Source organism: Thamnophis sirtalis, unplaced genomic scaffold, assembly GCF_051295495.1.
Source record: "Thamnophis sirtalis isolate CommonGarterSnake01/CBP01778 unplaced genomic scaffold, rThaSir2_p1.2 scaffold_11, whole genome shotgun sequence".
In the NCBI taxonomy this organism is placed as follows: domain Eukaryota; kingdom Metazoa; phylum Chordata; class Lepidosauria; order Squamata; family Natricidae; genus Thamnophis; species Thamnophis sirtalis.
In genome coordinates this window covers 340,764-409,042 of record NW_028261391.1, presented here as the reverse complement: position 1 = coordinate 409,042, position 68,279 = coordinate 340,764, and the positions used below count along the sequence as shown (strand labels likewise).

Here is a 68,279-nt window from a genome sequence, read left to right as displayed (position 1 = left end):
TGCATGGGCTGCTCAGCTGGGCTGGCACTTATGCAGGTGCCCCCCCTCCCCCCGGAAGGGAACGTTCTCTGGCTCAGCTGAATTGGTAGGAGCCCCCTGCCCCTCGCTGCCCCCCCCCAGGTTCTCCCAGTTCCTCTCTGCCACGAGGCCCTGGGCAATGGGCAGGAAAGGGGCTGGGAACCCTTGGGGCAGAGGTCCCTGAGCCACTCACAGGGAGGTTCATGGGCCCCACAGAAGCCTGGAGGTCAGCCTATTCTCCAAAATGCCCAGAAGGCAGGAGAAGAAGCGACGGACGGAAAGGAATCAAGGAGAGGAGCAACCTGGAATGGAGGAGAAACTTCCTGACAGGGAGGACAATTAACCAGCGGAACAGCTGGCCACCAGAAATTGTGGGTGCTCCATCACTGGAGGTTTTTAAGAAGAGACTGGACAGCCATTTGTCTGAAACGTTAAAGGGTCTGAAATGGTAAACGGTGCCGCAGTGGTTAGAGTGCAGCCCTGCAGGCTACTTCAGCTGACTGCGAGCTGCATTTCAGCGGTTCGAATCTCACTGGCTCAAGGTTGACTTCTGCCTTCTGTCCTTTCGAGGTGGGTCAAATGAGGACCCAGATTGTTGGGGGCAAGAGGCTGGCTCTGGAAGCAGCATATAAGTCTAAGGACTGTCGCTGGTGCTAATGTACCTCCTTGACCAGCAGCTTCCAGATCGGTGTGACTTCGATGTCGATGGTGTTGGGGCCACAGATTTCTCTCCTGTGGAAATGGAAGGGAGAGAGACGACCCCTCATCAGCAGGGATAAGTACGTGGGAGAAGCTCCCTGTGCTGCTTCTGCAAAACAGCAGAGGCCTACGGAGCTGAGCAGGAGAGAAGGGGACACCCCACCCCACCCCGTGTCTTGCCTGGGCCTGGGAGGGGAAGCTCTCAGCCAGTAAGAAGCCCACCGTGAGGGAATTCCCATAAGGAGCAATGGCAGACCCCCACCCCTTGTGGGGAAGGTGGACTCGTGTGCAAAGAGACGCCCGTGAGCCCCAGGTGAGCCCTGAGCATCCACGGGGCTTTCTGCCTGAGCAGGTGCGCTGACCCTGCCGAGCGAGGGGATTACCTGAGCTCCTGCTGGGAGCTGCTCAGCCCTGCCCCGAACCTGGCGTGGACCTCCAGGGAGCTCCAATGGTCCTCCAGGGCCCTGAAAGAGAAGAGGGCCCAGCCGGGGTTAGAGGGCGGACTCCTTCAGCCAAGCCTCCTTCCCCAGCGGCCGAATCCGGACTCACCCGACTTTCCGGAACTCTCGCGCAGAGAAGTCCCAGGCGTAGCGGATCTTCTGCACCTGGAGGGACCGCACCTGCAGAGCCAAGCAAGGGCAGCAGCCCCAGTGAGGGCACGGGGAGGGGGGTCCCAGCTGCGCCCACGCCTGAAAGCGGGGGGGGAGGCGGGGTGACACACCACAGCCAGCTTCAGGCTTAAGGAAAAGGCGAGGCGGCTGGGGCAGAGAGGGAGGGAGGGGCAGCCCTGGACAGTTTGAGGGAAGGGAAGAAAAACTACTACAGCTACTCCTCACTTAATGACCACTCGAAGTTACAGCAGAACTTGTGGGCACCTGAACTTCAAAAATGAGGTTTTGATGCCCACGGATCATGTGGTGGCCTTTGGGCAGCCCCTCTGCATTTATGGCCGATGGCCACATCCGGTGGTCGCATGGGTGAGAATTTTGAAGGGGAGTTTTGGTCACTTTCCAGCATTTATTTTTAGTTTCTGGCAAAAAACAAAAGCTCCCACTGGAGAAAAAGAGGCTCGTTTAACCCAAAGGAGCTTTTGGCAACTGGGCTTCCTCCTTTCTTTGTGACCTGGGAAGCCAGGCAGGGGCTTTCCAGCCGGCAGTGGGGCCTGTGGACGATGGGGGCTGCTGGGGGCTTGGAGGGGGAGGGGCTGCCTGGTGGATTCCTGCCCTGGGCAGGAGGGACGTCCTGGTTTCGCCTCCCAGCAGCTCACGGGGGGAGCCTGGCAGTGCCCCCCTCGCTCGGCTGAGCCTGGTAAGAGGATTAAAGGCTTGGCTCTGGCCAGCTCCAGCCCTTCTCTGCTGGGCAGGTGAAGGGCAGGAGCACCAGCAGTTCTCCAAGCCTGGCAGGGTGGCTGAGTGGTGAGAGCAGTCCTCCATCTTTCTACCTTCCGTCCCATCCTCCAGCCCTCCTGGGAGGCTTCTGGAGCCGCAGCAGAGGATGGGGGTCCCTGTGTACCTTGAACCCGGGTCTCTCGATGACCCTGTTGAGGAGCGGCTCCTCCTCGTCCGTGGGGAGAGAGCCGGGCTTCAGGTGGGCAGGCAGAGGAATCCAGGTCACGTTTTTCCGGGTGCAAATCTGAAATTCATCCTGAGGAAAGAGAGCAGAAACTGTGGGGGAGCCCCAGGCAGGCTGGAGGAGAAAGGCTGCTGCCCTGCAGCCCCCACGCCAGGCCCTCTCCTGAGGCCGTGTGGGGTGGTCCCACGTGGGTCACAGAGCAGCAGCCGTCCATCCTCCTGCCCGCCTGAGCATCTCCTTCGCAGGACCCCCTTTGGGGCTGGCATGGATGCCCATCTAGATCAGGGCCTCCCAAACGTGGCAATTTTGAGGCTTCTTCTGGGAGTGGAATAAGGAGGGTGGGTGGCTGGGGGATTCTGGGAGTTGAAGTCCACAGTCTTAAAACGGAGAAGGTTGGGGAAACTCTGTTCTAGGATTCCAAGTCAAGATTGCGCTGAAACTTTCCCTGCCCAAAATCTAAAGCCAAGATACGAAGGACCCTGGCCCTCCGTCCTTCGGTTCTTGGAAGGCCTTTTGCTTCTTTCTAGCTTTCTATCCAACTGGTCCCGTTTTTGCTGGAAACCCTCCGTGGCGCCTGCCCAGGCCAGCCCACCAGGGATAAGGGAAGGCACGGCTGGCACATTGGGGTGGGGAGAGGAGACTGAATCGAGAACAAAGGAGGCTCCAGATTAGAAGCGAGATCCGCCCAGCCTTCAAAACCCCAATCATTTTCCAGGAATGCAAAACTGCAATTCCTTCCTCTGTTTTTCTTTCCTTCCCCACCCTCTTTGGCAGTTAAGCATGATGGGCACTGATGGCCTTGCCCACTTTGGGTAATGAAGCGTCTGCAGGGAAACAGCCAAGCTCAGAGAGCACCAAGGACCCCTCGTTGTGCCCCACCCCTCACCCCCAAGCTACAAAGGTTCTCCTTTGGAGAGCAAGCTCCCATGAGGAGGGAGGGAGGGAGGGAGGGAGGGAGGCACCTACCGTGGTCCGGAGCAGCACCACGTCGGCCTCTTCCAGGCTGCAGGGCTGGCAGTTGGCCCAGACGCCCCACTGGGGTTTCCAGTGGAAGAGAAGCAGGAGGCCCCCGCAGGAGAGGACGTAGCCGGCCAGGCACAGGGCCCTCCGGAGGCCCCGGCTCTTGTAGCCAAAGATCTCCTGGGGAGAAAGGCTTTGCGTGAAGGGAGCCCTTCCCACCCACCCACCGTCCAGGCCCCGACCTCCCCAAGAAGGAAAAAGGCGTCTTGGAGCCACTCCCAAGACAGCCCACCTGCAGGAGGAGAGGCGGCAGAACCCGGGGGGGGGGGGAAGAGGGGAAGAGGGCAATCAGCCTAGAATCTCTAAGTGGCCACAGGTGACACATGACAGAGCCAGTGGTGGGATTCGGCCAGTTCGCACCACTTTGGGAGAACCTGAGCAGTTTGGTGAACTGGTTGTTGGAAGAAATCATTGGGGCAGAGAACCGGTTGTTAAATTATTTGAATTCCACCCCTGGGCGGATCCCAGATCCAACGTTGGCATCCTCAACTCAGGTGGAAATGGGGCTGCTGCCCAAGTCCCAGTGGTTCCTGCTGCCCCCTGGGGGAAGAAGGGCTGGCTCTGGAGCTCCAGGGGGGTATTTGTCAAGCATTATCACATCAGGAGGAGGAGGGGGAGGAGAGGGGGGGAGAGGGAGGAGGATTGTGGGGTCCTTGATGCTGAGCTTGGTGGTTTTCTTGCAGATGCTTTGTGACTGAACTAGGTAACATCATCAGTGCTGGAAGGAGGAGGGGGAGGAGGAGGGGGGAGGAGGGGGAGGGGGAGGGGGAGGAGGAGGAGGGGGAGGAGGAGGAGGGGGAGGAGGGGGAGGGGGAAGGGGGAGGAGGGGGAGGAGGGAGGAGGGGGAAGAGGGGGAGGAGGGGGAGGGGGAGGAGGAGGGGGGTGTCCCTGTCAATTCAGGAAGTATTTGCGATGCTTCCTGTCGGAAGAAGACTGCAGCCTGTGCTGGGGGGAGGAGACGGGGGCCCTTCAGTAGAAGCCCATTTGCTGACTTTTGAGCTGCAACCCTTTTGCTGATTCCCATTCTGAGAAGAGAGGGAGGGGATTCCTTCTCTGGAAATCCCTCCAGGCAGCGTCCGACAGAGGAGGGGAGCAAATAGATCTTGGGGTGGACAATGGGAGTTTGGGCTCAGGCTGCTTGTGTGGATGGGTTCCCTCCTTCAGAGACCTCTCAGCCTCTTTCCCCTGACCTGCATCTGGCCAAATTCTTTGGCCAGCCTCCAAGCCACAAGTAGGAGGCCTCCAAAATGAACCAAGCCCGGCTTTTGTTGTGGCCCGCCAGCTGCGAGTGGAGCTGGCGGCAGACTCGGACGCTGCGGCGTTTGGGGAGTGCTGGAGCCTGGGGAAGGCCCCGATGGATGCTCTGCGTCAGGCACAGAGACAGAGCCAGGGCCGTCTGGCATTTCCCAGCCATCGGAGAGGCAGCTGCCTTTGGAGGCCGATGCGAGTGAGGAGGAAGAACAGCCGGGGCCTGTTCCAGATACACGAATGCACAGAGAAGTTAGGAGAGGTGAACAATGGGGGACAAGGAGTCGACTCGGGAAGCAAAGCACACTGGGACGCTGAATGGTCCCTCCCTGGCTGGGGAATAAATGGACGGAAAGGGGAGTGGTTGTCGTAGGAGACAACAGTTCGTATTTCGGAAGATTTTGCTCATGGCGTTTCGTGCCACAAAGGCTACTTGCCCAGAACTTCATGTACATCTTTGCGGATGGGAGCTCAGGGCCCTGCAATTATCACAAGCAACGGATGAGGTCTGTACTGCAGTTAACTCCCTGAAGGACTCTTGCCTGGACTTTTCAGTGGGTGAAGGCCATTAATCCACAAGCGGTGAATGAAGAGGGGCTTTTGGTGACACGGGGTCCCTTTCTTGCTTCTGCTGAGGCTGGGCCGGAAGAGCTTTGGGCCGCCGGGTGCCGGAGGGGCAGAGGGGGGATTAAGGGAAGCTAACCAAGAGCTCCGGAAATCACCAGAATCCCTGCGGTTCCTTTCAGGACTTTTTTGCCTTCAATTCCCAGGAGCTCAGACTCCGTCGAACCAGCCCATTCCATCCGTTTCAGGAGACTTTGGGCAAAGCAGCAGGCGAGAGGCCCCCTGCCTTTACGTGTGGTCCTCAACTTACGACCACAATTCAGCTCCAAACTTATGTTGTTAAGCGAGACAGTTCTTGTGAGTTTTGCCCCATTTTCTGACCTTTCTTGCCACAGTTGTTAAGTGAATCACTGCAGCTGTTAAATTAGTAATCCGGCTGTTAAGTGGATCCGGCTTCCCCGTTGATTTTGCTTGTCAGAAGGTTGCAAAAGGAGATCACGTGACCCCAGGAAACTGTGACTGTCATAAATGTGAGTCAGTTGCTAAGCATCTGAATTTTGATCATGTGACCGTGAGGAAGCCGTAATGGTCGTAAGTGTGAAAACAGTCATAAATCATTTTTGGGATGCTGTTGTAACTTCAAATGGTCACTTAATGAACTGCTGTAAGTCGAGGACTACCTGTGGAGTTAGTCCTCAACTTAAGACCAGAATTGGGACTGGGATTTTGGTCACTAAGTGATGTGGCAGTTAAGCGAGACATCACCGGATCAGTTTTTCACGAATGTTTTGCCATGGTCACTGAGCTTATAGCATGGTCGTTAAGCGAATCCCATTGACTTTGCTTGTCGGAAAGTTGCAAAAGGGGATCACAAGACCCCAGGACACGGCACCTCTCATAAATATGGACCAGTTGTCAAGCGTCTGAGTTTTGATCCCATGCCCAGGAGGCTGCTGCAATGGCCATAATGTGAAAAATGGTCATAAGTCACTTTTTCCAGTGCCGTTGCAATTTCGGTCGCTAAGTGAACTGCTGCAAGTGGAGGACTTCCTGTGCTCTCGCCATCCCAGCTTCGTCCGGGTGGTCTTTCTGCTCTGGGAAAGCTGCAGATCCCCTGCCCTCCTCTCTCTCCCAGGCGGCCTTTGGATCCACTGGCTCTGGACAATGGGAAGGGGAGCCAGAGGTCTGTGCGAGGAGGAACCCGGCAGCTGCCGGCAGCCGGTCCCATCCCGGGAGATGCCGAAGGTCCCTCCCGGCTGACGCAAGGCCGGCAGTGACCGGTTCTTCCGGCTGGGGCTTCCTTTCTGGGTCGCTCCCTGGGTTTTGAACTCTGGGCTGGTTTAATTGCTTTAATCGCTGCTCTAATTGCTGGTCCTGTATTTCTTTTAATTGCCTTCTTTTCCTTCTGCTCTTCTTGGCGGGCGTCTCTGGAGAACACCGGATCCAGACACCCGCACGGCCTCCGACACGCAGGGCTGGTCCCCGTCTCCGGCTGCCAAGTGACTGGGCCGAGGGTGGCAGAAAGTGGGGCATCCCTGTCTGGGCCTGTGCCAGGCAGGATCCGCCACCTCCTGCCACCACCACCAGCTCCTGCACTGTGACCTCCCTTGCCTCAAGCCCTGGCTCCTTCCTGTGGCCACTTCTCCCCCCACCCCCACCGCTCCTCTGAACCCCTGGGCGCTGGCCCAAGAGGAGGAGGGAGCTGTTCCAGGTTTCCCTTGGAGAAACTCTTCTCCCAAGTCCGGGGATGCCCTTCCCTAAAACTGGGGAAGAGCTCCAAGGCTGGGCCTCTGGTGGTGGAGGATGAGGCTAAAGGAAGACGTCCACGGGGAGCAGCTGGATCGAAGGATCCTTGAGTGGGATCTCGTAGGTCCTGGGCCTGCAAGAGATGCTCCAGAGGGTCTTGGGATGGCCACACCCTGCCTTAGTCTCAAGGAAAGAAGCATTTCAGAGCAGCAGAGCCTCGGGAGGGAGGATATTCTGCAGTCAGGCCCTGGAAGGGCCTGAGGAGCCCCCCCCCCCATCCCAATGGCCACCCGGAACCCCTTGCCCAACCCTTCAATGGGCTCCTGGGTGTCTTGGCCACAGGTGGTCTCAATATCCCAGGCTGCTCCTGCCTGCAACTCTCTCCTGCTCGGCCGCCTCTATGGCAGGACGGACATCTGAGGACGAAAGGGAAGGGAAGGGAGGGGAGGGCTGAGACCCAGGAACTGTCAAAAGAGGGAAGGGCCAGGAGAGGGCAGGAGAGGCTGGGCACCCAGTCCAAACTCCAGCAGTCAGACAACGGCTCTCAAGCGTGGGAGTGGCCAGGGAACAGTCAAAGGGGAGGGCTGGAGGGACAGACACGTTGCAAATCCCACTGTTATAGCTCTCTCTTTTGACCATCCCTGTGGAGAGCCCCCGCCCCAAGGCTTCATCCCTGCACCTCTGCCGGATACCCATCTGTACTGAGGCTTTAAGCTGCCCAGAGTCCCTTGACAGCAAGATGGGTGGTACGTAAAATTAATTAAATCACTTTCAATTAACTTTAATAAACCTTATGCTATATTAATTACATTAATTTGACACTTATTATATATGGCATTGCTTTAATATAAAATTAAACGTGATCTTGTGGGTTCTTCTTATGTCCTTGGCGTTGCTAAGTGCTGAAAAGGAAAGTGAAATGTATAACTTGGAAAATGCACCTGTCCTCGGCGGTACGGAGAGTCTGGGCGCCTTCGCCACCTCCGCCCGGCCAGAAAACCTGCCCGAGAGAGTCGCCTTCTGCCTGCGGTGCCCCCCCCCTCACTCCGGCCGGGGGCCTAAAAGAGCCCATGCGCCGCTTCCGAAGGGCTGCGGGGCGGGCTGCCTCCCGGGCGGGCTGCCTGCACGCGGAGAGAAGGCGAGCGAGAGGCTGGCGCCGGGCTGCGGCCGGGGCGCTCCCTGCTCGGCGCGAACAGAGAAGAGAGAGGCCGGGGAAGGAGCGCGGCCAGGTCCGGGGAAGCTCGGCCGAGCGCGGGCTTTCCAGAGGACGCCGACCGACCCTTCTTCCCTGCACCCGTCCCCGCAGAGGGACCGTCCGGCGAAAGAGGCCGGAGAAAGCCCCCCCCCCCCTCCGCACAGGCGTTGGGACCGGGAGAAGCCCTGCCGGTCCCCGGTTGCCTCCCCCACCTGCCCCGCGGAGCTCCAGGTACACAAGAGGAAGGGGGGGGAGACGTTAGCAGGAGACTTGAGAGTGGGGAGGGGAGCAGAGGGGAAGATGCGGACGGGATGGGGAGCAGCTGCCGGGGGGGGGAGAGGCAGAAGGCGCCTCTGAGCACGGACTGAGCGCAGGGGAACCGGCGGGGACTCCCTCAAGGCAAGCGCAGAAGCCTGGCCCAGCTGGCAGCCTCTCCGCCCTAGCACGGACGCCGACGGAGCCTCCCCCCCCCCCCCCCAAGTCTGAGCCGGCGGGCAGAAGCGGCAGAGCAGCCGCAGCCGCTGATGGGCTCCGAGGGTTCATCCCGGATTGGGTGGCAGCTCAGCCAGCGAAGCGGAGAAGATCCCCGGGGACAACGAGACACACACACCCCTACACTACTTATTTGGGGGGGGGCGTTGTGCCTTCAGGTCCCTCTTAGCCCGGGGCGACCTCTTGAGTGCAGGGGGTGATGAAGGTCCCATGGAAGAAGGGGAAGCAGCTATTATCGCCTTTTGTGCAAGAAAGCCAGGGAAGAGCAGCCTGGTTGGGGTCTCTCTGGGGCATTTCCAGCACAGCCCCCTCCCAGTAAGGGTGGCCTGATGGTAGGGGGCAGCCGAGGTCCCCGGGGAGTTTGGCAGTGCAGGGAGCCCTTGCAAGAATGCCCCTTTCTTGGAGAGGGTTTCGCTCCCTTCTGCCAGTCCCCCCCTCTGCCCCCATTGCTGGAGCTTCTGGAGGCTGCTCAGAGGGCCCTTTGGGGGCAGCCCTGCAGGAAGACCCCTCCTTCAGAGCTAGAGGCTGCCTCCCAGGGAACGGGGGGTGGGAGAAAGAGGGGCATGTGGGGGAGACTCACCACTTCAGCCTCCTCTCCCTCGTTGAGCAGGGCCCGGTGGCTCCCGCCATGCTTCTCCCCCATGGAAAGTGGTCCTGATGGGTTTCTGGAAATTCCCCCAAGACTGCTGGCCCAACAGCAGGGATGGGGCCCTTTATATACCAGGCTGACCTCCAGGGCCACACCTTCCTCCTGCCAGGCTCCTGCTGCTGCTGAGGGGCAGCTCCTCCCTGGAGCTCCAGGTGAGAACACCTTTCCTCGCCCAGAGATGCCACTCCGGAGAGCAGCGGGTCCACGTGCCCAGGCAGGTTCCAGGCCCGGCAGAGGGGAGGGCTGCCTGCAGAGATTAGGAGATGTATTGGGGGGGTGGGTTGTCTCCTGACAAAGGCAGGTGTTGTGTGACTGCCACCAGGTGGGCCACTGGTTGTGGGAGAGAGGCCACTTGGATCGGAGGAGGCCTGCAGGTGCCTCCTCGCCCCCTCCCCTTTTCCTGCCCCCAAATCCTTCACTCTCCTGCTTTGCATCCTGGAAGGAGGGAGGAAACTCTGTGGGGAGGAGAGGCTGGCCCTTAAAGAAAGAACTGGGGATCCAGGGCCTGTGATTCACAGCGAAATAAATGTTTCTGCTTCCTGAACTGAAAGTGCTGGACTATTTCTGGCTCTTTGGAACTCACTGGGCCCCTTTTCAGAGAAATTCCAACACAAATTGAGCTGGGCTCCCGGGATACCCCAGGAAGGTCCCTGGAAAGCTGACGTTGCTGCAACCAGAAGCTCCTTTGCCAAGAACCAGGCAGAAGCAGCAGGTGACCCAGATGAGCCCCTCTCGGCTGGCTCCGCTGCAGGTGCTCAGCCGATCACTGGGGGTCTTTCGGGTGGAGTCCCCAACAGGGGCTCCCTGCCTACCAGCCAAGGGACGGCTGCGCTGCCCAATGTGCCTTTTCTCTCAGGTCTCCTCAACGGAGCCACTCCGTTTAAACATCTATTTTAATTGCCTAAAAGTCAGCATAGCAACCCTTCCCTCCGCCTCCTCCTTAGGTAGAGGGAGCCACCCAGGGACGAGGCCTTGTGCGCCTGAACTAATACTGGAGGCTCTCCTGAAAGGAGGGGCACTTCACAGAGGAAGCAAAACAGCTGGGCTTTTCTGGGGTTCAGCTTCACCCTCTGCAGAGCAGGAAAGGAGGAAGGCAGCAGATGCTTTCACAGGTGTGGAATCCCAATCCAGTGGGATTGGGGGAAGGGTTGTTTACTATTTGTGGGCACCACAAATTGCCTCCAGAAGTTGTGGGTTCTTCATCACTGGAGGTTCTCAAGAGGAGAGTGGACTGCCACTTGCCTGAAATGGTAGAGGGTCTCCTGCTTGAGCAGGGGGCTGGACTAGAAGACCTCTAAGTCAAGATGCTCTTAACTGAGGTAGTGAGGGGGGGGAAACCCCACATGACCCACAGAAGGGAAGTAAAAGAAGTATTGGTGTCCTAACCACCATGGAGCAAACTGTCTTCAGGTCCTTTCGAGAGGAGAGGAGAGTTGGGAGAAAGCTCCCTCTGGCATCTCCTGCCTCCAAGACGTCTTCCATTCCTGGAGGGAGGGAGGGTGGGAGGAGAAGCAACTGGATTTCCACGGGGAGAAGCAAGAAACAAGCAAAACGGCTTCCCTCCAGAAGTTGTGGGTGCTCCATCTGTGGAGGATTTGAAGGATATGGGACAACCATTTGTCTGAAATGGTAGAGAGTCTCCTGCTCAGAGAACCTCCAAGGTCCTTTCCAACTCTGCTACTCTATTAAATAATTTAGAGGGCAAATACAAAGCCGGGGCAAAACTGAAGGTGCACAAATGTTCGGACCAACTATTAACAGGTGGATCCACTTTTCAGGCAGGATGGAGGCGGGGAAGGGGGGCATCACAAACTCCAGGGGTTTCAGGGGCTGCCCTCTGGGGCTGGCAGAGAAAGTGCCCTCCTTTGCCTTCCAGAGGGAGGGAGACGGTGGGGGTCTTGGGGGCAAAAGGAGCAGCCCCCTTGCCAGCTTTCCCAGTCTCATGCCTTGAATGCCAGAATTGGGCTCTGTGGCGCCACTGAATGGGTAAAAGCGGCAGAGCGGCTGGGAGGGAGGGGCTGGCAACTGAAGACAACCTGGGCTGGCAGGGGATTCTGGGAACTGGAGTCCACCCATCCCAGAGTTGCTGAGCTTGAGCAAGGCCCATCTGCGGTCTAGGGCTGCCGGGGCTCGGGCATCGCAGGGGCACCGAGGAAGATCCTTTGGGGAGCCCCTCTCTGTGCAGGGTCTTCGGGGCAGCAACCGGGGGCGCCGGGAGTGAGCCAGGGGCGACCAAGGGACCCGAGACCGAATTGGAGCGGCTTAGCGCCGCCCCTCTTAAACTTTCATGAGTCTACGGCGCGGCTCGTCCGCCCAATCGCGTCCCCGCCCGGAACCTGGCGCGCAGGCGCAGTGCTTCGGCGGACGCTCGGCCGACGGGCCGGAAGCGGAAGCGGCTGAAGGGCGAGGAGGCGGGCGGCGGCGGCGGCGAAGGAGCGGCCAGGTCGGGCGGCGCAGGATGTGGAGGGCCCGCTCGGCGGCGGCAGCGGCGGCGGCCTGGTTAGTGCGGGGCGCCTCCAGAGAGCCGGGGCCGTGACTCCCGGTTCCTGGTGCCCGGCGGGGCTGAGAGGCAGGCGGGGGGCACCGGGAGCGGCTCTTCTTCCGGCCGCCCAGTCCCTCCTCTCCCCGCTCAGCCGCGGCGCCTCCGAGGCTGCCAGGCACGGACTTCTCCCCCCGCCCCCCCCCGGTGTTGCCTCGCGGGAGACGCGAGGCCGGGGCTCCTTTTGGGAAGCTGGGAGGCGGCCTCTCGCCCAGGCCCGGCGGCGCCTCCTCCATCGCCCTCCCTGCTGGGAATGGTCAGGGCATGGCGGGTGGGGAGGAGGCTCTGCGGTGCCCGTTGCAGGGAGGATAAGAATGGAATCTGCACTGCTAAGCAAATTAAACACCCACAAAACGTTTATGAAGCACTAAGAAATCCATTTAATAGCGGAAAGGAAAGGAAACGCCCTGGAGAACCGAGGTCCCAAAGCTGCCGTCCCCAAGAAAGAAAGAAGGGGAGAAGCTCCTTGGATGGGAAGAGAAACGTTTTCCAGGGAAACAAAAATCCCCAAGACGGCCCAGATTCCCTTTGGAAGAAGCGCCTTTGGGCCCCCCGGGGGCCTAGGAGGATGGAGACCCTCCCATGGACACAGGGGGAAGAGAAGCCCCCCCCCCGGAAGAAGGGAGGGGGATCTAATGCTTGTCTCAGTCATCCGGGCCCTGCTGGTACCAAAGGCACCTGGGTTTCCCTTGGAAACGCTTCGCTTCCCATCCAGAACTGAAGAAGCTTCTTGGATGAAAAGCAAAATGTTTTCAATGGAGGGAAATCGAAAGTCCAGTTCTGCCTTTTGGAAAAAGCACCTTTGGGGCCCCCAGGGCCTTGGAGGATGGAGAACCTCTGTAGATACAAGGTGAATCTCCCTCCCAGGGACACTGACCCAGTGGGAAACAGAGAGAGAGACCTGGTGATGTTGTGGTTATAAGGCCCCAGGAGACCATGAGTTGAGACCAGCACTCCTAATGTTGGATCCCCTTGGCTTTTTGTAATAATGTAATAATGTGGCGTGCATAATCCCACTTTCACAGGCATTATAATTAGCAAAGTTGTAAATCTACAGTATGTTTATAAACATGAGAATGAGAAGTTATTTCACTGCCTCTCTGCAGCTGACCCTTTGGGAACTGTAGCATGCTGAGTTCCTGACTCTCGTGTGACCATTGCAAGCCAGATTCCTTGGAGGTTTGTTAGGCTACGTCTCTCCCTTGAGAACCTGCTGAGAAATTCCAGGGCTCTCCATCCCGACTGGGCTTTTCAAAAGGCCCCTGGACTTCTTTTGAAAAGCTCCTTTGGGACAATCGGGACCTGGACGACTGAGAATCTCCACAGACACGGAAGGATCCATGTTGTGGAAGGCTAAGATTGAATCACTATGAAATAATGTGTTCTTTTTAATTCGCCATTGATTTGGGAGTGGTACTTTCTGCATGCAAGGAAATGTTATCCTGGGGACAGTAGGGAGGCACAGTCTCTATGTGGGATGGTTTTGTGAGACCTCTAACCACAACTTTGCTCCCCAAAAAGGAAGCAGAGGATGGTTAGATTTAAGATTTAAGATTTAATTTATTTGTATGCCGGACTCAGGGCGGCGAACAATTCCAAAGGGGAAAGGGGATACAAACACAATACATATAATTAAAATACACAAGAGTCATACAGCCACACGATTCGAGAGGGGAGGGGAACTCATCAACCCCAGGCCTGCCGGCACAACCAGGTTTTAACGGCTTTCCGGAAGACCTGGAGAGAGGCGAGGGTCCGGATCTCCGCGGGGAGTTCATTCCAAAGGGCCGGAGCTGCAACAGAGAAGGCCCTTCCCCGGGTGGTAGCCAGATGGCATTGGCTGGTAGACGGAACCCGGAGGAGGCCAACCCTGTGCGATCTAACGGGTCTGTGGGAGGTAATTGGCAGCAGGCGGTCTCTCAAGTAGTTGGTTGCAGCACAGATTTGGTGCTTTTTTTAAAAAAGCCCCAAAAGTCTCTCAGGGACTCTTACGGGCTGCCTGCAGCTACTTTTTTGAGTTCCCCTCAACCTGGATGCCTGAGTCATCCTCTGAAGATTTCCCATGGCCTCCGGGGAAATAGCTGTTGATGGTGGGTGGGGTGGGGGGACTGCAGAAACTCCACAGGAAATGTTCACATTCGGTGACTTTGAACTGCTGGTACTCGAGACTCTGAGGAAGCAAGAATCCTGCTTGAATAATTCCGTGTTTCCTGCCTTCTAGCGCTGCCTGTCAGAACTTGGCCAATGGGAGCCTCAGAGCGAGAGGGAAGCTGCCGCTGCAGAAACTGCATCCTATTTCACGGAAAGCTCATCATTCCTGCCCTCCCATTTCCAAGCTGCCCAGACTTCGGTCGCGGACGTGGGCAGCGCAGTACTCCACCCTCGGTCGCCTTCCCTTGCGCAACTCCAGGCTGCTGCTTGCACAGTTGGGCCGCCAGCCCTCCAGGAACTTTTGGGTCGCTCGGGTGGCCTCCCGGCTGCTGCGGCTGCGCTACCTCGTGCTGGGCTCCGCCGTGGGGGGCGGCTACACAGCCCAAAAGGTACTCGCTCTGCGTCCTCGGGGGCGGCTGGTGGTGGAGAGGCGGGTGGCCTGGGTAGCCTTTCCCATAACGGAACGGGGAGGGCGGGCGAGTGGCTCTCTGCTTCCGGAGGACCTTTTAGATTCGCTTGTAGGCCAAGCGGGGTTACGCAGGTATCCCGGTGGATTGTCTTTTGCAAAGAAAAGGATTCCAAGAATTAAACCTTTCTCTTCAAGAACAGCAACGTCGATTCCGTACAGGTAGTCCTCCACTTACAACAGTCCGTTTAGTGACAGCGGCACTGAAAAATGTGACTTCTGATGGTTTTTGACAGTGGCCACCTTTGCAGCCTCCCCAAGATCACATGATCCAAATTCAGGTGCTTGGCAGCTGCTTCACATTTATGACCTTTGCTGTGTCCTGGGGTCACGTGATCCCATTTTGCGGCTTTCTGATAAGCAAAGTCCATGCGGAAGGCAGAGTCAATTTACAAGCAGGTTACTGATTCATCAGCTGCAGTGATTCATTTAACTACTGTGGCGGGTCTAGGTTGTAAAATGAGGCACAGCTCGTTTAACAAATGTCTCACTTAACAACGGAAATTCTGGGCTCAATTGTGGCTGCAAGTTGAGGGTTACCTGTGTAAATAAATCATTTCCTGACATCAAAAAGAAAATCCTCACCAGTTTAAGTCACATTATGAAAACCAGTCTCTGTTTGGCAGCTATTCATTCTGACTATGTGTCTATAGCTAAAGCCCCACCTTGTCCTGGGTCAGTCCCAGTTTTTTGTCTCCGGATACCTTTAATTCAGAAGTTTGCAATATAAAATAAATTCGTCATCAATCTTGCTCAAGCTGGTTTGGGTTTTTCTTCATGCCCGTAAGATCTGTGGCAACATGAACACTTTTTAAAGCAAGCTCCAGCAAATGTTTGTCTTCCTTGATGGGCACAGGGCATTTTAAAATAATCGTTCATTTTTCATAAAATAACAAGCAATATTAGATTATCCTTTGGCTCCATTCCAATCCCACGATTCCCTGACCTCTGTGTGAATCTTGTCAATATTATCACGTTCCGTCCCCTCCATCTTCTGTTCTCAGCGCTAAACACATCCAGGTCCTTTAATCTCTCGTCACAGGGCTTAATTATTGGCAAGCTTTGGTTGGAAAGTGATTTTTTTCATTTCCGTTGTATTTGTGAACGGTCGCTGACCAAGGTAGTTTGCTAAACAAGGAGTGGCTGTGTTTCAAAATACCCTTGCTAAGTCTCCTACCCTCTGACATATATCCCTGTGGGTTTGATTTTCTTAGTGATGGGTTTTCCTCCTGTTAAAGAGAGGTTAAGCCTGGCATATCCTAAGCTCCTTAGGGATGCCCTGACAGCTATAATAAGCCTTTACCCAGTTCTGAATGGCCACTGTAATTAGATTCCAATTAGGTTCTGAAGTCTGGCAGAACGGCAGCCCAGGAGGATGGGTCCCCGCCCCAAGTCCTCCTCCTCCTCCTCAACCTGGACTCAGGTGGGGGAGTCGGAGCAAAAGTCCCCAGTCGGCCTTTGTAAGGTTTGAAGGCCACCCATCAGGATGGGAAGGGAGCTCTTTCTACGCAGGCTGCTTCATGTAGGACAGGTAGTCCTCGCTTAACAACGAGTCACTTAGCAACCATTTGAAATTAACGACAGACCTGCCCAAAACTACGTGTGCCCCTGTGGTCATGTGACCGCATTTGGCAACCTCTATGGCCCTCCTGTGGTCACGTGGCTGAGATTTACCACTGGTTTTTGCTGGTTTCTGGCAAAAAATGCCCACAGGAATAAATTGATTTGCTTAACGACCACTGCATTCACCTAACCACCACACTGTTGATTTAATAACCACTGCAAAAAAGTCCTAAAATCACCTCCAGTCACATGGGTGACATATAGGACCTTCATCAAATACGATGGAAATTCTGTAGTCCTTTACGGTCGTAAGTCGAACACGGCCTGGATGTGGGCTTGACCCTTGGCCTGGTAGATCATCCCTTTGTCCAAAAGCTCTGCTTGGTTGTGAGCCACCTAAGTCCCCCTCTTGGCAAGACGGGCGGAAGAGAACGATTGGAGAAACAAAAGCCACCGTCTGCCTTTCATCAGCAGCCATTTCTCAGGCGACTAATTGGGCTCAGTAAACTAATTTAGGGGGGGTGGGGGGGGGTCTCGGGGGTGGCGATTTGATAGCCAGAAGGCGGCCACCTCGGATGCCGTCCTGCCAGCCACCTCGGTCTGCCTCTGCCGCCCCGGTGCTGCTGTGCCACCTTTCCAGTCTCAAAGACACGTTCAGATGTTAACTTAAATCAGTGGATTTATTCCCTCGTCAGTTGATCAGGGCTGGGTTTTCTGGAAGGTGGGTAGTCCTCAGCTTACAACCGCAATTCAGCCCAAAATCTCTGTTGTTAAGTCAGACGTTTGTTAAATGAGTTTTGCCCCATTTTACGACCTTTCTTGCCACAGTTGTTAAGCGAATCACTGCAGTAGATAAGTTAGTTACGTGGTTGTTAAGTGGATCTGTTTTCCCCATTGACTTTGCTTGTCAGACGGTCACTAAAGGGGATCACGTGACCTTGGGACACGGCAGTGGTCACAAGTATGGGCCAGTTGCCAAGCATCGGGATTTTGATGACGTGACTGTCACGGGGATGCTGCAAAGGTCGTAACTGTGAAACATGGTCCCAGGTCACTTTTTTCAGTGACGTTGTAACTTTGGTCACTAAATGAAGTGTTGTAAGTCGAGGACTACCTGTGCTTTTTCAAGACTTTGTGTTATGGATGCAGAAACCTGATTTCCTTTTTCCGGCCTCTTCTAGACCTACAACCAGTGGAAGGATTCCTTGCCGGACCTCAGCGAATACAAATGGATCGTTCCCGACTTCCTTTGGGAAATGGACGAGTACATCGACTTCGGTTGGTGCTTCATTTTCCTGTCGCCCCTGGCCGATCCCATCTCTTGGGTCCTCCATGGTTGCTGTGGGGCTAATCTGGGGTACACACAGCATTGCCACCCTTGTTTTCTTTAGAATTCAGTTCTTCGTTTCAGAAAAGTTTGCTTATGGACTTTATACAGCCTGCCTCACTTGTGGCTCTGGGCAGTGCACGGAATTCAGAGGAAATCTGAGCGATCCACATATTTCCCCCGTTCCGCTGCTCGTTTTGGGCTCTGTGGCAAAGGAGGCGTGGAGGATAACGTTCCCGGTTTATATCCTCTTCTGTCTTGTTGGTAACGCACACAAGACATTTAAGCTCTTTTCCATTCAGGGAGAATCTTTTCTTGGCTGGAACACCACTTCAGAGCCACGCAGGTTTTGGCCTGGTGCTGCTGCACAACCGCTGCATTCTCTCTCTTTCTTCCTGTACTTTATTTATTACTATCCTATTCAACAGGCTGAGTAAATCAGGTATCATTGTCAAGCCAACAAATGGCGTGTTTTTCAGAGTATAAGACGCACCAAGGTTTTCAAGAGGCAATTTTTTAAAAAAAAAGTTTTTGCACTCTGCAAACCTCCCCAAAATGGCCCATTTTTTGTGAAAATTGCTTCATTTTTTTCCAAAAAAGGGCATGAATAGCCCTTAAGAGGCTTTTAGAGTGCTCTTGGGAGAGGGGCAAAAATGAGAAAAAACAGCCTGTTTTTTGCTAAAATGAGCCTGTTTTTGCCCCCCAAAAAGGGCATGGATAGCCTTTAGGAAGCTTATAGAGTGCTCCTGGAGGCTGGCGGGGCAAAATAGAGCAAAAAATGGCTGGAAGCCTCCTAAAGGCTCTGCATGGTCATTTTGGTGAAGGGGGCGGAAGGCAAAAAATGCTGCATTCAGTGTATAAGATGCACCCAGATTTTCAGCCTCTTTTTTGAGGGGAAAAGGTGTGTCTTATACTCCGAAAAATATGGTACATAATAAATAAGCCTAAACCAAGACTAAAATTACTTTAAAAAAATAAGAAACGGGAGCATTAGGATTTTAAAAAATCATTTCAGTGGATTATTTTCACTTTTATCTCAGCTGCTTATAGAAATGTTATCTTCTTTCTCAACATTTTACTTTAAGATTTTTATTAGCATTTTGTTCTAGTGAAGGCAATAAAAAAGAAATAACTTCGAGAGGGAGGAGAAAACATGCTGCTCCACTGATAGTTTTACTAGATTTTGATTTTATTTTGCTGTAACGTTTTATAAATTTGCTTTTTTTAAAAATTGTAGACCAGTGTTTCTCAACCTTGACAACTTGAAGATGTCCGGACTTCAACTCCCAGAATTCCCCAGCCAGCATTCGCTGGCTGGGGAATTCTGGGAGTTGAAGTCCGGACATCTTCAAGTTGCCAAGGTTGAGAAACACTGTTGTAGACTGACTTGTATACAGATAGTCCCACACTTACGACCACAATTGAGTCCAAAATTTCTGTTGTTAAGCAAGGCATTTGTTAAGTTGAGTTTTGCTCCACTTTATGACCTTTCCTGCCACGGCTGTTAAGTGAATAACTGCAGTTGTTAAATTAGTATCACGGTTGTTAAGTGCACCTGGCTTCCCCCTGGACTTTGCTTGTCAGAAGGTCGCAAAGGGGGGGTCACGTGACCCCGGGAGACGGCAAACCGTCATAAACATGAACCAGGTGCCAAGCGTCTGAATTTTGATCACGTGATCAGGGGGAGGCTGCAAAAGCAGCGACTGCAGGAAATGCCCCTAAGTCACATGTTCCCATGTCGTCGTAACTTTGAACCGCTCCCTAAATGAACTGTGTTAAGACGAGGACTTGTATTAATATTATTTATGGATGATTAAATTTGCATCTCGCTGTTGGGCCGACCTTTACATAGGTGACGTATAACAAGAACGGGATTTCCCATTCCCCCCCTTCCCCCAATTCTCATCATAAAAGAGGCGGCTGCCCTTAGCCTCTCTCTGCCAACAGCAGCCCTCCGTGGGTGGCAGCGGAATCGAATCCTTCCAGGGCCTCAGCTGCCCCGTTCGCAAGAGCTCCGGGCCTGCCTGGGTCCAGCTGGTCTTTGGGGGAAATGCTGGGCTCTTGTCTCCAGCTGGAGGTGAGGCCGTCAGGTCCCCCCACCCCACCCCACCCCCAGCAGTGATCTTGTGGCAAAGTGCGTGACCTGCCCTGCCCTCCCACGGGTAGAAGTCTTAGGGGTGTGTGTGTGTGTGTGTGTGTGTGTGTGTGTAGGGGCCATCCGGGGTACAAATGAGCCGTTCATTCTGGGCGTCCTGAGAGCTCAGACTGGCTGGTGCTGGTGGCCCTTTGAGGGTGGAGACCGAAGGCCCCCTTGGCTGGCAGGGGGAGACCCAGTCAGATTTCATAGTGTCACTGCCTGAAACGCTCTGCAAAATGCAACAGGTTAAACGGAGGCAAAACTTTTTTTTTTAATTACAAATCTGGAGTTGACTCCTTTTCCCGTCTTCCTTGTTCCTAGAGAAACTTAAAAAGGCTCTTCCAGATTCCGAGGAGCTGGCCAAGCTGATGCCCGACTTCCACAAGATCAGCGAGAGCTTCAGCTCCTTGTCCGGCTTCTTCACACCTGGTAAGGGAACTGTTTGATCCCCAAGCGGAGCGACGTGGAAGGAGAAGCTGGAAAGGGAATCGTTTTGCATTTCTTAACCCCATGAATCTGAAACTCTGCGGGCGGGTGGGTTAAGGGGTGAGCATCGTAGGCCTTGTGGAAAACAGGAGGGCCTGATCTCCCCTGCAAACAGCCCCACTGCTGGATCCCCCAGCTCTCTTGAGGCCCAGACAGCCCAGGAAGAGGGTCCTGCCTGGGAGAGGCCACCTGTCCAGAGAAGGTTAGTCTCCAGGAGGAGAGAGCAGTAGCCCTTAGACATATATACCGCTTCCCAGGGCTTTTACAGCCCACTCCAAGCGGTTTGCAGAGTCAGCCTATTGCCCCCCAACCATCTGGGTCCTCATTTTACGGAAGGTTGGAAGGCTGAGTCAACCTTGAGCCTGGTGAGATTCAAACAGCCCAATTGCAGGCAGCCGTCAGTCAGCAGAAATAGCCTGCAGTGCTGCACTCTCAGCACTGCGCCACTGTGGCTCCTGATGATAATGATGTTGATGGGCATCTGTTAGCACTAGCAGTGGCATTGAGACCTATGTACCACAGTGCTTTTCAGCACTCACTGGGCAATTCACAATGTTTTGCATCTTTCCCCCAACCGTCTGGGCCCTCATTTTACCAACCTCGGAAGGGCGGAAGGCTGAGTCAACCTCGAGCCGGTCAGAATCGAACTCCCAGCCATGGGCAGAGTTTGCCTGCAAAGCTGCCCTTAACAATTGTGCCACGTTGGGCTCTTTCAGGTCACAGGCCCAGAGGTTTCGTCTCGGTTTTTGCTGTGAGGCTGCCCCTAATGCACTCCCCCCCCCCCCCGGGAGGTTAATCCCTGCCCTGATTCTGCACCTTCCTCTTCCTCAGTGAGGGCGCTCTCTATGGAGGCCGCATTGAGCATTGGCCTAACCATGCCGGTCAGCAGATGTGATTGTGGGAAGTGGGGGGGGGCGGAAGAGAAGGCAGCAGCTGGATGGGGGGAAATCTCCAATGCCCTGGTGTTGCAGAGGGGGGGGTATTTAGGGTGGGGGACCGGATGTGTGGTGAGGAAATTCAGATTTTCAGAGTCTCAAGTTCTGAAAGGATGTTCAGAAATTCAGGGCCAGTAGATGAGACCCTCCTATGAACTTCCAATTTTGGAAATTGGACCGGCCCCTTTTTCCCTTCGTGGACCCTCCTTCTTCCCCTTGTCGATACCTCTTGGTGTGCCGTCTCTGAGGAAGTTGTGGTTGTGTCTGTGTGGCCCTTGTTGTCGGTCCTCCCAGGTGCTATTGCCTCTCCTTTGCCATTTGTAGTGTTTATAATTTTCTTCCCCTCCTTCTGCTGGTTTCTCACAGGTCACAATTTGGTTAATGAAGTCATAGGAGCTTCTGATCTACTCTTGTTAGGTGTGTAAAATGCACTTTTCTTTACTCTCATTTAAATATTCCTCCCTTTTTCAAAAACTGTGATGACAAATAAACTGCAGCAATCGGAGACCGTGGCTCGGTTGAGGTGGATTCTTTTATTAGAAATTCTTCAAACTTGGGAATTCTTGAGATCTAGTCTTGGTGATCCCCAGTCAGGCTAATAGAATTGCCTTTCCCTGATGGTATCAGTTGAGTTTCTCAGTTGTAGAAAACAGTTTTTAAGAAAAAGTGAAAAATCAATGCCTGAAAATTCAGGGCCTTTTGGAAAAAAAAATTATTTCATTGATTTTAATTTGCCCCCATAACCACTCAAAATGACCAGTGAAGCAGAAGGGGAAGGTCAGTACATTTTATCTTGAAATAATATTCAAGGGCCCTCTTTCCATTCAGATAAATAGCAACAAGGAAAGCCATTTTGGTGAATTTGGTGAAATGTAAATTGCAAGCCTGCAGTTGCTGAAAGCGTTTATTTTATAAAATGTCCCATTAATCATGGAGAATCTGGGCAGATATTATATCACATAATACTATATAGTTTAAAATATGCAGATGTTCACTGTTGCCATCTCAAATACTCATACTTTTCAGATGTGAATGTAGGTTTAAATTACAAATGATGCAGAAATTACTATTTTTTTGTCATTTCATTATTGGAATATTGAATATCATTATCAAATTCTCTGATTTTCAGTTAAGACTATTTTAAAACACAATATAATAATGTTTAATCACCTTGTTCGCTCATGGAGGGGTGAATCGATTTCTAATTCTTGGGGCCAAAACCAAAACCCACCCACCCCGATTTGGCCCCCAATGGCCCCTGTCCCAGGATCCGGACTTTGGTCTTCTCAAGCCGTGCCCCGTTTTTTACCCCCCTCCGCCCCACTCTGTGGTTGAAGCCAAGGAGCCTTTTGGATTATTCCTGCCTCTTCTCTGGAGGAATCCTTCTCTCCCCCCCCCCCCCAGCCCCCTTCTGATGCCTGGCCTCATTTCTGCCCTGGGGAGCAGCTACTGGCACTGGGAACGGCCCTTCCGGATCTGCTGACGGTTCATTGGTGCTTGGAGTGCCCCCCCCCCCGATCCTCTGCCAGATTCCCTTCCTCTGCAGCTCCGTCTCCCCTTTCTTCCCCTTTCAGAGTCCTGGGTGGTCTTCACCGTGTGAACGATTCACATTTCTCAAGGCCAGGCTGTCATCCTCCCTATTATTCATTTTGCTCACATTGTATTTGATTTATTTCTTTTGTTTATTTGATCGTATGACGGAAACCGTACCGTGCCTATCTGTTAATATGGCCACATTAAGACCGCCTACAGCAATGCTCCTGCATTCCCAGAGAGGCGTCTCTGGCAGAGTGAAGACCCCAGCATGGTTGTAAGGAAGGCAGTGGGGCCCCCAGCCCTGTGGGGTTGAAAGGTGGACGCCAGGAGCTTGAATTACGCCACCGTGTGCCAATCAAGGCAGCCTCTCAGACATGGCTGTGTCTGGGTTGCCCCCGGACTTCCTCCCAAGTCAGCCTGGGGCAGGCAGAGGGCACCTTCGCCCAGGCTGCCCCAGCCACCTCCAGAAGGGGGACACAGGCAGGGTGGGTGATGCTGGGCTGAGCCTCCTTTGCCAGCCTCCCAACTGGGGGTCCTGCTGGGAACGGGACTTAAGCTGGGCCAGCTTCACCCAGTGGGTGGGGAAGGGAAAAGCAGCAGAGACGCCTAGGGCAGGGCAAGGCAGAAGGGGCAACTTCTACCCCCACCAGCTGCCTGGTTCGGAGCGTCAGCCCTGCAGGGAGGGTTCCCTTACAATTTGCCTTAATTCCTGGATTGTATTTGTGGGTGGGACCCCCAATTAATCCCATGCCCTGATATCCCAGCTGCTTTACAGACCTATAACCGAAATCCACCAGGGGCTTTAAGGCAGGAGTCTCCAAACTTGGCAACTTTAAGACTTGCAGACTTCAACTCCCAGAATTCCTCAGCCAGCCATGCTGACAGGGAAATTCTGGGAGTTGGTCCACAAGTCTTAAAGTTGCCAAGTGTGGAGACTCCTGCGTTAAGGGAATCCAGCCCGGCTGGCAAGAGACTCCAGGGAGAGATGGGGGAGGGGGGCAGGGAGGAAAAAGGGGAGCCGTCCAGCCTGATGTGGCAGCCCTAGGTCATCTCCTGAGAACATATTCCAGTGTTTGAGGGGCTGCGCCAGAGAAGAGGGTGTGTGTGTCAACCTTTTCTCCAAAGCACCAGAAAGCAAGGATGGAAGCAATGGATGGAAACTAATCAAGGAGGGAAGCAACCTGGGGCGAAGGAGAAACTTCCTGACAATGAGAACAATTAACCAGTGGAAGGGAAGTTGTGGGTTTGAGAATAAACTGGACAGCTTTTGTCTCAAATGGTATAGGATCTCCTGCTTGAGCAGGAGGCTGGACTAGAAGACCTCCAAGGTCCCTTCCAGCTCTGTTCTGATTCTGATTCTCCAAGCTAGTCCTGGGGAACTCTTAGGAAGAGTCTATAGGCAGACCGAGTGATTTCCATTGGACCAAGGCCCTTTTATCCTTGGTCTCAGGAAGCCATTCCTCCTGCATAAACGGAGCCAGTGTTCAGGAGCAGAGCTTGCTAATCCAATTCCGTCCTGATAAGATCACACCTCCTTGTGCAAGAATGTGCGAAGGATTTCACAATTCCAAGCAATGCATCTGTCCCGATTGATAGATCCCAGTGGCCCAGGGAAGGCCAAGCAGGGGCCCATCAGCCTGAGCCATTCTCAACGCTGCTGCTCTGGGGGCAGCTCCCTTTCACTCTCCAGGAGGAAACAACATCCTGTGCGCATTTGCGTTGTGAGACACAAATAACCTGAGCCACTCATGAATTGTTCCAAGAAGAAGGTTTATTGCTAGTCACCCGTGTTACGAGAATCTCTCCTGACTGACGGTCAGACGAGGCTTCAGGGGTTCTGGGGGAGGCCAGGCCAGTCTGCGAGGGCCCCAGGCTAGGGCCCCTCTTAACACCTCCCTCCAGCCTCCCTGGAGGTCCCCCCACATCCACCGAGAGACTATAAGCTGCCTTCTGTGCAGCTGCCGAGGCTTTCTCGAGGCTTCAGCTTTAAAGCCAGCCTCTCCTGGACCCCCTTCCACCTGCCTCCTAAGTCCATGGACGCCCTTGTTCATAAGAGAGATAATCACACATATCAACACAGCCACATCGAGCCCCTATTTTGTCCCTTAGGTCTGTAGGGCAGCGTCACCCAACCTTTCCGGCTCCCTGGAGCAGCAGCTGGGGGAAGGGGGCGGTTTCACGTGCGCAGCCACTGCCTGCGTGGCTCGGTTCCCAGCAGGCCATGGACCAGGGGGTTGGGGGCCCCTGCTGCAGGGCACCCCAGGAAGAAGGCATGCAGAAGGGACTCTGGTGGAGACTCTGACCGGCTCCCTGGTCCCTTTGGCCTATAAAATGGGGCTGCCATTTACCTGAGGCAGGTGAGAATATACCTGAGTGGAATGGAGTGGCCCACTTATTTTGCTTTTTGCCCAGAAAGTACTCCAGATAGCTGTAATGTCACCATTACTAAGCACAAGATAATTAGTGCTAAATTGCTCCACAAACGGACAGGACCAGATAAGAGATAAGGCCTTTTTCATTGTTTCCTTTAATTGCTGCATTATCTTCCAGAAGGCCGATAAGAGCCTCCATCCCCAGTGGCAGCCTTTCTCAGTCCAGACAGAAAGTATTTCATTTGCTTCCTGATCTTCCCAGAGCGTTTTTTTTCCTTCAGCTGTGCATGTGATCTGGGGAAGGGAAAGCAGCATTCGCTTCACACTTCAGGAGACCCCAGAGTCTATGAACCACCTCGTCCCTGCCCCCCCCCCCCCCGTCTCACTCTCTTGATCCCCCAACCCAATTCCTCTGTCTTTGGGCAAAGGTCGCACCAGGGCAATGCTACTGGATTAGCTGAGTGACCTCTGCTTAGAAACAGTGTTTAGGACAGTGTTTCTCAACCTTGGCCACTTGAAGATGTCTGGACTTCAACTCCCAGAATTCCCCAGCCAGCGAATGCTGGCTGGGGAATTCTGGGAGTTGAAGTCCAGACATCTTCAAGTGGCCAAGGTTGAGAAACACTGATTTAGCATCTTTTGCTATATTTTTATTGGAGATTTTTTAAACAAAATAAAAGCAATGCCAATATTAGAAAACAAAGTAAATAAAAGTAGTAAATAATTAAGAAAGAAAAAATAAATATTAATCAAATTCACATGATTACCCGTCTCCCGAAAAGCAATTCTGGACAGTGTACAACAATGCAGTATAACAATATCAAACAAATTTATATCTTATAAAACATCACATATATAAAACAATCAGTGAAAAATACAAATCATTTTTAAAAGAAATGTTATTAACAGCAAAATGCAAAAAATCCCATACATAGGGGGGGAAATAGAAGTTGAAGAAGCGGCTTCTGTTCTTTTTGACACCGGCTATAAATGCATTTATATTAAAATTGCATCATAAGTTCCTTTTTTCGTAAGCTGCTCTTCCCAATAATCAGACCCATAAATCACAAATTCCTTTTTTTTAAAGAAAAAAGTCCATATGAGGTTCCTAGTCACTAATAAAGGTAACAAGTTAATTTTGCTATCTTCTAGTTCCATCCTCTTCCTCCGCTTTCCCTCCCGTGACCCTTTTCTAGCTCCATTAGCCCCAAGAAGAAAAGCTGTGGACTCAGTTGAATCGAAGTCTTTGAAATTCTTTGTATCGGCCTAGGTATTTCAATCCAGAATGATCTGGCTTTTTTACATGTCTCTCGGGCATGATAAAACTACGTTTCCCATGTTTCCTTCGAAGTACCTTTAGTACGGTAGGTAGCTTTTCTGGAGTTGTATAGAAAGGAACATTTTAGAATCTTTTAGATCTTCAATACATTCACTGCAGTGATTCAATGGATTACCAGTTTTAAGCGCTACAATAAAACCATGTAATTAAGGGAAAGAAAATTGGAAAAGGGAATCTGGTGTATGGAAATTCTCCATCACCCAGGTCATGGTCGGCCCAAAACTTTTTTTCGAAAAACAGCTGGACTTTCTTGGTTTTTTTCCTTGAAAACGTTTTACTCTTCATCCAGAACTGATGAAGCTTCTTGGTTGAGAAGTGAAACGTTTTCAAAGGGAAGAAAGCAAGAAAAGTCAGGAAAAAGTACTTTTGGGAAAAGGAATTTTGTGATAGCTCTCACCCTTTTTTTCCATTCAAGCTGCAAGAAACAAAACAGTGGCAGGTAAGTAAAATGTGCATTCCTGGCGCATCGATAATGCCAGAGAACGTCCCTCTGATGATCCCTCAATTTGTGTGTGTGAACCTATGTGAAATAAATCGGCTGAGGCTCAGTTCCCTGGTTCCTTGTTAGTGGATTTCTGCCTTTTATTCAGTTCAGTACCAATATGTTACTGAAAAGCAGGATCCTTTACGTAAGCTCGGAGGGGGGGCCAGGGGTTGGGGAGAGGTTGGGCTGAACTTCCGCTCTCCTTTTGGCCTTTTCAGTCCCGGGGAGGCCAGGTGGGAAAGCCAGCTTCACCTTCCTTGCACCATCCCAGCCAGGGTTTTGCCTTCGGCCTTAGAACCAGAGAATCCAAGGGCCGGAAGGGACCTCCGAGGTCTCCTAGTCCAGCCCCCTGCCCAAGGCTGGAGTCCTTCTACCACCTGGGACAAACAGCTTTTGAAAACCTCCAGCCATGGGAGGCAAGCTGGCCCATTGTTCAGTGGCTTCATTTAGCCAACGGAACGGGGCATCAGCTGTACCCGAAGACCGTCCCCTCTCCCCACCCCAGGAGCTCCGGTGGCACAAACAGAGCATTTTTCCCACCTCGGCTGGCTCTGAAATAAGCTGCAGCCTCAGGGAGGATTTTGGGAACTGAGCAAGGCTGCCTGCCTGCCTGTGTCTCTCCACCCTTCCTACTCTAGCAAACCCTTTCCTAGTTCTTTCGGCCGCTTTGCCAAGCTAACCTTCCTGATGACCCCTTCCCGGCTTCCCTCCTGCAGCTTCCTCGCCTCCTCCTGTTCTCCCCAGGACCCCCCTTTTCTCCCCCTCTGTCCCAGGGGGGCAGAAACAGAATTGGCAGAGTACAGGTGGAATAAACATCTCTAGAGATTCTCAGTCTTCCAGCTCAAAGGTGCTTTTCCAAGAGGCCCCCTGTTTTCCTTGAGGAGGAAGAAGACTTTTCGCTCCTTATCCAAGAAGCTTCATGGGTTTTGATGGTGCAGATCCTTCCACCACCACCCCCGCCCTCAGAACCGATGAAGCTTCTTGGATGAGGAGCAAAACCTTTTGAAAAAGCACCTGAAGGGAGTCCCAAGAGGCAACTGGGCTCTCTTGTTTTTCTTTGAAGACGTTTTCCTTCTCATCCAGGAGGCATCCGGCCAGAGCTGAAGAAGCTTCTGGGAGACGAAGCGAAAAGTCTTCACGGAAAAACAAGAAAGTCCAGTTGCCTCCTGGGGAAAAAACCCTGGATGGGACCTGGATGGCTGAGAATCTCCACAGCCAAGAGATAAGGGAGGTTGGAGGGGGCTCCGAAATGTAAGATATAAAAAGTGAGTGAGTGAGTGGGTGAATGGTCACTTCCTCCATGCCTTCCACCTGGAATGGCTCGAGGCAGCTCTGCTCCTTCTCAAAAGAGTCTGCCCCTCTACCTTTAAGCCAGCTGGAAAGAGATAAACCAGACTCGCTTAATACATTTCTAGATTATTAATCAGAGTTTTGCAATTGCTGCTAATTGCTTTATTACCGTTCTTAAGCAATGGCTCTTTCCACATAGTCGGATGAGGGAAATGGGCATCGCACCGCAAGAGCCTTTTGTGTAACAGCTGCGAACCCAACTCGGCTCTGATAAAGTCAAAACCGGTGGCCTCGCTGGCTGTGCAAAGGTGCCTCTTTCCCAATCCCCCTCTGGCAGCAGAGCCTCCCCACTCTGTCCGTTGCCCCAGCAGCCCTTGGACCTCTTCCCCCTTTGGGTTTGATTTTGTCTATTGATTGCGCTTATGTGCTGCCCGGCCCACTCTCAGGCGGCTGCCCCGGGGCTTGGAAAGAGGGTCCCAAAGGGTCCAGCCAGAGGGACCTAATGGAATGGGGCAGGAGGGCAGCACTGCCATCTCCGCAGCCTCTGCCCGGCCCAGCCTTTTCCTTGGCCGGAGGGGGAGTCCAGGGACAGCGGATGTGGCCGCACTGCAGTGCCCTGCTCCTTACCGACTGCCTGGAGGAAGTTTGTGTTGGGCTCTGCCCCATCGGGACATTCCAAAACGGGGGGGATGGCAAATAACGCATGAGGGAAGTCCCAGGGTCCCCTGCAGAGGCTGGTAAAAGGAAACTGCCAGGATTGCCTTTCTCAAAGGAGCCCCCCACCCCCACTGCAGAAGAGCTTCCCCCACCCCACCCCAACCCCCAGTATGGTCAGTCTGCTGAGCAGGGCCCAGGCAGGTTGCTGGCCCCGGGAGGGAGGGAGGGAGGGAGGAAGGAAGGAAGGAAGGGAGGGAGGGAGGGAGGGAGGAAGGAAGGGAAGGAGCAGACGGGCGGGTGGGCGGAGTGAATGTGGAGCAGGAATGGTGCGGCTTCTCTGGGTCCTTCTGAAACTGGCTGGTGCATTACGGGGGCCCTTCCTTTCTCTCCCTTCCTAGGTTCTCCGGGAGACTCGGCCTTCAGAGCCACCGACCAGGGAGGCGAGAGTGACAAGCAGCACAGGAAGGTGAGCTGGGAAGGCCCAGAGCCAATTCTGGGGGGGGGGGGGGGGAGAGAGAGAGACTCGGCAAAAGCCTAGGCTGCCCAGGAGGGGCTCTGCCTTTCAGGGCCTCCCAGCGCAGGGACTTCCTCAACCAGGGGTTGGGTGGCCAAAAGGAGCCGCCAGACAAATATTGCCGAGGAGTCGTTCCTAATCAGGCAACAAACGCATTTCCTTGCGTAATTTCAAGTTTCTTTGCAATGGGTGCCCAGACTTCAACATGGAATTGAACGAAATAACAATTGTTTACAATCCTTAGAAGGGGAAAGTTTGGATTGCTCTCCACATTTTTCCCTGCATTAATCAATGGCGGGGAAACCCTTGAGGACTGGCAGGAAATCCTGGCGTTGGCCTCCACCCCAGTTCCTCTTCTTGCTCTGGGGGTCTTGAGGGGCAGGTGATGGGGCGGGTGGAGCCTGGGCCGGTGGGCTCCCTGGGGGGTGGCTCAGGAAGGAGCCCCGAGGATGAGGAAGGAACGGCCGGGATGGGGGGTTCCCTTTCATGGCATTTACTCCCCCGGTGCTTTTACTTCAGGTGGAAGCCGAAGGGAACCCCGGAAAAGGCTGCTGGAAGTCAAGAGGGAGAGGGGGGTATTGGGTGTGGTTCACACAGCCCCTCCCTCTGGGGTCCCAGATGTGCCCCAGCTCTTGGGCTGGCCAGACCAGGCGGAGGAGATTCAGTGGGCTAATATTGTGCCTCAATAAAGGAGAACCTCCGTAGCTCCGGTTGAAACGGGGGCTCCTTGGTGCTCTCTGGGTTTGGAGGTCTTCTTGCAGGCCTTTCACGACCTGTCTAGGCAACACCATCTGTGCTAGAAGGGAAGGGGGGTTGCAAGGGAGCATTGATGGTGTTTCCTAGTTTGGGTAATGAAACACCTGCAAGGAAACAGCCAAACTCAGGGAGCCCCCAGGACCCCTCCGTACTTTCCCTGTTGGACAGTCACGCAGAGTCGGGGCCGTTGCGAAGGGTCTGCCAGAGACCAGGAGTGCCCGTGGCTTTGAGGGGCAGGAAGGGGCTTCCGGCAGAGGTGAAGCTCCTGGTCTGAGGGGGCTGCCCTCCTTTCGCCTCTCACCCTCCCATCAGGTGCTTAGGATGCTGCCTTGGGGGGGGGAGACAGGATGCCCCCTGGCCGTGCGGCAACAGCGCCCGCTGCAGTGCTGGGCAGAGGCCCCGGGCCGGCTTGGCAAGGAATCTGGTGCCCAAAGGTTTTGCTGGAGAGGGAGGAGGACACCACCCCCCATCTTGCCCAGGGCTGCTAGCAGAAGGTGGATACCCCAAGATTCTGTGGGGTAAGCTGGGAAGCCCCTCTTAGAGCCCCCCGCTCCCCCCTCCCCTCTGGCGTGGCTTCCCCAGGGCAGCCCCCTGCGTGATTGGGGGGAGGGGGAGGGGGCCCCGTCAGCCAAAGCTACTTCCAGGGTTGGTGCTGGGAGATCAAATGGGGGGAGGGGAGGCCTCTTCTCCTGCCTTCAGTTGCAGGAGGAAATCCCACCGCCCGTGATTTCATGGTCCTTCGGGAGATGCTGCGCTTCTGCCCTTCTGAGAAAGGGGAATCCCCGTAGCTGAAGGGGGTTGAGAGGAGGGCTCCATGGGGCTCTCTGAGCTGGGTTGGGGGCTGCCTGTCCTCTTTCACCAGGACCCAAGCAAAGCCCTGTGCAAGGCTGGGGTTCTCTTGAGCAGACCCTCAAAGGGGGCAGGAAAGTGAAGCCCCCCCCCCGAACCAAAGAAGGCCCCGATTCCATCAGCAGAAGAGGAAGGGGGTGAAGCAGCCCCCCCCCTCTCAGGCGCTGTCCCTGGGTGCTGCATTGGGGGTCTTTCCTTTGTGGCAGAGGGGCCTGGGGTCTCCCGTCCTGGGAGCATCAGCAGAGGGGCTCTGAAGGGGAGGGGGGCGAACCCGGAAAGGAGGCCACCTCACTTGTCACGCTGCTCACTGTGCTTCAGCCACTGGGTGTATGTTGCAGACCCCCCCCACCTCCCCCCAAAACAAGCAGGGCTGGACTGAGACCATAAAGAGAAACGTCTTGGGGGGGGCGGCACTCAGTGGAAAGAGGCTTTTGACAAGGGGGAGTTCCTCTGCAGTGAGACCTCCTCCCTCCCCGCTTGGAGCAGAGGCCCCTGGTTGGAATTGCAAAGGAAGGGGGGGGGGTCTCCCGTCTATCATGGACAGGCAGAAGTGGAGAAAAGGAGCCTTGGAGGCTGGAGGGGCCAACTCTGCCTTCCTCCAGACCCCCTTTCTCTTGCTGCCCTGGAGGTGGGGGGGGAGGCCTTCCTGACCCTCCCTAGTTAACCTCACCTCCCCCAATGGAGGAGGTTTTGTCTGCCTTGGGCCCCAAGGATGCTCCCCAAGAGCCCTGTCTCTGGTGCAGAGGCCTCTGAGAGCCCCAGGGACGGCTGGAGGTCATTCAGCAGCTCCTCCTCCTTCTCCCCCCCCCCCCCGCAAGAGGGGCGTCCAAAGCTTCCCTGGGGCTGCGGCTGCTTTGTGCCCCTGGGAGCCTCAGCTGGAAAGCGGCTGACGAAGGGCCCTCGGACAACAACTGGAAGCTGTATTGTATTTGTGTCAGTTGTGCAGGAGTTGCGTTGTCCACCTGTGGCCTGACGGGGAGGCCTTCCTGATTGGGTTCTTTCTCCACAATGCTCCCAAATGTTCCCCGGAGGAATTCCATGCTTGGACTCTCCAGAGGTTCCCCCTTTCCCTGCTGGTTGGTGCCGCATGGGTGCGCTCGGCTTCTGCTGGCCGTCCATTAGAAGGAGGATCCTCCCTTCCCTCCTTTCACGTTCAGCTCCTCCTCCTCCGCCGTGTGCGTGTGTGTGTGTGCGCGCGCACTGCCCTGTGTTTGTGTTGCACCTTTTGGTTTAACATCATTGCCCCCCTCACCTCCATTTTTTTCTCCTCCTCCCCCTCTTCACCCCCCCTCCCCCCGTGTGCGGCAGGGCCTCCTGGGCGAGCTCATTCTCTTGCAGCAGCAAATCCAGCAGCACGAAGAGGATGTCCGCAGGGCCGCTGACCAATTTGGGCCGGGCTCCTCCTCCTCCTCCTCCTCCCAGCAGAAGCGCAAGGTGACGGCACTCAGATAGACCAGGCAGCCTTGGAGGGGGGGGGCTCCTGCTCTCCTCCCCACCCGCCCGCCCCCTCGCTCCCACCCAATCAGACCCTTGGCAGTGACTGAGCTCTGGTGGTGGCTTTCTGCTCTCGGGCGCTCCTGGCCCGTTGGTTCATTCGGGACTCCTGCCTTTTTAATTCTCCCCAGAGGGGCGTTCGTTTCCCTGGGGAAATCCCCCCCCCCCGGCTCCTCCTCGCTTTTCCTACCACCTTTTGGGGGCAGGGGGAGCTGTGCTGGTGGCCTCCTGTCTGGCTGGGCTCACTGGAGATCAGCCGTGAGAAGGGAAAGCCTCTTTTTCGGGGGTCACCCCCGGACTTCAGACCCCGCCCACTGTAGAGCCTCTGGATTCCAAAGGTTCTTCCAGACCGGAGAGTTTCTGACGAGGGGACTCCGGGGGGGAACGACAGAGGAAAGGGGCCAGGCAGCTGGAGAGGCCCCAAGGGAGGTGGTGGCCCAAAAGGTTCTGGATCTCAAATGGACTCCGAGACCCCCCCGTTGAAGCCCAGCCTGCACTTCACCGTCCAGGCTGTTGAGGCGGTCAGAGAGGCGGCAGGGAAGGGCTGCCATGGTCCCTTGGAGGAGGCGGTGGGGTCTTTCCCTCCAGGAAAGACCCCGTCATCCACTTGGACAAAGGATAGAGACTCCTTCGAATGGTCCACTCTCCCAGGGCTTTTAACGGCTGCACAGTTATTAATTTGCACTTTAGTCCTGGATGGCGATTATTGCCTTAATCTGCTTTGGGTGAGCCCAGGAAGAGGGTCTAGCCCAGTGTTTCTCAACCTTGGCCACTTGAAGATGTCTGGACTTCAACTCCCAGAATTCCCCAGCCAGCAAATGCTGGCTGGGGAATTCTGGGACTTGAAGTCCAGACATCTTCAAGTGGCCAAGGTTGAGAAACACTGGGCTAGCCGGATCTTCTATTCCACATGCAGGCCGTAAAGGTCACCATTGCCTTGCCTTTTGTTGTAGCCCAGAAATCTCCCCCGGTGGACCAATGGATCAACCCAGGGGCCGTCCCACCCCTTCCCTGCTCTAGGAGAGGGTGGAAGGCTGTGGGCTGCTTGGCTCCCCTCGGCTTTCTTTCCCTTGTGGAGAAGAGGCCGGATGGGACTCCCTCCACTCGAGAGGGCTTCCCTAGTCGTAGGATTTGCCCAGGTCCCTTCAGGGCATCACCCAGGGGTGGCTCTGCTGCAGCAGCCCTGCTTCTTCCTCTGGCAGCCTGGAGCGCCGGCTCCTGTCCTCCCGCTGCAGAGGCAGACGGTGACTCCTGTCCTCCAAGGAGCTGCTCGGGTACTTGGAAGACGGCTGCCCTCTTTCCCCTGGGCTGAGTGGCACGGAGCTCTTTCGTCTGGCTCTGCTTCCGGCCCATCGGCACGTGGAGTCCTCCTTTCTTTGTCAGCACGGGGCTCAGGACTGAGCTCTAATGGGTGGCCACCACGGAGATGGCCTTAAGAGTGGATCAGACCAAAGCGTGGCTCCCGTGTGCAAGGGAGCAGCCGTGGGAGAAGCGGCTGTGGCGAAGCCCTCCTGGTCTGTTCTCAGGGTCTTTCCCATCCGCCTGCCCTTCGGTCTTAGGCCAAGGAGTGTCCGACCTTGGCAACCTCAAGACTTTGTGGACTTCCAACTCCCAGAATCCCCCACCAGCCATGCAGCCGTGGACCTGCCTCCAGAGGCTGTGAGTCCTCCATGGCTGGAGGTGGCCATCCGTTCAAGTTCAGTTGTGAGCCTCCAGCTGACAGACAGAGGGTGATTCAAGGGCTGACGGCGTGCCTGGGGAATTCTGGGAGTTGGAGTCCCCAAGTCTTAAAACGGTAGGGCACTCCTGCCTTTGAGCAGAGGGCTCTTGCTTGACAGAAGAGAACATCTTCAGTCACATGTTTAAATAAAGGAGGTGCTTTTTTTTCTGATTCCTTGCACATGGCTGATTGTTCATGAAGCAAAGAAAAAGAGATTAGAATTGGCCAAGAGTTCAATGATTCAAAGATGGTTCAAAGATGCTGGATAGCCATTTGTCTGGAACGGTATAGGGTTTCCTGCCTAGGCGAGGGGTTGGACTAGAAGACCTCCAAGGTCCCTTCCAACTCTGCCATTGTATTGTCCTGGAGAAGCAGGAGGTGCAGAAAGCAGAAAACCTTTTGCACAGCCGGGTGATTATTCTGGGTGCTTCTCAGCCATGCTGTAAAATCTGCACACCGCTTTGGAGTGTAAGAGAGGCTCAGGTGAGAACAGACCGGCTGCATTGCCTTCACTGCGTCCTTCACCCAACTCTCCCTGGTGCTGGTGGGCCATCGCCCCTCCGGCAGCTGCTGCCCAGGGCTGCTTTTGGGCTGGTGGCAGCTGAAAGCATTCAGATGGAGAGGCTCTGCCTGTTGGATGGCTGCAGGCTCTGTGCACACAGGAGGGACAGAGCACCGTTCTGATGCACCGTATAAAGAAGGAAAGAACATTTTTTTCTTCCTCTTTAAGTTTAGACCACTAGTTACTTTGAACCTTTGAATAGCCCCTGTTAAAACGCGGTGGAGCTGTGCCTAGTTGAAGCTTTCTGAAGCGCAACCAATGGTGTGAAGTGCATGGAAGAGATATTAATGAATATAAAGCAAATGTTTTCCCCAAATTGTAAAACCAAAGCCTAGTGAGTATCATTTTTAGAAACCTCTTTATTGATAGCTCAGCAGATTTTTTAATTTTTGAGCAGGGATGGATGGAATTAGCCGTATTATTAGTGCATACTTAAAAGGTATTTTCATTTAGAAAAGTACGGTTCCCGAGGTTAGTAGCTTTCTCAAGTGCACTGCTAATAAATCCACAGCTGCTTTTAGAAATAAGGCACCTGGGTAAGTATAGCAAAATGCTGCAGGGATGAGTTTCCTTTCGAGTCCAAGCTGTCCGATTTGACCAAATTGTTCTTGTAAAACAATGACTCTTAAAGTTCAGGATCGTTTGCACCTGGATTTTATTTATAATTTCAGCTTGCATAGCCACCCACTCCTGCGGGACTCCTCAATCTAACAAAGGTTTAAACAACGAAAAGGCTAAATCAATTTTTATCCCACGAAATAGGCCTAGGTGGCATCCGAAATGCCCACCGTGCCTTCTGTGTCCCTTTGCCGTTGCAGGTTTCTGATAAAGAAAAGGTCGATCAGCTGCAGGAAGAATTGCTGCGGACGCAGGTAAGGGAACTTGGCGGCTGTTGAGAGGCCAGGATCTTAACTGGCCGGATGACTTGGGAGAAAACAAAGCAAGATCAGTGAACTTTTGATCCCTGGGGAGGGCGCTGCTCTGTGGTTCCACATCTGCCAGGCTTGGGCCAGTCACTGCTGTGCCTTTGAGATAAAGCCGGAGATCCACTCAGTGTTCTTACTTCCCAACTCAGCTGCAGCAACAAACATTATCACCCATGTCCAGTTGTTGAAAAACTGTGGTAGAATTTAGTTTGGGGTCCCAGGAGGGTCTCCCTCCCAGAGGACAAAGAGGCAGCAGGCCTTGAAATGCCTGGTGGGCAGGAAGAGGCTGAGGACATCCCTTCCCTAGCCATTCACAGAGGGCGTCTGTGGTCATTGCAGATGGTTGCTTTCGTCTGGCAAGATTCTGTCTGTAGGCAAATGGAAATAAACTGCTCAGAAGGAGCGTCACCTGTCACTCTCGGTTCTTTAGAGCTGACAGAAACTCTTTTAGGATATTTAAAAATCTCTTCGGTTCTAATCCTTGGCATTTTCTTTTGCCACTGAGGTTTGCGGAGGGGTGGGGGTGGGGGAGGGTCCATTTAAAAATACAATCAGATCCATTTTTAAATATATCTCAATGGTATTTAATATACCATTTATCTACACGTTGATACTAATTGGGATATTTTTGTCAATGTCTTTAAAAAAACAAAACAAATCCTAAACCGGAGGTTTCCAAGCTTGGCAACTTTAAGACAGGTGGGCTTAATTCTGGGGGTTGAAGTCCCCCAGTCTGAAGGCTGCCTTGGTTAGATACCCCTGTCCTGAATATTTACGTGCCTGGCTTCCTTCTCAGTGGGGGAGGCCGTCTGCATTACCAGTGATTTTGCCTTCTGAGAAGTGTGTTTTTGACAGCCCCTTGGGAGCAGGGGAGATCCAGGTTGCCCGTCCAGATGAAGGCCAGTTTCTAACCCTGAAGCTTTCTGAGTTTTCCATCCCAGTGAACCGCCCTGCTTAATTTCCCCTTCCAGAAGATGGAAGATTTCTGGGGAAAGACCCTGGCAAGGTGGAGGGTGACCCCAACCACCTCCTAAAGGCGCCCTTATTGAATTGCCTTTCCTGGGAAGCAAAAGACAATATTTTGAAGGAATCCAAGATCTTTTGGAGAAGAAGCGACTGATGGAAACTAATCGAGGGGAGATCCAACCTAGAACTAAGGAGAAACCTCCAGACAGTTGGAACAATTAATCAGTGGAAGGACTTGGGTGCCCCACCGCTGGCAGTTTTATTTTATTGACCGGCCAGCCATTTGTCTGAGATGATCTAGGGTCTCCTGCTTGAGCAGGGGGTTGGACTAGAAGACCTCCAAGGCCCCTTCTTGTTGTTCTATTTTTCTTTATGTGATTGTTCCCCATTGGGCTGGGTGAGAGAGAGCAGCCGCCTGGGCCGCCTGTTTCATCTCCCTCCCTCCCTCCTCCTCCTCCTCCTGCTCTTCCCTCCCAAGTCTTTAACATCCCCCCCCCCCCCTTTGGGTCTCTTGGCAGCTGAAATACCAGCGGATGCTCGAGCGCCTAGAGAAGGAGAACAAAGAGCTGAGGAAGATAGTCCTGCAGAAGGACGAGAAGGGCATCCATCAGCGGAAGGTGAAGGTAAGGGAGGCAGGGGGCCTCCCTTGCTCCTGCCGTATTCCTGGTGGCGGTTTTCACTTTGTTAAAAACACCCCCTCCCATGGGTGGCAGTGACAGGGAAGCCCCTCCCCCTAGACCCCCACCAGTCAGAGTCCCTCGGCTGAGGGGGGTCCCACAGCATCCCTCCCTCCCTGCCTGACTGGGGGGAAACCTTCCCACTCCAGTCCCTCCACTGGGGTGCTGCACTGCAGTGGCTCCCCGTGTGGGTCCATCGTTGTGAGAAGAGATTGGAGCGTGAGAGTGGCGGCCCTCCTTCTTCCCTGGGCTTTGGCCTCACTCCCTTCATTGTTTCTTCCCTAGAAATCTTTGATTGACATGTACTCCGAAGTCCTGGATACTCTGTCAGACTACGATGCTAGTTACAATACCCACGATCACTTGCCTCGGGTAAGTGGGGGGATGAGCCTCCGCGTTCACGCTTTTCTTCATCCTTGTCAGAAGCACCTAGAGACCTACGTCATTCAACCCAGAAGGACACCTGGTGGTGTGTCATTCCACCCTGAGTGTCTGTGGAGGCTCTCCGTCCTGCAGGCCCCAAAGCTGCTTTTCCCCCAACTGGACTTCCATTGTTTCCCCCCTTGAAGACATTTTGCTTCTCATCCAGGAATGTGGGAGGCAAAAGCCCAAGGAAGCCCAGGTGACTTTTGGGAAAAGCACTTGTGGGACAAACATGACCTGGATGATTGAGATAAACCTTAGACCAGTGTCCCTGCGAGGGAGATGCTTCTGCTCCCCTTGTCTGTGCAGGTTCGTTCTCATCCGGGCCCTGGGGCAGTGAAGGGTTCCGGATCCCGTTCCAAACGGTATGGTTGGAACGGGCCCGGCGGCGTCCACATGGACACGCCTAGCACGCACACACGTCTTACTGTTCAGTGACGCCTCCGCGACTCTCCAACTGCTCAGTGGAGCGTTGCACATGCACTGTAAGCGCCGTGCGTGGAAGCGCCAAAGACTTTAAAGACAGGTAAGGAGCGAGGGCAGGCAGAGCACCGTACTAGAACAGTACCTGGTGTTCCGGGCAGGCTCCGGTATGCCCGTACCGGGCGTACCGCCTGCAACCCACCGCTGCCCTGGGGGTCCCAAATGTGCTTTTCCAAAAGGCAACTGGACTCTCTTGGTTTTGCTTGAAGATGTTTCGCTTCTTATCCAGAACTGAAGAAGCTTCTTGAGTGAGAAGCAAAATGAAGGGAAATTTCTCAAGAAACCAGGAAAGTCCAGCTGCCTTTTGCAGAAGCCCCTTTGGGCTTCAACCATGAGCATAGAAAATGGGTCATTGAACTACAACCTGAGTAAAAAGTAGATAGATATAACTAAGTGACATTCGCCCAGCCACGTTGGCCGCGTTTTCTCTTGCCGGCTGGAGGTTTTCCTCCATGCCTGCTGGAGGCCGTGGTGTGTGCCGCGTTGCCAGTGTGAGATGGGTGGTTCTCCTCCACATTCACACAGAGCATCTCTGCTAGGGAGGCCCCGTTTTCTTAGATGGTCCTTTGGTCTTCCTACTCCGGTGTGCCGCCTGTTCGGCGATTTCCATACAGGCCAGGCGTGGCATTTGCATTCACACCGGAAATGGGCAGCTTCACACCTTCCAGTTGAGCTGTGAGGAAAAGGAAGGTTGCTGTGAGCCTTGGAGGCACAGTGGTTAGAACGCAGCACTGCAGGCTTCTTCCGCTGACTGCCCACTACCTGCAGTTTGGCAGTTCAGGTCTCACCAGGCTCAAAAGCCTTCCGTCCTTCCGAGGTCAGTAAAATGAGGACCCAGATTGTTGGGGGCCAGAGGCTGACTCTGTAGACGGCTTAGAGAGGGCTGGAGAGCACTGTGAAGCGGGATATATGGTAAGTTTTAAGAGCTGTTGCTAGGGCTATAGTGATGGGATAGTGGATAAAGCCCAAATTGTTAGGGTAGGCCAGTGGTTCCCAAACTGGGCAACTTTAAGACTTGTGGACTTCAACTCCCAGAATTCTCCAGCCAGCAGAGCTGGCTGGAGAATTCTGGGAGTTGAAGTCCAACAAGTCTTAAAGTTGCCAAGTTTGAGCTGGCTGGAGAATTCTGGGAGTTGAAGTCCACAAGTCTTAAAGTTGCCAAGTTTGGGAACCACTGGGGTAGGCAGTAACTGGCTGCTTTGGGGGCTTCCCAAGTAGACTATATCTAGATGGAATTTACCTTGATGTCGCTGGGTCTTCTCTAGTGGAACTTTGGTTTGGGATTGAGGAAGCAACTGCCTTGGATAGAAGCAGGGTTCTGGAGCCATGGATAAAAACGCCCTTCGCCCCCATTTCTCCGGAGAAACCAACCAGCATTTGCCTTTCAGGTGGTTGTGGTGGGAGACCAGAGTGCTGGCAAAACCAGCGTGCTGGAAATGATCGCTCAAGCCCGGATCTTCCCCCGGGGCTCGGGAGAAATGATGACACGCTCACCTGTCAAGGTAGGAACACTGCAGGCCCCCGAGCCATGAGCTTTCCAGAGGGAGAGCCTGCCCCCGGGAGAGACCCCCTCGGGTGCTTTAACGCTTTCCCTTCTTTGAATCCCCTTTGGGCCTCAGGTCACCCTCAGCGAAGGTCCCCACCACGTGGCCGTCTTCAAGGACAGTTCTCGCGAGTTCGATTTGAACAAGGAGGAAGATGTAAGTTTCAAGGAGCAAAAAGGCGGCCGGGGGCTTCGGTTTTTCCCTGCAGGGGTCGCAAGAAATGTCGGCCAGTCATTGTGGAGAGAGGTCAGCTCATTCCAGAAGGGGCCCTGGCCGGCCCCGTGTCGCTGGAAGAGGCCGTGGAATTCTAGCTGTACCTCCCAGTTCCCCTTCTTGGGAGAAGGTTGTTGAGGAGGGGGCAGAATCGCAGCGTTCCAGGTGAGGGGAAGTGCCTGGAGCGTTTTCTGTGTGAATTCGGACCGTGGCCGGTGTCCCGGAGGGCCGGTTGAACTGATCCGTTGCCCAACAGCCTCTGCCCAGTTAACAGCTGGCTCCGTTGCTCAGGAAATGCTTCAGGGTCACTTCAGGGAGGGCCTGATAAAGGCCCTCTAGGTGGGGCCTGCTTCTCTGTGAAGCACCCTCCCCTCTCTGGATGCCTCTCCTCTCTGCACAGGCAGGCCTCAACCTACAACCTCAGCAGGGACGAGAACTTCCGTAGCTAAGCAATTCAGTCGTTGAACGGATCCACCCGATTTTATGATCATTTTTGCCACTGGGATTAAGGGAATCACACAGTCGTTGAGTGAATCTGGCTTCCTGCAGCGACTTTGCTGGTGGGAAGCCAGCTGGGAAGGTTGCAGATGCCGATCACGTTTGATGTTGCACAAGCACCTTGATTTTGATCATGTGACCCCCTGTGACGGTCGTAGGTCCAAGGACCTGTTGTAAGCCACCTTTTTAAGCGCAGTCATAACTTCGAGCGGTCATTAAATGCAGAGCCGTAAGTCAAGAACGACCCACGGCCTGATTGCTCTCTTTTTGGTTGCCGTGCCCTCGGGCGCCTTTCCCAGAGCCCTCGGCCCCCTTCCTTCAGCCCCTCCCTCCCTCCCTCTGACTCCGCCCCTTTCTGCTTCTGCTGAAACAGCTGGCGGCCTTGCGGAACGAGATCGAGATCCGGATGAAGAAGAGCGTGGGCAGCAGCTGCACCGTCAGCTCAGAGGTGAGGCCTGGGCCCCCCCCCGGGCCCCTTCCCACTCCCACACAGGGGCCTTTCCAGAAACGGGTTCTCTCCCCCCCCCCCTGCCTCTCTCATGCTGCGCTGTCTCCCCTGCAGACCATCTCGCTCAGCGTCAAGGGTCCTGGCTTGCAGAGGATGGTGCTGGTCGATTTGCCCGGCGTCATCAGCGTAAGTGTCCTGCGCTGGGGGGGGGGGGAGGGGGGGTTGCTGCAAGAGCAGCGCAAGGAGGCCTCCGTTCTGTCAGCTTCCCCGTGTCTGACCTGCCCCCCCCCGACCCCTCTAAGCAGGGAGCCTGCGGAGGTTCTCCATCATCCGGGTGATGGAGGTTGTCCCAAAGGGGTTTTTTCCAGAGGCAGCTGGGCCTCCTCGGTCTTTCCTGAAAGACGTTTTCATACAAATCCTTCCGTTCCCCTCCACCCAGTCGGAGCGGAAAGAGCTTCTTGCACGAGAAAAAAGAGGAAAGTTCAGTTGCCTCTTGGAAAAAGGACCTTTGGGACGCATTGAGCTGTGCAGAGCCAGAACCAACCTTTGCTGGCCCCAATCCCTCCTTTATTGCCTTTCGCCTCCCACCCCAAGGAAGCCAGTTACTCTCTTGCAAGCTCTTTTCTTGGTGGCCGGTCCAAGCGTGCTCTGATGCGCAGCTCCCTCCTTCCACCTGGGCGGCCTTGAAGCAGCTCCTCAAGAAGGCCCAGCGCTTACTTTTCATTTCCCAAACATTCCCCTCTTCGTCACCCGGCTCCATAGTTCGGGACAGACTGTCACCGCATAGCAGCGAAGCATAAAGCAAGCACGAGGGTTTTCCCTGTCTGCAAAATTGGGGTGCTGCCATCCATCTAGTACGGGATGAAAGAGCCACGCGCATGGGCACACACACACACACACACACACACACACACACACACACACAGAGTGTTTTTTGCAAGGGACTCAACATTTCTTAATTCTAAAGAAATGTGCATTTTAAATTAAAACAGCCAAAATCAGACCCAGGGTTCTGCCTTTTGCTTAGAGCTTGAGATTTTAGCTATAAGGTTGTTTGTTTGTAGCTCAAAGGGAAACTGAGTCCAGGGGAAGCCCCAGATTCTGCCCCAGGGCTGATCCCATTGACGGGGGACGGGGGTGGAAAGTTCCCAGGGGCTTTAAGAACCTCTCTGGTCTTGCTAGGTGGAATTGAAGGCAGTTCTTCCCCACCCTGAATGAGGACTTGACTCATAAATGCAGCTGCCCAGGGAATATTACACACGGCATCCAGCTTTGGTCACCAGAGTATAAAAAAAGACGTGGAGACTCAGAAAAAAGGGCAGAGAAGAGCAACCGGGATGGCGAGGGGACTGGGGGGCTAAAACATAAGGCTGAACGGTTGCAGGAACTGGGCCTGGCTAGCCTAGAGAAGGAGGGGAGGAGGCGTGGGAGCAGTCTCCCAGTATTGGAGGGGCTGCCACAGAGAGGAGCGGGGGGGGGGGTCGACCTGTTCTCCAGAGCACCTGAGGGCAGGAGACGGAAGCAACGGAGGGAAACGGGTCAAGGAGAGAATCCACCTAGAACTAAGGAGAAATGTCTGGTGGGTGAGGACAGTTCACTGATAGGATCCCTTCCCTCCAGAGGTTGTGGGAGCTCCAACACTGGAAGTTTTTAGGAAGAGGCCAGACAGCCGTTTGTCTGAACTGGCGTAGAGTCTCCTGCTTGAACAGGGGGCTGGACTAGGAGACCTCCAAGGTCCCTTCCAGCTCTTGTTCTTCTGCGAAGTGGCAGATTGAAACGTCAGATCCATGAAAACGAGCCTCTCTCTCCCCAGACGGTGACATCGGGGATGGCGGCAAACACCAAAGAGCTCATCTTCAGCATCAGCAAAGCCTACATGCAGAACCCAAACGCCATCATCCTCTGCATCCAAGGTCAGGACTGGGACCCCTGGGGCTCTGGCTGGGGGAGGCAGCCCAGGCTGACCCTGGCTCCTGGCCGGGGGGGAGGGGGGGAGGCAGGGCAGGGCAGATCCTCCTCCTCCAAGGCCGAGTGCCGTTGCCCCCCTTCCCCCCCTGGAGCCTCTCCCTGCTTTCCCTTCCAGATGGCTCCGTGGATGCCGAGCGCAGCATCGTCACTGACCTGGTCAGCCAGATGGACCCTCAGGGCAGGAGGACCATCTTTGTGCTGACCAAAGTGGACCTGGCGGAGAAGAACGTGGCCAGTCCCAGCAGGGTGAGCGCAGGGGGAGGGGAGGGGGCGTCATGGGGCAGCGGCTGCTCAGCAAGCGGAAGGACCCTCCTCCTAAAAGAAAAGAAGGCGCTGGGTTCCTGAGGGAAGCATTGACCTGGGCCCGGATGTAAAGGCTGGCCCCCCTAACCGAGCATCCTGGTGGGGCTGAGCCTCTGCTCTCCTTTCCTTGCAGATTCAGCAGATCATCGAGGGGAAACTCTTCCCAATGAAGGCCCTGGGGTATTTTGCGGTGGTTACCGGAAAAGGTATGCGGAGAACGGCGAGAGGGAAAGGAAGGGGAAAGAGGAGGGGAAAGAGGAGAGGAAAGACAGGAGGGAAAGGAAATATTTGGCCAAGGCTGATTAGACACAAGGAATTTGTCCTCTCCAGGGCAGAAGCTCTGATAGGAAGCAACAGAGTCATCATCATCATCATCATAAAATGCCATTAGTAGTAGAGAAAATGAGAAGGGTAATTGCAGCAGAGCCCTAATCCGTGGGTCAATGGGAAGGCTGGCCTTTGTGCAGCTACAGGCCCTTCCTTCCCACGTGGCGCATTTCCAGTTGCTTTCTTCCCTCTCTCTCTCTCTAGGAAACAGCAGTGAAAGCATTGACTCCATCAGAGACTACGAAGAGGAATTTTTCCAAAACTCCAAACTGCTGAAGTAAGCCAATACTTGGCTTTGCCTAAAGCTGCTTACTCCGGCCTGTTCCTCTCGCTGTTATTCCTTCACAGCCTGTTGTTGAGGTTGGGAAGCATCTCAGTTGGCTGGGCAGTAGCGGTGGGAGGAGGGCAGCCCACAGCCTCTAGACCAGTGTATCTCAACCTTGGCCACTTGAAGATGTCCGGACTTCAACTCCCAGAATTCCCCAGCCAGCATCCGCCGTGAGGCCGTGTTGCTGAGCCATGCGCCCGTTCCCTTGTGCGTTTCCCCAGGAATTCCATGCTGAAGCCCCACCAGGTGACCACGCGGAACCTCAGCCTGGCCGTCTCCGACTGTTTCTGGAAAATGGTGCGTGAGTCTGTGGAGCAGCAGGCAGATGCTTTCAAAGGTGAGCCTGGGGCAGCTTGTCCAGTGGGGAGCCCGGGGCAGAGAGGAGGGGTCTGTTGGCAAGGCTGGGCTCCTGTGCCTCGGGGGGGCAGAAAAGGGGCACTAGACACACCTGGGGAGGTCTCGGGTAAAGCTTTGGGGGGGGACAGGATCCGCACTCGGCCGGGCTGAGCTCCTTTGGGGCTCCCTCACGGCTGCGCTGGGGCTGGGGAAGCACCTCAGACCCAGAGGGTGAGCAGAGAAGGGAGTGAGCCCCCAGACCAAGCGCTCTGGAGACCCAAGGCAGGGGGGGCCTTGCAGGGCAGTTCTGCCCTCTCTCTGGGGCAACTGGAGGTTTGGGGCATCCCCGGGGCAGGGGGGGGGGGTTTCCAGAGGATTGGGAGGGCAAAAATATTGGCTCAGGGGGGAGGGAGATCTTTCGCAGGCAGGTGGGGCAGGAAAAGGGGAATCCTTGGACGACAGGTTGACCCAGGTGGTGGGAGAGCAGGTGTGGACCCCCCTCTCAGCTGCCCAAGGGAGGCTCTCCGGCCACAGAGGGGTCAGCTTCGCTGTGGACTGTGGCTAGGCCAGGAGGGGCTGCTCACCATTCAGATGGCCCGGGGAGGGCCCGAGCCTGCCTTGGGAGGTTTTGGGGGTGTGGAAGGGTCCCACCCTGGAGGTGTGGGTCTGGCTGAATCCCCTCTTCTTTCCCAGCAACCCGTTTTAATTTGGAGACCGAGTGGAAGAACAACTATCCCCGCTTGCGAGAGCTGGACCGGGTGAGTTCCTGTCTGCCTCGGGGCCTTCGGAACCTCTTCTGGGCCTCGGGACCACCTTCAGCGGCCACAGCATCCGTCCACCTGGAGGCCTCTCGGTGGCTTCCCTATGGAGCAGGAGTGGCCGCTTTAAGACCTGTGGACTTCAACACCCAGAATTCCCCAGGCAGCGGAAGTCCACTGCTCTTAAAGTGGCCAAGAAACACACGGCTGGGGAATTCTGGGATTTGAAGTCCAGAGGCCTGAAATTGGTTGGATACCCCTGCTGTGGAACTTCCACAATGACGGGTAGTCCTCGCCTTACGCCCAGCTGCTTAACGATTGTTTGAAGTTTTGATGGAGCTGCCCAGAGCTGCTTGTGGCATCTGGACTGTGGCTTATTTAAGGAGGCACAGTGGCACAGTGGTTAGAGGGCTGACTCTGTAAACTCTTTAGAGAGGCATGTCAAGCGCGAATGCTGGCTGGGGAATTCTGGGAGTTGAAGTCCGGACATCTTCAAGTTGCCAAGGTTGAGAAACACTGTTCTAGAACCTCTGGAGACCATCATGGGGGGCGGGGAGGGGGTGTCAAAAGCCTGCTCAGATGGACTCCAGCACTGACCTCAGTCACAGACCTGGGGCTGCTGTCTGTGCAGTTTCACACACACACACACACACACACACACACACACACACACACACACACCCTGCAGAAGAGACCCAGCTGAGTCCAGGCATGGAGGTGTCTGCTTTGAAAGGAGCAGCTGGATGGGGGTGGACAGGAATGCTGGCGTTCAAAAGAAAATTGGTTCTGTGGGGGCTTAGTGGGCGTGGCAGGGGAAGGATACTGCAAAACCCCCACTCCCTCCTGATCAGCTGGGACTTGGGAGGTAGAGAATAGAGGGGGGGGGCAGTCGGAGGTGGTATTTACCGGTTCTCCGAACTGCTCACAATTTCCTGCTGAATCCCCCCTTTGGTGGAGAGGAAGGGCTGTTGCTGCTGCTGGCTTTGGCCCTCCCTAAAGGAGGCACTTGGGGGGGGGATTCAGGGTCCCCAGTGGAGGACCTAAGACCCCAAGAGAGGCTTGCATCATCCCTCCACTCCAGAGAATGTTCCCCTTGCTGAGGGATCTCAGTCGGCAGAAATCCACTGGGCCTCTTTGTGCACCTGATTCATCCCCCTTCCCACGTTCAGTAACACCCTCTCTATCTCCCCCTCTTCTCTCTCTCTCTCTCTCTCTCCCTCCCTCCCTCTCTCTCCCCCTCTCTCTCCCTCTCTCTCTCTTTCTCTCTCTCTCTCTCTCCAGAACGAGCTGTTTGAAAAAGCCAAGAACGAAATCCTGGACGAAGTCATAAGCTTGAGCCAGGTGACCCCCAAGCACTGGTACTTGATTTCTTCCGTTTGGGTGAGGGGCGTAGCTGGGGTGCGCTGAGCTTAGGATGGGCTGCTTCGAATTCTCCCTTGGGACCATCAAGCGTTGATGGGCCTCCGTGCCTCAGTCAGGTGGGAGCCCCCCACCCGGGGCCCCCTCCCCAGCTGCAGCCCCTTCCCTCCCTTTCCCAGGAGAAAGCCTGGCCTGCGGGATTGTCCTTGGTCCGAGAGTGAGTGAAGGCAGCTGAGGAGGGGAGGGTCCTGGGCCGGGGAGGAGAACACAGTGGTGCAAAGTTGTAAATGTTCCAGCTGGAAGGCAGGTGGGTCTGGCCGCCCAAGGGATCTTCCCTCTGTCAGCATGCAGAGGCTTACGAAGGGCCTCCCCTGGGCCGCCTGGAAGCCAGGTGCTGCCGGAGAGAGGCTGGCTGAAGAGCCTCCCGGTGTGGGGGTCTCCTGGTTTGGGCTGCTGAGACGTCAGGAGGGATAGGTTGGGGATTTGGTGGGCCTTGCTTGGGCCATGGGGGCTCTGACTTTTAACAGGATAACAGAGTTGGAAGGGGCCTTGGAGGCCTTCTAGTCCAACCCCCTGCTCAAGCAGGAGACCCTATACCAGCCCTCACCAACCCTTTGGGCTTCAGGGACCACCAAATTCATAATTGTACACCCCGCAGACCACTAATATGGGTTTTTTCCAAAGATAAATAGTATTTAGTGCATAAAATAATATAAAAAATGCAAATAATTTTTGTGCGCACCACCAAACTTTTCTCACGGACGGCTGCCCTTTGCCGTTTGAGACCATTGGCTGTCCAATTTCTTCTTAAAAGGCTCCATTGTTGGAGTGCCCATAACCTCTGAAGGCCACTTCTCTTCTTAATGGTCCTCACGGTCACGAAAGTTCCTCCTCACTTCCAGGCTGCTTCTCTCCTTGATTGTTTCCTGTCCTGCCCTCAGGTGCTTTGGAGAATAGGTTGACCCCCCCCCTCTTCTTTACAACAGCCCCTCAAATATCAGGAGGCTGCTATCCTGTCCCCCCCACCACCACCCCCAGTCCTTCTTTTGATGAGGACGTTTCGTTCCCCCTCCCCCTGGGACATTTTCTTCCTGCTTCCCTCTTGTGAGAACATCGCCTTGAGGAACAGCAAAGCAACGACGGTTACAAGACCCCCCCCCCCCGACACCCTTTGGATTCCCCTCTCGCTTGACGGGTCTACAGGCCCCCAACAGCAGGATGCAGAGAGTGTGCGTGCGTGCGTGTGTGTACGTACTTGTGGGTCTGTTCTTGAGCAGATGAGTCTGGTTTGGCAGGAGCATCTTTTGGCCAAAGACGAGAGAAACATCTGCTCTCAGTTTCCAGGCCTTCCCAACTTTTATCCTCTCAACGCTCCTCCTCCGAATCCTTTTAAAGTTCCTTGAGCCGGTTGGAGCCCATCTGGGCCTCTTTCCTCCCCCCCCCCCCCCCCACTTTTGGCCTGACTTCAGCAGGATCTCAGAGCTGTGAAGAGCCGAGGTGGCGCAGTGGTTAGGGGTGCAGCACTGCAGGCCACTTCAGCTGACTGTTATCTGCAGTTCAGCGGTTCAAATCTCACCAGGCTCAGGGTTGACTCAGCCTTCCATCCTTCCGAGGTGGGTAAAATGAGGACCCGGATTGTTGTTGGGGGCAATAATGCTCACTCTGTAAACCGCTTAGAGAGGGCTGAAGGCCCTATGAAGCGGTATATAAGTCTAACTGCTATTGCTATAACGGCTCCCCTCACCAGGCATCCCTGCAGGGAGCAGCTTCCCTTCCTTTCCCTTTGGCAGAAGGATGTTAAGGACTCTCCTATCCACCCTTTGGACTCTCAAAGCTGCCCTCCCCACCCTACCGATTCCCTGCCTCCAGAGCCACCCGGAGCGCTTCCTACTTGATCCCAAATTCCTTGTTGCTTTGCGTCTTGCTTTCTTGTGTATTATCCATCCTCTCAGACTGGGGTGATGCCTTACTCTGAATCAGAGGCTCCAACCTTGGCTGCTTTAGCACCGGTGGACTTCGGTTCCCAGCATTCTCACACAAACCTCACACAAATAACCCCATCCCACCCCCACCCCCAGCGCCGTTCCCTGATTCGGTTTTCCATGGAAGTCGCCTGAAGACGCCAGAGCCTTTGGGTTGGGTTGGGGTCGTGGCTACATTCCCTTCCCCCAATGGGAGTCGAGGCTCCTGGAGTCCATGGGATAATTTTGCTTACAGTGACATTAATTTTGTTCGTTGATGTGGCCATTTAAATGGAAACGTGTGTTTATACCAGAGCACAAGGAGTTTGGTTTGCGAGCTGAAATGTAATTTACTGCGTCTCACCTTCAGAAGATAGTTGTACCAAAAGACAAAGAGATTCTTAGAAAGCCTTTCGTTTTCTGTTTTTTAATTCATTTTTTATTTTATTCAAAAGATTAAAATACAAAATCCGAAAGGAAAAATTAACACAGAGAAAACAAAGCTAGACAGATCATTTTAAAAAACGAATTAAAAAGAACAAAAGACAAAAACCTTAATATCCACATGGAGAAATCTCTTGCAAGAATAACGAAGGAGGTGAGATTGCCTTTCGGGTCGCTTCCCATCCTCCTCGGGACTTCTGGAGTGGATATTATGAAATATTTTGAACTGCTGTAGAGTTTCCTTTGTAAGCAGAAGATATACGGGAAGTCCTCGTCTTACAACCGTTCAAAATTACAAGGGTACTGAAAAAAGTGACTTATGACCGTTTCTCACACTTACAACCGTTGCTGCACCCCCGTGGTCACATGATCAAAACTCAGGCGCTTGGCACCTGACTCGTATTTATGACGATTGCAGCGTCCTGGGGACACGCGAACCTCTTTTGCGACCTTCTGACCAGCAAACTCAATAGGGAAGACAGATTCACTTAACAACCGCTTTGATTCACTTGATAAGTGTGGCAAGAAAGGTCGTAAAGCGGAGCAAAACTCACTTAACAATCCTTTTGCTTAGCAATGAAAATTTTGGGCTCCATTATGTCCGTAAGTCAAGGACCACCTGCACTGTCGGACTCTGCTGACGATTGTGGTTATAATCTGGGCAGCCTGTGGAAACTTTCTGCCCCCTTTCCCTGGCGCTGGTTTCATCCCTCGCTGCCTTTCCCCACCAGGGAGGAAATCCTGCAGAAGAGTTTATGGGAGAGGGTCTCCACCCACGTGATCGAGAACATCTACCTTCCAGCAGCCCAGTCTCTCAACGCCGGCACCTTCAACACCACCGTGGACATCAGGCTCAAGCAGTGGACTGACAAGCAGCTGCCCAACAAGGCCGTGGAGGTGAGTTGCAGCCGGCCCCAGGAAAATCCCCCCCCCCTCCTCCCGCCTTAGGCTGGCCCTAAGCCGAGTAGCAGAGGAGGTTGCCCTTCTGTGCCCGGGAAAGAAGAGCCGCCTTTGGCTGATTTTGGAGCAAAAGGGATGGTTTCACCCAAAGCCAAGTGGTGACAAGAAAGGGAAAAGCCGGGTCTGAGGTTTCGGGCACGAAGGCTGACGGGGGAATTCTAGGAAGTGGGAAAGTCTTAAGGCCTCTGCTGCAGAGGACCGGTGGTCCTGCCTGGAGAAGCACTCCTTCTGCAACTTCCACTGAACAGGAGGCCGGGGCAAACGGGGGGCGGAATAGATCCCACTCCCCTCTCAAGCTCCCATCCAGAGGTTTTAGCTTGGAGGGGCCCTTGAGGTCCACGCCTGGAGAAGATGGGATCTGAGCCCGGGGGAAGGGGGGGCTGGCAAGCGGAGCGCGAGGGCACAGGGCAGGGGTGCCTTGCCTGCCGTTGGTCATGGTGCCCTTCCTACCCCTGGGCAGGTGGCCTGGGAGACCCTGCAGGAGGAGTTCTCTCGCTTCATGACCGAGCAGAAGGCCAGGGAGCACGACGACATCTTCGACAAGCTGAAGCAGGCCGTGAAGGAGGAGAGCATCAAGCGGCACAAGTGGAACGAGCGGGCGGAGGACAGCCTGGTAGGGCTCCCCCCCCCACACTCCCTTGGGGCGGGGGGGGGCGGGAAGAGGGGCCCTCCTGATGCCTGTGCTCTGCCTTGCCAGAGGGTGATCCAGCACAACGCCCTGGAGGACAGGTCGATCTCCGACAAGCAGCAGTGGGACGCCGCCATTCAGTTCATGGAGGAGACCCTGCAGAGTCGCCTGAAGGACAGTGAGTGCCCCTCCCTCCCTCCCTCCCTCCCTCCCTCCCTCCCTTCCTTCCTGGGGCCTTCAGCCTCTCCTGGACCCCCTCATGGCTGCTGCTCTGAAGGCCCAGCCACAGCTGCTTCTTGTGCAAAAGTGGGGATCGGGAAGGGGGGGTGTCCCTTGGCAGCCCCCTCTGGGATGTGGCTGTGCTCCCCTTCTATCCTGCTTCTGGACTCCGGGACTGAGGAGGGCCGTGTCTCCCTTCTGCCTAGCGGAATCCGTCATTGAAGACATGGTGGGGCCGGACTGGAGGAAAAGGTGGCTGTATTGGGTGACGCGCACCAAAGAGCAGGTAAAGTGGCTCTCGGCTCTTCCTCCCGGCCCCTCGTGGCCGGCTGCAGCAGACCCTGAAGGGGGACCGGCTGTGCGAGTCACGCCTCTCGGAGGGTGGCCTTCCCTCTGGCTCCTGGGCCCTTGGGGAACAGGCTTCCCCCGCCGTGTCTCCTGGACCTTCCTTAGAGGGCATCACGCTGGAGGTGGGGCCTTCAGCCTCAGCCTCCCTCTGTGGGGCACTTCCTCCTCCAGCGCGGAGGGCTTGGGGGGGCTTCCCGAAGGCCCCTGAGCGGCTGCCCTCCCCTTTGACCTGTGCTGGGGTCAGAAGCCCAGGGGGAAATTTGGGGGGGGGGTTCTGGAGGGTCCCATCTGGAGCAGCCGAAACGCTTGGGGCCATGGAGGAAATTCTCTTCCTTGCATGCCAGAACATCCGCAACGAGACCAAAAACGAGCTGGAGAAGATGATGAAATGCAATGAGGAGCATCCGGCTTACCTGGCCAACGACGAGGTCACCACCGTCCGGAAGAATCTGGAGGCCCGAGGGGTGGCGGTGGACCCCTGCTTGGTAAGGCGTCTCATTTTGGGACCCCCGAGAGGCAGGGAAGGTGGGCTTTGGGGAAGAGATGCGCTCCCTGCCAAGTCTGCTCCCCTGGAGCCTCCAGCCTTGCCCACTTTATCAGCCTGGCGGACTTCAGCTCCCAGAATTCCCCCGCCAGCAAAGCCGGGGGTTGAAGTCCTCCAAGCTTAAATTGGCCCAGGTTGGAGGCCCCTGTCCTGGAGGGTCTCCCGCCCCGGCCGATGGCCACGTGGCTGCCCAGGTGGGAGGAGCCCAGGATCTGTTGAGGGCCTGGTGGCTCAGTGGTTAAAGACGATGAGCTTCTCACCTCAGCTGGGAAGCTGACAGTCCGGGTTCAAGACCCAGGCGCCACGGGATGGGGTTACTCACCCCCACACACACCAATTCCTGCCCACTAGCAGTTCAGAAGCCTGAAAGTGAGCAGATAAATAGGTACCACTTTGGTGGGGAGGTCGTAGTGCTCTGCGTGCCTCAATGCACAGCCACAAAGGGGCTCTGTGGACAATTCTGGCTCCCCCGGCTGAGAAACAGAGATGTGGGGGGGGAGTCCGGCACGGCTGGGCATGGGAAATCTTTGCCTGGAGGCTTTGGAGATAGAAGGGACCAGGAACGGTTAGAGTCGGAGAGACTGGACAGTCCTTTGTCTGGCATGGCAGAGGGTCTCCTGCTTGAGCATGGGGCTGGACTAGAAGACCTCCAGGGTCCCTTCCAACTCTGTGGTTTTGTTATGACCCAGGCTGGCTTCCCCTGTGTGGGCTTAGCAGTCCCCATGAGGGCCATTGGATCCTGATAGCTGAGGAGAAGGCCCAAGGAAGGGGGTCTCCACACCCACCCACCCCTTCCTCCCGCTCCCTCCCTGCCGGGCGTCAGCTTCCTAAAGCTCAGGACCCCCAGGACTTTCCCAGCTCCTCCCCCCCTTCCGAGGGGCTCCCAGGAGGAAGAGTCCCAGAGGCCGGAGGGGAGGAGAGGCAGAGGAAGGGTCTTCCACAAGGGCCTCCGAGAACAGTAGGAACCAATCCCACACAGGCCAGGGGGAGGCAGCCTTGTGCCCAGGGCCAAGGGGGAGGGTCCCAGGGCTGACCCAGCTGACCCAGCTCTGCCTCTCTGCCTCCCAGATCAAGGACACCTGGCACCAGGTCTACAGGCAGCACTTCCTGAAAGCCGCCCTGGGCCACTGCAACCTCTGCCGGAGGGGCTTCTACTACTACCAGAGGCACTTCGTGGACTCCGAGGTCAGCGGGGGGGGGGGGGGGGGGGAAACCGCGGGGGGGGGGAGGCTCTCCTGCTGCCCAGCCAGGATGTGCTCCAAGGGGACGGCACCCTTGTGGTCTTCCACCAGGGGGCAGCCTTGCAGCGAACACCTGGCTCCAGCTGTTCTTGTCTGGTGCAAAACGGGGCTCCCGGGCTCACCCAACCCGGCACTCCTGCAGCTAAGCCCTCTTGGACCTCCGAAGGGCAGCCTTCTTCCACGCTCCCAGGGCAGGGAGAGACCCCGGGGAGCCCCCCAAAGGAGAACCCTTGCCGTCTCGGGGCTGAGCTGAGGGCTCCCCTGGGGCTTCCCTGGCAGGCGGTCCCAGGACCCAACCAGGGAACCTCATCCGTGTGACGCCTGCAAGGAGACTGCCCAGCTCAGGGGGCCCCAGGGGCCCCTGCAGTCGGTAGGAAGAAGGTCCGGGGCTCAGCCATGTCCTCCCTCAGCGGGCAGCCTAGAGGGGCCCAGGCCCCTGATCTCCTGGCCTCCTGCCCCACACGCTCATCGGCTGTGCTGGGCTGGATTTGCAGCCCCCCCCCCTCCACCCTTCAAACCCAATGAGCAGCTATGGTCCTCCTTCTGGTCCTCCAGCTGGAGTGCAACGACGTGGTTCTCTTCTGGCGCATCCAGCGCATGCTGGCCATCACCGCCAACACCCTCCGGCAGCAGCTGGCCAACACCGAAGGTAGGGGCCCCTCCCTTTCTCTCTCTCTGGACCTCTGGGGAGGGGGGCAGACAGAGGCCGCCTGGGCTGCAGGGGGGAGGGCCTTGCCCCTCCAGGAGCTGGGAAACCTGCCTTCCCAGAGGTTGCCTGGCATTGCTGCCTCCACTCCTGCCGGGGGCTGAGCCCTGGAGGCTGAAGGCCACCCTCCCCAGCGCAGGGGGCTCCGGCCTCGGCGACTTTGGGACTTCTGGACTTCCCAGGATTCCTTAAAGCTGCCAAGGCTGGAGAGCCGTCTAGAGGCCCCTGGATGCCGGGGCCCTCGGGGAGGGGGGGGGGCTCTGGCTCCCCCCCGGTTTCCTCCCCTTCCTCCGGCAGAAATGCCCATCCCCCGCAAGGCTTCGAAGGGGGCTTTGGGTGGGTCTGTCGGTTTCCCTTGAAGGCCTTTCGCATCTCCTCCTCCGAGACCTCAGAGCTGGGGAAGCTGCTTGGGGGAGAAGCGAAACCTCTTCAAAGGAAAGGATGAGAAAGTCCCGTGGCCTCTTGGGACAAGCAGGGCCCTGAGGACGGAGGAGACCCAGAGACGGAGCCCAGTCCAGGGCCTCGGGGGGGGGGGGGGAGGCCCTTGTGCTCAAACTGAGCCCCTCCCTCCCTCCCCCCCTCCCCCCCTGCAGTGAGGCGCCTGGAGAAGAACGTCAAGGAAGTGCTGGAGGACTTTGCGGAGGACTCTGGCAAGAAGATGACCCTCCTGACGGGGAAGCGGGTGCAGCTGGCCGAGGACCTCAGTGAGTACCCCACCCCTCAGCCCAGGGGGCCCTTCGCGTGGGCTTTTCCTCAGCGGACCCCCTGGGCACCTCTGGGACTCTGCGTCTGCAGCCCCCGGGGGTCCCCGCTTCCTCTGAGCCCCCACCCACTCAAGGCCTTGCGGTGTGGCTGTCCCCCCCCCCCTTGATCCTGTGGCTCATCCAGGGGGAGGGAATTGCTGTGGGACTCTCTCAGCCTGGCCCTTTTCTTGCGGACGTTTCATTACCCGACTAGGTAACTCCACCAGAGCTAGAAGGCAGGAGGGTTTGCAAAGGGGAGGGGGAAGGAGAGGACAATTGGGGGGGGGGGATCCTTTGTGCTTTCTGAGCTGGGGGCTTTCCTTGGGGACGTTTCCTTACCCGATTAGAAGAAGCCGTTATGGCTAAAGGGGAGGGGGCTCTGCTCTCTGTTCATCAGCAGAGGCTTGCCCTGTCGGCTGGGGGGGGCGGGGGGGTCTCCTTGTAAACCCCCAGGACAGGCGGGGCTGCCTACATGGCCCACCTTCAGACCGTTCTTGGCCAGCAGGAACGCCCCTCCCCATGGCCCCTCCTGCAGGCAGGCGAAGGGGGTGGAGGGTCCCTGGACTGGGGGGTGGGTCTCCTTCGCCCAGCTGCCAGAGGGGCTGCTGTGTTCTCCCCTCCCCCAAAAGAAAGGCAGATACTTTCCAGGGAGGGGGGGGGGCAGCCAGCTTCCTGCCAGGCCAAGGGCTGGGGGGCTTCCGGGAGGGGGGGGAGCAGCTCCTGAGCAGAGCCTCCCTGGGTGTTTGTGCTGGGGACCCCCCAGCTGAATTCCTGCAGGAGGAGCCTTTCCTGGCCCACCAAGGCCCTCACCTGTCGGGGCCTGCCTGAGGCCGAGGGGGGCTTTTCAGCCGGGATCTTGCCTGGAGGCCCGGCCATCATTCACCGCATGCAGCCCCCCCCCCTCCAAGGCCCTTCGGCTCTGCAGGGGCTGCCCCCCCCCAAGAAGGCAGTCCTTTGTGCTGCTCCCTCCCCAGTCCTTCCCCCCCCCCCCGGATCCTGCCAGAACCCCCCTTGGGCCTTGGCTTCCTCTCTTCCAGGAGGGAAATCAACAGGCCCCTGGGAAGCCCCCTCCCCTCCCAGTTGAGTGCTGGGCTCCTTGGCTGACCCTGAGCCAGGCCCCAACGGGCTCCTTCTCGGGTGGTCTTGGGAGAGGAGGGGGGCTTCCTCTCTTCAGGATGGAGTGAGGTTTCTGGCAGCTGAGCTCCAGGCATCCGATGGCTGCCTGCCTAAAGAGGAAGGGGTGGGGTCCTTCCCTACCCGCCCCTCCTTCCTGAGCAAGGCCGGCCTCGGACTCTTTCGGGGGGCTACTCAGGAGCTTTGCTTAAAGCGGTGGGGAGGGGGGCTTGTGAGAAGGACGCAAAGAAGTCATGAGAAGCCCTGCTTCGTGGCTGATCCAGCCCCCACAGGGATCCCAGCCTCTGCCCGGGGGTGGTCGGGGGCTGCCAGGGGCTGAAGAGGCAGGAAGCCTTTTGGAGAGAGGAGTGAAAAGGGGAGGCTGTTGAAGGGCAGGGGGGGGCTCACCCTCCTCTCCTGCACATTGACCAGGTACGGGTGGGCCACAATGGACAGGCGCTGAGTGAGTCTTGCCTCATTTTACGACCTTCCTAGCCACAGTTGTTGTGAATCGCTGCAGTTGTTAAGTGAGTTACACGGTTTTTAAGTGAATCGGGTGACCCTGGGACATGGCAGCCGTCACGAGTCAGTGGCCTCTGAATTCCCACCCCTCTGAGGCTCTGGGAGGGCCGCAGTGGCCGTCTCACTGTTTCAGGGCCTTCAAATGGTCACTCAGCAAACGGTGGTGAGGACGGTTGTGCGTTTGGGATGTTTGTGTGACAAAGACCTTCTGGTGTTGATTCAGAGTGTTGCTTAACCGGACGGCTGCCCCCCCCCCCTCCGCCTGCAGCCTGTGGATCCCTTCAGCTGCCAGGACGGTGCCCTCCCCCCGCTGCCTCTGCCCTCCGTCCTCCCCTTCCAGAGCCAGGCTCTCCAAATTGGGCAACTTCGCTGGCCGGGGAATCCTGAGAGTTAAAACCTTAAAAGGTTGTGGAGGTTGTTGAGCCCCGTTTTCTGGTGCTGCTGTTGCCCCCCATGGCCCCCATGGGACCTTCGTGCCCTCCCTTGAGGGTGCAGAGGAGGGGGGGTAATGGGGGGGGGAGTTTCTCGGCCGTCTCCAAGCACAGCCTGGACTTGGTGGGAGCCTGTCCTGGCCAAGACCCTCTTCCCAGGGGATTTTAGGCAGCGGGAGAGAGGCGGAGGCCGACCCCGACCTCCGTGTTCCAGGGGTTGCCCGTGATTTTCCCGGCTCCCCGAGGGGGAAATCCCCCGGAAGCCTTTGGCATCAGGTGCTTCCCCTCCCAGGGGCTGACAAGGGGGCCTTTGAGTGGCCGCCAGTGAGGGGTGCCAGCCTCCCCCTCGCCCTGATTAAGGGGGTGGCTCTTCCTGAAGGGCTCCCCCCCCCCACTCAAAGGGCCTCTCTCTCTGGCTGCTTTTGTCCCGGGGCTTCCTGGCCACGATGAGCTAATGGGGGAAGAATCCCCGTCTCCCTCTCGGCCTCTCGGGGAATCCCAGGCGGTGGCAGAGGCTGCACAAGCCCTTCTTCCTCCCTCCCCACAGGGGGACAGGGAAGAGGGCCGGCCTTTGTAGCCCAACCGAGAAAGCCCCCCCCCCCCAGGCCCCGCCTGGCCGCCCCGTTCCTGTCCTGACCCCTCTCTCAGCTGGCAGCACAAACGCCTCCAACAGTCGGCCCTGCCTGCCCCGCCTTGACCCACCACCGCCTGCCCCATTCACTCCCCATCTGGTTCCCAGCCTTGGAGGGAGGGGCTGGGGGGGGGATGCCCATCAATCTGTTCCGGCCAGTGATGGATGGTGTCCTCTGCCTGCCCAGGGGCGACCTGGGTGGCTTCCCTCCTGCTTTGGCCTTTTCCCCTGGGCTGTGAAGAAGAGGGGGGACCCCCAGGGACCTTCCTCCCAAGCAGCCTTGGCCAAACCCCGCAGCCCTTCCTCCGTGCCTTGGGGAAAGTGCTGAGAAGAGCAGCTGGGAGGACCAGAGTCCTGCGGAGGAAAACAGACGACGGTTGCAGGATTCGGGTCTGGCCAGTCCAGGGAAAAGAAGGACCAGGGGGGACAAGATAGCAAGTCTTATTTATTTATTTATTAGACTTATATACCGCTTCATAGGGCTTTCAGCCCTCTCTAAGCGGTTTACAGAGTCAGCATATCGTCCCCAACAACAATCCGGGTCCTCATTTCACCCACCTCGGAAGGATGGAAGGCTGAGTCAACCTTGAGCCTGGTGGGATTTGAACAGCCGAACTGCAGTCAGCTGAAGTGGCCTGCAGTGCTGCACCCTAACCACTGCGCCACCTCGGACTTCCAGTATTTGAGGGGCTGCCCCAAAGAGGAGGGGGCCAAATTATTCTCCCAAGCGTCAGAAGGCAGCAGAAGAAGCAAGGGGTGGAAACTAAATCAAGGAGAGAAGCCACCTAGAACTAGGGGGGAATTTCCTGACAGTGAGGACAGTTAAGCGGTGGGACAGAATTTGCCTCCAGAGGTGGTGGGAGCTTCCATCACCGGAGGTTTCAGAGAAGAGACTGGCAGCCACTTGTCTGAACTGGCACAGGGCTTGGCCAGGGGGCTGGACTGGAAGACCCCCGAGGTCCCTTCCCGCTCTATTCTGATGGGTTCGTTCTTAGGGATGCCCAGGGCTGCATTTTGCACGGCCCGGGTGGTTCCCCCTCCTGGGCGGTGGGGCTTGAAGGCTGCCCCCCCCCCCCTCGGCTGGCTCTCCCTGTGTATTCAGGCCCTAATTACAGATCAATTAGCCTGTTGCTGAGCCCCGGATCAGGGGATTAATGCCAAGGAGACGAGAGCGGCCCACGAGGACGAAGGGGCTTCATGTGGGGAGATGAAGGGGCCTCTTGAAGCCGCTGAATGGCCGAGGAGGCTGCCTCCGTTCTGTGGGGGGGGACGTTGGGCGAAAGGATTAGGGGGATATTCATGATGAGGGGCTGGGGGGAAGAAGGGGCACTGGGCCAGCTCATCTCTTCTGCAAACAGCCCGGCAGCCCTGCCTGCTGCTGCTGCTGCTGCGGAAGCTTCTTGCGGCTGGGACGGGGACTCTGGGTCTGGGGGGGGAATTGTTTAACAGGTGTTGGTGAGAACCCCGGGTGTTCCTCTCCCTCCCTCCCCCCAAGGGGCCTTGTCTGGTGTCCTCCCTCCTCCTCTGGAGCAGGAGGGGAGGGGGCTGCCTTGTGGCAAGGTGGGCAGCAAACAAAGGCAATCCAGATGGCAAAGCAGGAAAAGGGCTCCGGGTGGGCACAGAATCCAGACTGGCGCAGCTCAAGCCCCCCCCCCCCCGAGGAAATGAGGCCGGGGACAGGGGCTGCCTCTTGCCAGCCGGGCACCTCGCTGCCTCCCAGTTCCAGAATCTGCCCTGAGTCTCCCTCCAGTCTTGGGCCGGGCTCTGCCAGGGAGACGGTGGGGGAGGATGGCTGCTTTTCCCAGCGGCTCTTCTGCCCAAGCCACCACTCTTGGCCCCTGGCACCCTCCCTGCCAGAGGGATCCGAGGCCTCCTGTCACGGCCGATGGGTAAGGCTCATTACTTTCCTAGGGAGCTGATTCCCCCCCCCCCCCAAGTTCCACTTGCTCCCAGTCCAAGGGCTTTGGCAGATCCTGCCTACTGGAGAAGCAGTGAGGGGAGGGGGGGAACCCTTCGGAGTTGGCTGATAGAGGGCTTCACTGCTGCGGGGGCAGGATTTTGCTCACACCCCCTTCCTTGAAGCCCCCCTCAATTTGTGTGTGTTTGAATTGCACTTCTGGGAGTTTCAGGAAAGGAAAATAAATAATACATGCTATCGAACACAATTGTGCAAACTTTTTTTCCCATTGCTATTTAGCGTTTACTAAAATGATAAGATTTAAATGAAAACTCACTAAATGAAATTCGGGTGTCCCAAATTTAAGGTCTTCCCAGCTTTCTGTCCGGTTCATCTGATCAGCAATCTCCGACTTGCCTTGTGGACTTCAACTCCCAGAATTCCCTAGCCAGCCATTCCCTAGCCATGCTGGCTGGGGAATTGTGGTAGTTGAAGTCCACAAGTCTTAAAGTAGCCAGGTTTGGGGACCCCTGTCCTAGGACGAAGCAGGTGGGAAGAAGCACATCTGGATGAGGCACGTCGCCTACAGTTTGTCCCCTGACAAGGGACGGGGCAGAGGAGGAATCGGAGACCCTGCGCAGCCCCCCTCCCCTTCCTCCCCCTCCTCCTCCTCTGGGCCTAAAGGCAGGAACTTGGGTCTTTTCCAGAGAAAGTCCGGGAGATCCAGGAGAAGCTTGAAGTCTTCATTGAAGCCCTTCATCAAGAGGAGAAGTGACGGCTTCCCCAGGTGAGGCTGCTGAGCTTCAGTCCGTCTTCTCAAGAGTTGGCTGTTCTCGTCCACAGCCGGCACTTCCTTGGCTGGGGTGTGTGTGTGTGTGTGTGTGTGTGTGTGTGTGTGTGTGTGTGTGTGAGACCTTGGAGACTCTGCCTCGTTTCTTTTCATTAAACTAGACAGATTCACAGATTGGGTATGTCCAGGGGGTGACATGATAGCAGCCTTCTGGCATTTGAGGGGTTGCCCCAAGGAAGAGGGTGGATCAAGCTATCCTCCAAAGCCCCTTGCCCTTCTCAGGACAAGAAGCAACGGATGGAAAGTTATCAAGGAGGGAAGCAATCTGGGACTAAGGAATTTCCTGATGGGGAGAACAATCAAGGGAAGTTGCCTTCAGAGGTTGTGGGAGCGCCATCACTGGGGGCTTCCAAGAAGAGGCTGGACAGCCATGGGGTCTCCTACCTGACCAGAGGGTTGGACTAGAAGACCTCCAAAGTCCCTCCTAACTTTGTCATTCTTCATTGTCTCAAAGGAGTTGTTTTTTTTCCAAAAGGCAACTGGGCTGTTTCCCCTCCTGAGGAAGAAGAAGAAGGAGAGGTTTTGCTTCTCATCTGAGACGCTTCAACTTGGATGAGAGGATGGATGCCAGATGCCAGGAACAAGGAAGGTTCTGGGATCAAAAGTGACACCTCCTCTTCTTCTTCTTCCTCCTCCTCAAGGAAAGACAATGGCCCAGTTGCCTGTTGGAAAAAGCACCCTCGAGGCAACCATCACCTGCATGGCTGGGAGTCGCTGCAGACATTTTGAAATTCTGTTTATTCTCTTGGCACCCCCAGTGTTGGGCCTGCGAATCGGGGTCCCAGCTGTCCCTGGAGCTTCTGACTCCGGCACAATTTCTTTTAAGCCGTTACTCCCCAGGAGGCCTTCCCAGTCCCCTGCCCGTGAAGTCCCTGGGGGGCTGGGACCCAGAGTGGGAGGGGAGCAGAGGAGGGGGCCGAGCCTGGCCAGAAGCCAAAGGCCTCGGAGGCAGGGAGGGAGACACGGAGGGGACTATTCCATCTTTCCTTCCCAAATTCATTTGCGAGCCTCTGTTTTTCAGTAGGAAAAGGAAAAGCTGCGGGGAGGCCAAGCCCTTCCCTTCAGCACATGGGGAGCGTCCCTCTGCTGAACTCTTTGGGCCCTCCTGGAACCTTCCGGAAGGAAAGGCTGCTCTTAGAAGGAGCCGGTCACTTCATAGATGCTCCTCAGAGGGAGAAGCAGGAACCCAGGAGATCACCGAGACCTGGACTTTTATGGCGTCCTTGAAGTGGCCGCTTGTGTGTGTGGGGGGGTGTCCAGATTGTGCAATTCTGTTTTTATTTTGAGGGTGGGATGAACGGAGATGGCCGCCTCTCCCCCCTTCTCCATTACGTGTAAGCCAAGGAGCTTCAAATAAAACGTCGGCATCTGTGTGATGAATATTTGGCTTGTATGTGCAGTGGGTCCAGATGTTTCTCCCCCACCCCCCCCCCCCGGGTGGGAATGGGGGCGTTGTGAGGAGGGAGGGGAGCCCAGCAATTCCAGGCTGCCTGGGAGCCCTTGAGAGCAGCTGAGGAAGGCAGAGGCAGCCCCCCCTTCTTCCCCCCCCCATGGTCCCCAGGGGTTTATGCAGGGGGCTCTCCCTGCAGTCCTCGTGGGCAGAGGGGCGTTGATGATGCCGTTTTCACATTTGTTAAATGAATCGCTGCGGTTGGTAAATGAGTGACGCGGTTATTAAGTGAATCTGGACTCGGCTGGTGGGAAGGCCGCATGATCCTGGGACACTGCAGCCGTCGTAAACGTGAGTCAGTTGCCAAACATCCGAATGTAAATCGTGCGCAAGGGGATGCTGCAATTGTCATAAGTGCGAAAAATGGTCATAAGTAAGTTTTTTCAGTGCTGTTGTAACTTTGAACAGTCGCTGAGTGAGCCGTTGTAAGTTGAGAACTACCTGTATACCAAAGCTATAGATCAGTGTTTCTCAACCTTGGCCACTTGAAGATGTCCGGACTTCAACTCCCAGAATTCCCCAGCCAGCATTCGCTGGCTGGGGAATTCTGGAGTTGAAGTCCGGACATCTTCAAGTGGCCAAGGTTGAGAAACACTGATCTATAGATGATATAAATAAAATAGCATAAAGACACAAATACTCGGCCCTTAACTAAAAGGTGTGGAGGGAGGGCGTAGGATGAGAGGAGGGGGTTAATAATTAAAGGAAGAAGAGACCCCCTTCCCCCACCTCCCCCAATGGGAAACCCCTCCATGCATGTTTCCCCCACTCCCTGGAGAACCCAGAATGGCCTTTGTGAGCCTCCCACACACACACCCCACTCTCCGTGGGGCTGGTTGCAAAGAGGAGGTCCCTGCTCCCACGTGTGTCCCCCCCCTCCAAGAGAGGGCTTTTCTGGGGCCTTTTATGTCATGTCTGAAAGGGGCTTTTTCAGGAAGCCCCCCCCCCAGGGCTTCCTTCCTTTGAAGTTCTGAGGGTTAGAACTCATCCTTCCATCCCCTCCCCCCCCCCCCCGTGCTCCAGTCCGAAGGGAAGAAGCTTCTTGGATGAGAAGTGAAACATCTGCGAGGAAAACGCAGGGAAGTCTGGCTGCCTCTTGGGAGAAGCCCTTGGGAGAACCCTGAGCAGCCGGATGAGGGGGAACGATGGACGCCCTTCTATCCCTGATCTGATGGGGAGTCAGAAAAGCTAATTTGGCCCTTGGTTGTATGAACAGAGGCATCGGATGGAAACCAGGTGAAGGGTTGCTTCTGCTTCAGACAGGGACCTAAGTCAGGGCCACACCTGGAGTTCTGCATCCCAGTGGTGGTCGCACCATTACAAAAAAGGATGTGGAGACTTTTGAAAAAGTGCCCAGAAGAGCAGCTGAGGGGGTGATTAAGGCCTGGAGACCAAAACATAGGAAGATACGGTCGCAGGAGTTGCGTACGGCCAGGCTAGAGAGAAAAAGGACCAGGGGAGACATGAGATTAGTATTCCACTATTTGAGGGCCACAAAGAAGTGGGGAGCCACCTATCCTCCAAAGCCCCCGAGGGCAGGACAAGAAGCAACAAGGATGGAAAACTAATCAAGGAGAGGAGCAACCTGGAACTCAGGAGCAATTTCTTCACAGTGAGAACAATTGAACCCTGGGAACAGCTTCCCTCCAGAGGCCCCGGGAGGGAGGGAGGGTTTTGGAAGAAGAGACTGGGCAGCCTCTTGTCTGAAGTGCTATGGGGTCTCCTGCTTGAGCAGGGGGCTGGACTAGAGGACCTCCAGGCTCCCTTCCAGCTCTCTTTCTCTCTGTTCTGTGGCAGAAACTCCGTAGAGGCTCTTCTATCCCAGATGATGGTGAGGGAAGGGGAATGCCAGGGGTTGAGTCTTTTTGTCCCCCAGTGTTTGGAGAATGGGGTGTTGTGGGCACAAGGAAATGCTCAGGGCTTGAAGAAGAGAAAGTGAAAACTGTTTTCCTTTGAATTACTCAAGCCAGCGTCCTGGGAGAGGTTGCCCGGCTATCTTTACATGAAGGAGAATAAAATTATCCTCATTATTCTGCACGTTTATTTTAATACAGGAATTGCCGGATGTTACTGAGTGGCCCAAACTGTCTTTAGGGGAAGATCAACAGAGGGGTTGACACCCCCCACGCACACACACCCGTCTTTGGGGTTCCCCCTTAGAACCCCAAAGCTCCTCCCTCCCTCCCCCAACCCCAATTCCTCTCTCCCGCCAGCGGTCAGGGAAGCCAGGAAGAGGTTTTGCATTTGCAAAGGCTCCGGTCCGTCCCTGATGCACTGGAGGGGGGTTCTCCCCACCCCCCCAGCATGCCCCCTCCTTTTTATGCCTATTATGCAGCAACAAAGGCCGGGCGGAGGCCAGTCCCATCTTGCCTTGTAACAGGCAACCCCCAGAGCAACGTTTCCCCCCACCCAGCCCGCCTCTCCCTGAATGGGCTCTGAGGTAGGTAAATTAATTCAGGCGGGGGGGGGAGGCCTTTGTGCCCCTGTTCCTGCCCTGTCTGTTGGCAGCCTTGTCAGGGCCCAGGGACACCTCCGGCCTTTTGTCTCTAATGGTTTTTGCATGAGGGGAGTTAATGCCCCCTTGTCTGCGCCCACCAGAGCAGAAAGAGCTGGAGGTGTTGACGCCCCCTGGCCCTCCCCCCTCCTGCACGGAAAGGCCAGGGGGGGAGGCAGCCCCCAGCGCCAGCTCAGGTTGGGACAAGCGCTCCTCACCCTCGCACACCTGGCCTGCAGGCAGAGCCCTCGTGCAGGGGGGCAAGTGAAGCAGGTGAGGCCCCCAGGCCCCCTCTAGGAGGAAGGGGCCTCTGGGCCCCACGCAGGCACAGCCCCACCAAGGGTGCCCCCGGCTGGCAGCAGTGGAGGGAGTCCATACCTGAGGGCAGGTGGGACTTGGGCTGCGCTGGGCAAAGGGCAGCCCGGTGGGGAGCAGGGAGACCAGGCTGAAGGCCACCCCGCAAGAGGTGCCAGGCCCTGGGGGCTTCAGTGGAGGAAGATGGCCCCAGAAGTCCCACAGCTCAATCCACGGTGGTGGTGTTCCCTCCTGCCCGGACTCCAGCAGCCCCGGCTTCTCCTAATATCCCTGCGCTTAAGATAGCCTCCAGGGGCCACAGGTGGGCCTCCCTCGAAGGCCGCCTGGAAGCTGCTACCATGAGAGCATCTGCCAATATCGGAGGGGCTGCCGCAGAGAGGAGGGGGTCAAGCTGTTCCCCAAGGCCGGAGGAGGAATAAGGGATGGAAACTGATCAGGGAGAGATTCAACCTGGAACGAAAGGATAACTTCTCTGAGAGTGAGAGCAATCAGCCCTTCGGAGGTTGTGGGAGCTTCATCACGGGAAGATTTCAAGAAGAGACTGGACTGCCCTCTGTCAGAAATGGTGTTGGGTCTCCTGCATGGGTGGGGGTTGGGCTAGATGACTTCCAAGGTCCCTTCCGACTCTGTTAATCTCTACCAGGGCTGAAGGACTTAGGGGGGGACCCACCTCAAGGCTCCGTAGGCTCCTCTTCCCATGCCCTGCCTCCCCCACCCCCCTTGCTAAATCAGCCTATCCAGCCCGGCCCTGGGTGTGTGTGTGGGGGGGGATCCAACTGTGCAGAGGGAGGCCTGATGGGCAGGAAGAGGCACCCTCTTTCCTCATGCCATGCCATGGGGGGGGGGGGGGACTTTGGATATTTATTTCCCATATCTGCACTTTTTAGGATAAGAGAGACTCCTGAGTTGCTTTCATTGTTTGCTCCCTCTGGAGAAAAATAAATGGAAGGAAGGATGGGACAATGCAGTCGGTCCTCCACTTATAACCACTTAATGACCATTCATAATATATTTTTTAATTTCCATAGCCACTCTTACATCATTAATCTTACAGTGTGTCATCGGTACAATCTTTGTGTCATCATATTTAACATCATTTTAATCTATTTTTGTCTTCCATTTACCTTTACATTTCAATTGCCTTTTAATTCAATTCCTCCCCTATAATTCTTCATTCTTTTCCAAATTATTCTATTTTCTGTTTCTTTTTGTCTATATTCATTTTCTGTCCAGAGATAAAAACATCCCCATATCCTATTCTTCCTTTAATTGCCAACGTTAATCTGTTCATTTCTTCACATTCTAATATTTTTTAAGTTTTTTATTTATACAATCATATCATCTTTGCAGCCCATTTTACATATATTACATATCCATTGTGTTTCCTTTATCAATAAATATATATACTGTATCATATAATTATATCCATATCTACATCCATATTTTATACCTCTTATTTCGTTCATACTATATACATTTGATCCTCTCATATTTCTTTTTCTTTTTTGTAATTTATTTTTTATTTTTGGACAGATATAGACAAACAAGACATAAAACATAAAACCATCTTTCATTACATACAGTGTAGTGTCGATGGGTTACAAGGTTTTTGTGCATCCTTTCCATAGTCATCACTTGCAATTTATATGAAATCACATATTATCAAATCAAATATGTTATATACACCATTACCATTGTACCTTATTTGTTTGACTATCACTATTTATTCCTTCACTTTCAAAGAGCTATACTAAATATTGGGATCACTTATATTATAACAATTCATTACATCATTGAATATAACATAAAGATATATTATTATTGGATAGATTGAAGATAATGTGACCCTCTCATATTTCTCATATCATCTACAATCTATATTGTATTTCCCCCTCTTACTGATTCTGTGGTTTTCTGTTTGTTTTGTAGTTTCTGGGTCTTCTTTTTCCCTGTAACCAATTATAGTCTTCTTTTTTTTTTTTTTACCTCTCCCTCTGTAGGAATTTTTTTATTTTCCAATTTTGTGCAAATACAATTCTAGCTGCAGTTATTACATGAATAATTAAATATATATTTTCTTTACTATATTTCTCTGGTAAAAACCAGTTCCTGCTTTAAATGAACATGCTGCTGGATCATCCTTTCCAACCACATGCAAATTTTTGCCCAATATTTTTTTGCCTCTGCACATGTCCAGCACGTATGATAATATGATCCCAGCGTCTGGTGACACTTCCAACACTTGGTTGATTTATCTTTAAAACATTTTTGCCAATCTTTCCAGTGACATTTGCCAACTATAAAACATTTTAGACAAATTCTCTTTATATGCCGTTGCCACCGTTCAAAGTTCTAACCTACCTGAAAAGGGGTATTTACAGCCCAGATCCTCTCCCTGCAAAATCCAGTGACTTTTCCCCGCTTGCAGCCCTTTGCGGTGTCTGACGGTCACTTGATCGTGGTTTATGATGGCTTTGCTGAAACAGGCACTTATTTCTTGATTTGTGGCAAAACCATGCCAGACCAAATGGGTTTGCTTAACAACCACGACGTTTACTTAAGGACTGTGGTGTTCACACTTAAAACTGCCTTATGTTTGGGTAAATTTACAGCAAAGCTACCAGCTGGGCTGCAATTCTCCTGGTGCTCACTAGATGGCAATAAAGGATTTTAGTGCTCAGTATCTGTCTGTGCCCTCTAATGGCTGGGCAGGATTTTGCAGCCCAGATTCAGTGGCCTTTTCCCAAACCTGTTGGGTAAGTTTAGGATTGCCTTAGGGGTGCTGAGCTGCTGCCCAATTTTTTTTAATGTGGTAAGGCGGTACCAGCACTTCATGCAATCTTGATTCCGTCCCTCTGTTGATGATGCAACCTAGGACGTCTTGGCTGTTTTGCCTCACTTGCCTGGCCACTCCGAGGTCCAGTGCGTCCCTGGAGGCTGCTTTGCCTTGCTCCCTGCCCCCCCCCCACAAGGGACACAGCCCGATCCTCCTGCTTGGTTGCCCCAGGGCCAGGATGCCCGGCTTCCCCTGCTTCCTCCCTCTTGAGCAGGTGCAGCCTTGTCCAGGTGAAGCCACCTGGGATCTTTTCCCAGGGATTCGTATTTCCTGGCTCTGCTTGCCCCCCTCCCTTTATAGTGTTGGAACAGATCAGCAGTTCTCCGGGTTTGGCAAGGGCTTTACCCCCCCCCCCTCCCAGGCCTTCCCCCAAAGCCCTAACCTTCCTCCTCCCACTGGGGGCCACGACGGGGGGGGGGGGGGGCTTGGCTGAAGGCACCCTGGGCTGCCTCCTTCTTCTGGGCCATAAGAGGGTCTCCTGGAAAGGGGGCCTGGGGGGATCTACAGCTGCAGGTTATTGCCTTTGGGGGAAACTCTTCCCCAGTTTGCCCCCAGGTGTCCTATCTGGCTCTGTGACTCCCCCTCCCCAACCCAGGGCATGTTTGGAGTCCCCCCCACCCACCAGCAAGGAAGGCCCAGTCCCGACTTTAGGCAGGAGCCAGACAGGCTTTAAATACCCTGGAAAGGACAAACAACCAGCCAGCAGGACTGCTGGGACTAAGGAAGAGGGGAGGCCCCTGGCTTGACGTCCTTAATGGGGCGTGTGGTGCCTCCTTTAGTGCCTCCTTAGCACAATCATCGCCTGCCTCCGTGCTTCCTTGGCCAGTGGCCACTCCAGGAGCCCCAAAGGCCATGGACACCTAAGGCCTCCGGCGGGAATTCAGCTCTTCCCCCGCTGGACAGACCACCGGCAGCGGTCCCAGGAAGAAAGCTGCTGGAAAGGCAGCCCGGCCCCTCTCCGAAGCCTCCAGCCCGGGCTCTGCCTTCCGGGGCCTCTGGGGAGGAGAAGGGCAACCGCGGCGGTGGGGCTGGTCTTGGGACCCCCTTGTCCTGTCAAGCCGCCTTTCAGCTCCTGTCCCAGGCTGGTCTCGGCGTTTGCTCTGCTTCTCTTCTACCAAGTCTGGCGCGCTTCCCACCAGCACTTCTGCCCCGCTACCTTCCCCGGGATCGGGCAGAGTCCGCCAGCGGCCTCGGGCTCAGCGGTACTGGCTTGGGGGAAGGGGACTCCGGGGAAGGGCGCGCCCCTCTTTCCCGCCAGGGCGGCGGTTGGCCGGGGAGGCGGCCTCCCGACGGGACCCCCTCTGGCTGCGGGATCCGGACGGCCGCGAGGAGGGAGGCAGCCCGGCCACCTCTCCCACCCTTGACCGCCCAGCGGGGGCCGAAGCGGCGTGGCTGGGGAAGACCCAAGCAAGGGCTGAGGCTGGCGGGAACCCCGCTCACCCCCTGCCGGCGGCCGAGGAAGGAGCGGCCTCGTCCCGCTGGGAGCCCGAGCACCGGCCGGCCACGCGCCCCCGGCCGCCCGCAGAGGGCGCGCGTGACCCGCGGGAGGCCCGGCGCCGACCCTAGCCGGAGCGCTGCGCAGCAAGGGCGGGAGATGTTGTCCGAAGCGGTGGCCTTTGCAGAGGTGCCGTTGTGCGATCGGCCAGGCTGCGTGATGCCAATGCCCGCCACGGTTCCTGGTTCCTACGGCAGCCTTAGCCCGCCCCAGGTTAATCCCTTCTCGGGATTCTCACGAGGATATGAAACTCGCTCAGCCTTTAATCACTGAATGGCACGAGTAACACGAAGCCGCTTCTGCGTCCGGTGGGAACGCAAAAGGTCCGCTAGTCTGTCCCGGACTCGCCCTTCTTTTGAAGCTGAGCAGCCCCTCCCTCGTCCGCTCTCAGCGCTCCCAAAGCGCCCATTGCCCATTCTCGCTTCCCAGCCGCCTAGGCGAGCCACCCCCCCCTGCTTCCCGAGCCCCGTCCCTCCGGAATCCCCCTGCGGCTCCCCCGAGCGCTCCCCGGCCA

At 55.4% G+C, this 68,279-nt stretch overlaps 1 protein-coding gene across 9 annotated transcripts; it reads left to right on the top strand.

Annotated features, from left to right (window-relative positions):
- The first annotated feature begins 11,585 nt into the window (after window positions 1–11,585).
- Window positions 11,586–60,555, top strand: OPA1 (OPA1 mitochondrial dynamin like GTPase). Of its 9 annotated transcripts, none has more exons than XM_087724991.1 (31): window positions 11,586–11,702; window positions 13,964–14,282; window positions 17,104–17,200; window positions 19,708–19,815; window positions 26,470–26,493; window positions 28,884–28,951; window positions 31,913–32,038; window positions 35,199–35,252; window positions 36,791–36,895; window positions 37,235–37,321; window positions 39,244–39,357; window positions 39,475–39,555; window positions 40,484–40,558; window positions 40,673–40,744; window positions 42,372–42,471; window positions 42,642–42,772; window positions 42,963–43,035; window positions 43,361–43,433; window positions 43,706–43,821; window positions 44,514–44,578; window positions 45,860–45,936; window positions 49,074–49,239; window positions 49,763–49,915; window positions 50,000–50,108; window positions 50,356–50,435; window positions 50,842–50,982; window positions 52,110–52,226; window positions 52,838–52,931; window positions 53,582–53,692; window positions 59,033–59,112; window positions 60,197–60,555. In XM_087724991.1, exons 1-30 carry the CDS (start codon window positions 11,662–11,664, stop codon window positions 59,098–59,100), a joined length of 3,045 nt encoding a protein of 1,014 aa, XP_087581117.1. In that variant the 5' UTR covers window positions 11,586–11,661; the 3' UTR covers window positions 59,101–59,112; window positions 60,197–60,555. The 9 variants fall into 9 exon arrangements, with proteins under 9 accessions (XP_087581117.1, XP_087581116.1, XP_087581114.1 ...); XM_087724990.1 differs by lacking the exon at window positions 26,470–26,493 and adding an exon at window positions 21,174–21,224 and having other exon boundaries at window positions 36,791–36,889; XM_087724988.1 differs by lacking the exon at window positions 26,470–26,493 and adding an exon at window positions 21,174–21,224 and having other exon boundaries at window positions 60,200–60,555.
- The last annotated feature ends 7,724 nt before the right edge of the window (window positions 60,556–68,279 follow it).

Excerpts from the sequence above, each read along its gene's own strand:
- OPA1 (XM_087724988.1), top strand. The coding sequence starts at position 11,662 with ATGTGGAGGGCCCGCTCGGCGGCGGCAGCGGCGGCGGCCTG. Across the intron at positions 32,039-35,198 it reads CCTCCCAGCAGAAGCGCAAG|GTTTCTGATAAAGAAAAGGT; the intron begins GTGACGGCACTC and ends TTGCCGTTGCAG. Across the intron at positions 52,932-53,581 it reads GCAGCTGGCCAACACCGAAG|TGAGGCGCCTGGAGAAGAAC; the intron begins GTAGGGGCCCCT and ends CCCCCCCTGCAG.